The sequence below is a fragment of the Microcaecilia unicolor genome, chromosome 11, assembly GCF_901765095.1.
Source record: "Microcaecilia unicolor chromosome 11, aMicUni1.1, whole genome shotgun sequence".
Classification (NCBI taxonomy): Eukaryota; Metazoa; Chordata; class Amphibia; order Gymnophiona; family Siphonopidae; genus Microcaecilia; species Microcaecilia unicolor.
In genome coordinates this window covers 129029974-129102062 of record NC_044041.1, presented here as the reverse complement: position 1 = coordinate 129102062, position 72089 = coordinate 129029974, and the positions used below count along the sequence as shown (strand labels likewise).

The 72089-nt window shown below is 43.9% G+C and overlaps 2 protein-coding genes across 3 annotated transcripts in view; both read right to left on the bottom strand.

Moving 5' to 3' along the window:
- The window catches only part of DPP3 (dipeptidyl peptidase 3), a 128729-nt gene extending 102313 nt beyond the window's left edge, over nt 1-26416 (bottom strand). The window contains exon 1 of the mRNA XM_030218168.1: nt 26320-26416. The gene's annotated coding sequence lies outside the window, so the exon portion shown is untranslated. The remainder of the gene's footprint in view (nt 1-26319) is intronic.
- A 9596-nt stretch (nt 26417-36012) lies between these two features.
- PELI3 (pellino E3 ubiquitin protein ligase family member 3) lies at nt 36013-70672 on the bottom strand. Of its 2 annotated transcripts, XM_030219778.1 has the most exons (7): nt 70561-70672; nt 57588-57743; nt 55710-55839; nt 55153-55254; nt 50402-50593; nt 40815-41003; nt 36013-37961 (listed from the first exon to the last, which is right to left on the bottom strand). In XM_030219778.1, the coding sequence occupies exons 2-7, from the start codon at nt 57740-57742 to the stop codon at nt 37395-37397; spliced, it is 1335 nt and encodes a 444-aa protein (XP_030075638.1). In that variant the 5' UTR covers nt 57743; nt 70561-70672; the 3' UTR covers nt 36013-37394. The 2 variants fall into 2 exon arrangements, with proteins under 2 accessions (XP_030075638.1, XP_030075639.1); XM_030219779.1 differs by lacking the exon at nt 50402-50593.
- Nucleotides 70673-72089: the final 1417 nt, after the last annotated feature.

Sequence of the window (72089 nt, the reverse complement as noted above, 5' to 3'; positions counted from 1 at the left end):
ACAGCTTCCAATATGAAAAATCGGTGCTTGTTTTTTTTCTATATCCTGCCAGCAAGAAACCACTCCCTGACATGTTTAGACGGAAACAACTTAGAATGCGTCTCATATCAAATAAGTATTAACTTGATGCTTTACTATATAAATCCCCTGACCCTGGGAGCTTGCTTGGGGGGGGGCGGGGGGAGAGTAGGCGTGCCCTGAGCTCTTTCCAGCTACTAAACAGGCCTCTCTCTCTTTCTCTCATGCAGTCACTCAAAGGTGCTTAGTTAGTTATATAATACAAACAACTAGAGCCAGATACACTAAACCTAACGAGCCAGCAACATGGTTTTTAAACTAGTTCTAGCCGGTTTAGCGAGCAAGCAGTAAAACAAGACATGCACAATAGGGTTCTCCAAGCCATTTTCCTGTCACGGTAGCAGCTAACAAAAACGGAATGCAAATGATCTAATAGCTATTATAATGAGCTAATTAGTATTATGAATATGCAAGGCAATGCACAGCCGTTTCCGACCCCATGAACAAAAGCAGTCCCTACCTTTACTGTGGAAAATCTAATGGGAGGTCCGCACCTCTCATTGATGCCTGGCTGGGGCTACTGTGAGATGTTGCTGGTGCAAGGAAGTTGATCTGCTGGTTCTTGCTCCTCCTGATGGCCAGCAGCTTGAGGAGCAGTTTTGATTCAACACCCATAGAACGCTCCTAAGATCTGCTCATACACCCGGCGACTTCCCCCCTTGTACGCAGAGGTACAGAGAAAGCAAGATCCAAGGGAGACCCAACAGGTCTCTCTCAGCCAATCACAGCATGTTTAGCTGACACCAGTGTCAGCTAAACGCGATGAGATTGGCAGGCACTTCTGCTTTTTTTTTTTTAAATGCAAGAGGCATAACAAGCACTTCTGTGGCAATTTATTGGAGGATCAAGGTAAACGAAAAAAAAAAAAAAGGCTGTAGAAAGCTATTATACACGCAGCTTGTCTGCGTGTATGAAGCCATCTGTGGCATGCGCAGAGCAGCCACACTTAACACTTGGCTGCTCTGCGAATGCTCAGCTGACCGAATGGCTTCCCCCCCTAGGAAGGAAATCGCTTGCAAATGAGCTAACAGCGAGCAGCTCATTTGATGTGATTTCCTTCATGCATGCCCTTTTTTTTTTCAGAATCGCTAAGCAGCAACCGGGGATCAGTGAGGGAAGGGCTTTTTCCATGGAGTTCATGCATCTGGGCCCTAGTGATTACTTGCTAAGGAAAATAGGTGAGCATTTTCCAGTTAATCCCCCACAAAGAATGAGTGTAACAGGCTATTACATTGATTTCTGCTTCCAAAATTCTAATCTGAATTGCATCACCTCAAAGCAAAACCTTAATGGATTTCTCTCAAGACTCATTTAACTCCGAGAACAAATACATGGTTTTTTTCTATAGACCTCAGCCTTTCCTTTCTCAACCCAGGGGCGTAGCCAGACACCCAATTTTGGGTGGACCTGGGCCCAAGATGGGTGGGCAGAAGAACTCCGCCTTGTCCCAAAAGTGATTTGGTCTCGCCCTCTCTCATCTGCATGCCATATGATCTCTCAAACATCCCCCCCCCCCCCCCCCCCCCGCATACCTTTTAAATAGATTTTCCCCAGCAGTGAGCAGTAACTAATACACCTGCTCATGTTGGTCCCACAACCTTCCCTCTGATGCAACTTCCTGTTTCCGCATAAGTGGGAATACATCAGAGGGAAGGCTGTGGGGCCGGTGCAAGCAGTATGTATCAGTCGCTGCAGGCAAAGATCTGCTATTTACAAGGTATGCAGGAGGGGCAGTTGTTGGGAGTTCTTGGCTGGTGGGGCTTGGGGATACCTGCCAGCCACATCATAGGTGTGCTGCTACTGGGTGTGCCTGAGCCCAAAGTGGATGGGCCTGGGCCCACCCTTGGCTACGCCACTGTCTCAACCATTTCTTTTTTTTGATCATTCAAAAGATGTAAGTTAGCAACCTTCCTTCAGCACAGCACTACATTTGTTAGTTTTACTATCTGTGAAAGTTTAACTGACTGTGACTGGAACTTACACAACAGCTTCCAACCTTTGCTTTACAGCTTAATGACACAAACTTAAGGAACTGCAATAAATTCCTTTGCTCAGTGTTTCAATGCCAACCAAATTAATAATAGAAACATAGAAAAATGTAGGCAGATAAAGAACATATGGCCCATCCTCGCCAACTACTCTTCCTATCCAGTCTGCCCATCCTCGCCATCTACTCTTCCTATCATTTCCTTAGAGGTCCTTGTCCCAAGCTCTCTTGAATTCAGAAACTATTTTTGACTCCACCACTTCCACCAACCTCCCCAGGCTCTACTCATTCCACCGCAACTGCCCTCCCCAACCTGGGCCAGTTTGGACCCAAATCAGCCCTTCTCCCTCTCCCACACAGCCCGACCACCGCCTCTCCTTCCATTCACACACATATACACAAATAGCACATGGGTGGCTGTCCTAGCATCCACGGTACCAGCAGATGCTGCAGCACCACCACTCCTGCCTGCCTCGGCTGAGCTTAACTGTCCGTTAAACCAAGGTTCAGCCGCAACTTGCGGCCCCAAGCACTTCTAGGTCTGTGGGTGCCTCTGCTCTCTTTCTACCCAAAAGACTTGGAACCTGCAGCTCAGCAACAAGGCTCCAAAACCCCATCAACCAGCAACAGCAACTGGCCTCTCCTCAGAGCAGTAGCATCCAGAACCCAGCCAGCCATTCCTCAGTCGAGTGAATTTCTAGTTTTTCACCCTATTTACACTTCTCCAAGCAGACATAAAAAACAGGGTAAGTCATTTTTCTCAGCGGAGGAGGTTGAATAGTGGAGTGCCGCAGGGATCTGTACTGGGATCGGTACTATTAAACATATTTATAAATGATCTGGAAATCAAAATGACAAGGCGAGGTGATTATATTTGCAGATGATAAAAAACTATTCAAAGTGTTAAAATATGTACGGACTCTGAAAACTGCAGGAAGATCTTAAAGTTGGAAGACTGAGCAACCAAATGACAGATGAAATTTATTGTTGACAAATGCAAAGTGATGCAGGTTGGGAAGAATATTCTAAATTATAGTTACTCTATGCTAGGGTTAACTTAAGAATCGGCACCCAAGGAAAAAATATAGGTGTCATCATAGACAATAGGCTGAAATCTTCTGCGGCGGTGGCCAAGAAAAGCAAACAGGATGCTAGGAACTATTAGGAAAGGGATGGAAAATACGACGGAAGAATATTATAATGCCTCTGTATCACTCCAGAATGCGACTCACCTTTAGTACTGCATGCAATCCTGGTCACCGTATCTCAAAAAGGACATAGTGGAATTAGGAAAGGTTCAAAGCAGGGTGACCAAAATGACTGGATTGAACTCCTCTCATATGAGGAAAGACAAAAGAGATTAGGGCTCTTCAGCTTGGAAAAAAGACGGCTGAAGTTTACAAAATCCTGAGTGGTGTAGAATGGGTAAAAGTGAATTGATTTTTTTTACTCTTTCAAAAAGTATAAGGGGACACTCGAAGTTACATGGAAATACTTTTAAAATGAATGGGAGGAAACATTTTTTCAACAAATAGTTAAGCTCTGGAACTTGTTGCCAGAGGATGTGGTTACCTCCGTTAGCATATCTGTGTTCAAAAAAGGTTTGAACAAGTTCCTGGAGGGAAAGTCCACAGTCTGCAATTTAGATAGATATGGGGGAAGCAATTGTTTTGTTTTTTTTTATTTATATTTATTAATTTAAACAATATATACAAGAAACTTCTTGTGTTGGATAAGTGTCGATATCAAACAATCTTATACATTAAACAAAGGAAAAAGGAGAAAATAAAATTACATTCTCAAAAGGATAAATGACACTCAAGTCCATAAATTGAAATCCAAGATTTTAGGAAATCTAAGGGAGAAATATATATAGGAAAACAATACAGGATTCCAAACTCTGTTAAGTGGAGTAGTTCCTTTCTTTAATGCTTCTCCCTTTTTACTGAGGTTATAAGTGTCGATACATGTACAGGTTCTGTAAATACATATTTCTTCTCCCTAAGCCTTATTATGCACTTGCAGGGGTACCTTAAAAAAAAGGTGCCCCCCAAGTGCAGAATTTCTGGCCTAAGGAGCAAAAATTGTTTCCTCCGTCGTCTTGTCTCCTTAGAGACATCAGGAAATAACAGTATTTTAAAACTTAAAAAAGTTTTATCCTTGTTGCGGAAAAACAAACGGAAAATCCAATCTTTGTCAGGCAATAACGCAACAGTCGCCACCAAAGTGGCGGCTGTTGCTAATTCAGTGTCAGAAGTTTCAAGCAAGAGAGATATGTCTATAGGATTTTCAGCTACTTGATTCAGGCTCTTCCCTGGGATATAATATGCTTGGGAAAACGGTGGTAGGTTCTGTTCCGGTATATTCAAAACTTCCCGAAGGTAACGTTTTAACATCTCAAGAGGAGCAACATTTTGTATTTTAGGAAAATTAACAAATCTCAGGTTGTGATTTTTAGTGTAATTATCAAAAGTCTCCATTTTTTGCCTGAGATTTGTCAAGTCTTTTATCATTGTAGGTTGTAGTAATTCAAAACTTTTTATCTTATGATCCATTTTTTCAACTTTATCTTTTAAAACCTTTATATCTTCCTCTTTTTTTTGTAAGTCAATTTCAAAAGTCTTTATTTTTGGTGAAACATCATTAATCTGCTTCAAGAAAGTCTGTCCCAGGTTAGATACTAAATCCCATAAAGCATCTAAGGTCACTTCCCTTGGTTTGACTACCAACTCTTTAGGAAGTACACACCTTTCAGAAGTCTGATCATGGCTCGCACTTTGTCCCTCAGCTCCTCTCCCCTCATTCCGTGGCGGTTCCATGGGCAAACTGCCCTCCAGTCCCTCCTCAGATGTAATTGAAGCTTCCTCACGACGTTCTTCTGGGCCCTTAGCACCTTCCAGGGGGGACCCCGTCGATTCAGAGAGGAAGGAACTCGCACCAATCGGCTGGGGAGGCGGGGTACGTGCAGCGGGGCTCAGAGTGGTTTCAAAGCCGGGGGAAGCCGATATCTCCCGATCGCCGGCGTTCCCTACTGGCGGCGTTCCGCCTTGATGAACAGCTCCTTGTGGTCGAAGATATCGATCCATTGGACCAGGTAAAGAGGGGGGTAGCGGGGAAGCTCTGACCGCTAATCTCCCTCGTCGTTTCGGCATTGCTCTAACAACAGGAGAGACGACCCACAGCGTCTTAGCAGAGCGCGGCCATCTTGGATCTGGTCTTCAATCGGGGGAAGCAATTGTTTGCCCTGAAATCAGTAGTATGGAATCTTGTTGCTATTTGGAATTCTGCCAGGTACTTGTGACCTGGATTGGCTATTGTTGGAAGCAGGATACTGGACTAGCTAGACCATTGGTCTGACCCAGTATGGCTATTCTTATGTTCTTATGATGGAAATGTTGTCCTGACGTTTCTTCACAACATCTCCCTATATTCACACATTTCTCCAATCGCATTCTATTTACGCTTTCATACTTATACAATCTCTTATCAACACATACCTTCAACACAATCTTCAATCTCAGTTGTCTGTTACCTCACCATAGGCCCTATGCTTTACATGAGCCCCATGAACCCATACACAAACTAGTAAATTAACCAATTCATACATATATTTTTCACAAAATTCTTAGAACATTTTCTTTGTCATTAAAAAATTAGAATGAACAGAAAAGGTGCAATCAGAAAACAGTAACAGGTAATTGAAATATGGATCAATTATAACATTATATAAACATTTGTTCACTACCTGAATAGTGCCTGGAGAGTACAGGTAACATAGCTGCTCAGAGGTTATCAAATATAACTGTTAATGGGGCCTCAGCAAAAAGAGATCCTTCTCTCTTTTCTCCCTGGCTAAGACTGGAGAAAAAGCCTATACATCCTAGCTGAATTTTGAGTTCTTGGGTCAATCAGAGCCCAGAACAACAACTTTTAAAAATAGCTGGCCACATCATTGCAGGTTACATCTTATCCTGTTAGCTAACAGTCAGTTCTCTGTAACAGCTTTAAACATAAACATGCACCACCTGCTGGACAAACTAGAGAAATACACTTCAAGAAATAATAGTTTTACAGGCTTAAAAGCCCAGTGTTTTGTCCTAAAAGTCCATAAACTATTAAAATGGACTTGAGAAAATCCACTGCTTATATCTAGGATAAGCAACACAAAATCTGTTTTACTCTTTGGGATCTTGCCAGGTGCTTGTAACCTGGATTGGCCACTGTTGTAAACAGGATGCTGAGCTTGATAGATCTTTGGTCTGCCCCAGCATGGTAACGCTTATATTCTTATGATACAATAACTAAAATTAAATAGGTGGAACTCTATCTGCCATTCAAAGCTCGATAGCCATAAGTTGCCGACTGTACCCCTGCCATGTTCAGCAGGGACTTAATGAGCCGGCATGGACCTCTACAACAAAGACCAGTTGAAACAAACAGAAAAGGGGGCCTAATGATCACCACCTGGTGAAAGTTAAAAGCCGGATCCTCAGCTGCCCTCCTCATCCCCATCTTGTTAGCGCTTCTACCCTGGATCCTCTGCTGCAGTTCCCAGTTCTGCCCCAATCGAGCTTACCTTCATCGGGAGTGTTGGATTTTTTTTTTCCATTTAAAGGTAATCAGTAGCAATAAAATAAAACATAGAAAAGAAAATAAGTTGATTCTTTTTTTATTGGACTAACTTAATACATTTTATGATTAGCTTTTGAAGGTAGCCCTTCATCATATTCATAGTATTCATAGTAGATGACGGCAGAAAAAGACCTGTACGGTCCATCCAATCTGCTCAACAAGGTAAACTCATATGTGTACCTGATCTTGATTTGTATCTACCATTTTCAGGGCACAGACTGTACAAGTCTGCCCAGCACTAGCCCCACCTCCTAACCACCGGTGCTGCCACCCAATCTACTAAGCTTCTGAGGATCCATTTCTTCTGAACAGGATTCCCTTATGTTTATCCCATGCATTTCTGAATTCCGCTACTGTTTTCATCTCCACCACCTCTCTCGGGAGGGCATTACTTCCTGACATTTTTCTTGAGTCTGCCCCCCTTCAACCTCATTTCATGTCCTCTAGTTCTACCGCCTTCCCATCTCCGGAAAAGGTTCGTTTGTGGATTAATACCTTTCAAATATTTGAACGTCTGTATCATGTCACCCCTGTTTCTCCTTTCCTCCAGGGTATACATGTTCAGGTCAGCAAATCCCATACCATTTTTGTAGCTTTTCTTTGCACCGCTTCAATTCTTTTTACATCCTTAGCAAACTACGGCCTCCAAAACTGAACACAATACTCCAGGTGGGGCCTCACCAATGACTTGTACAGGGGCATCAACACCTCCTTTCTTCTGCTATTCAATTTATTTCCCACCACTGTTCCTTGTGACTCTGGGCAAGTCACTTAACCCTTCATTGTCCCAGGTACAAAACATAATATGTTAACCGCTTTGATTGTAACCACAGAAAGGTGGTATATCAAATCCCATCCCCCTTCCTTAAAAGACTGATACTCTGTTTTCTTCCCATCCCCAGATCCAACATCTCTCCCTTTCTCAACCTTCACTCCCTCTCCTCTTCTTCCAGGTCCATTATCTCTTTCTTTCCTGGGGTCCATTATCTCTCTCTCTCCTTCATCCCTCCCAATGACCAGCACTTCTCCCTCCTTCTCCTCCATCCCCATAAGCAGCAACAAGAAATGACGGCGAGCAGCACTTAGCTGTGGCTTCTGGAGCTCACTGCCTCAGTCACACCTTCCATTGGTGATCCCTCCAGTTCTGCTTGTGGGTCTGCAGCTCACTCTTCTCCCCCCACCCAGGTTTCAAAATTTGCCTCCCCACCACAATACCCCGTCTGATCTAACTTAAAGGTGGTTTTGTGCTGGTCCTGGGAGTGGCAGCGTTGCCCTCCTAAAACCGGGTTCAGTGAACAAATCATTACACTGTACCTCCCCTTTGACAGAGAAGGAGGGCCCAAGTGTTTCAGAAAAGTTCAAGCCATTAAAAACTCCTCAAAATGAGGCATTTTCTGGAACTGAAGTTCTGATGCTCCTGTTCTGGTACAGCCCAGATATGTGGGGAGAGGAAGCAATTTAGAGGCATGGCAACCACGTTTCTTAAGGAGCTGAAAGGGGAGCCTGCGACACCACATGGTCACTTACTCAGAAATAAGCAAATGTTGATAAACAACAGTATATATAAGTGAAACTTCAAAGCATTCCAATGACAATCTCACAGGAAGGAGGTGGGGTGGGTTAGGTGAGAGACAGGGAGAGCTGGGTGGATTAGGGGCAGGGAGATATGCATGGTGATAAGAGGGGGACAAAGCAGTAGAATTTTATGGTATATAATGGGCTACAAAATCCAGATCTTTGTTAAGTCCTGTCTGATGGGTGTCAAAATATTTAATCATTCTGACTTCAAAGGTCTTATGTTCCTGTATTGTCTTAAAGTTTCCTTTTCATATTCGAACCATAAAATCATTGATACAGTGTTTTGGTTTTGTGAAGTGCTATCCCACCGAGGTAACATCCTGATCGGCACTGACATTTTTCATATGATGTCTATGTAAATTAAATCTCTTCTTTAGCATCTGGCTTGTTTCTCCAATATAGCACCCTTCGTCACACTTTTTACATTGAATGATATACGCCACATTGGAAGATAAGAATGTGAAAAGAAAAGAAATGAAAACCACAGACAGAATTCCCCCTTGTGGTGACATACAACCCACCTCTCACACCTAACCCAACCCACCTCCTTCCTGTGAGACTGTCATTGGAATGCTTTGAAGTTTCACTTATATATACAGTGTACTCCATTTAAGTGCACGTCGGATAAGCGCATGCTCTAACTGCATGCCGTACTTCGGTCCCGTTTTTGGCGCCATCAATTTCTATGGTGACAAACTTCGGTTAAGCGCACCACTGATAAGTGCAAGATTTGCTTAAATAAATAGTTTAAGACCACACCTCTGCAGGAAAGACTCCGCATTAGCACACACACGGAATATGGAAGCCGACTGGCATGTGACAAAGGGGCGATAAATTTGAAATCTCATTGGTTAACTACCACAGGCAGAATAAGCGAAAGAAAGATGTTAGAGTGTACATTGGAGTCGTCGTCGTCGTCATCATCGTCATCGCACAACTGTAAGACTAACACTGGCTGAACGAATAGAAGTTCTTAAAAAATTAGAAAACAAACAAAGTCAAGCATCTATTGCTAAAGAATATGGTGTCAATCCCAGTCAAATTCCACGTATCTTGAAGTAGAAAGATTAGCTTCTGGAAGACTGGCAAAACAATACAAATCCACACCGGAAACGTAAAAGGGCAGGAAAAGCTAAGGATGTAGAAGATGCTGTCACATATACACAGCAGGTAACTAGGTTTGTGAGCTCTTGGACCACTGCCGAGGAGCGGCAGCAGCAGGAGAATCACCCAAACACAAGACAAGGCGGACCGGAACTGGAACACAGTAGATCGGGGCGAGGCTTCACCTACACTTAGCTACCCTTCACCCAGAGTTAAGCTCCGGGCTGCAGGCAGCCGGCAGGACTTACCGGACAGGACAGGAAGGCCGGACTGCAAGACGCAGCAACAGGCAGACAGACAGCAGGAAACACTAGAAACACGCTGGGTTCCAGGGACACAGCAGGCAAACGAATAGTCCAGAAACAAGCTGGGTCAGGCGGGTGGCAAGCAAAAGAATAGTCCAGTAACAATCCGGGTCTAGGCAGGCGGCAAGCAGAAAAATAGTCCAGTAACAATCCGGGTCTAGGCAGGCGGCAAGCAGAAGAAAAGTCCAGTAGCCAAGCAGAGACAAAGTCACCAAAGAGCAAAAACACAAAGGCACTGCAACAACTCACACCAAAGGAACTCCTCTGAAGAACACTGTTGCAAGGCAACTAGGAACCTTACCAGGTGGTTAATAAAGGCAGGTCACAAGGGAGTTCACCAGGTATGGGTGCTGCTTGGTTCCAAAAAACTCCCAAAACAATCTGGAGAGCTAGAAGATCCGGACCGGACCACCATATCTTCTGGAACACGGGAACCGGTAAACATCAATTCGCAGCATTCCCCAGGTCTAAACCCTGGGGACCGAGGTGACTGCGTGACAGATGCTCTTCTTTGGTGGTTTTCTCAAGTCAGGAGCAGACAGTTTTCTGTCAGTGGTCCACTGCTTATAGAGAAAGCTAATCAGCTAGCTGAAAGTCTTGGACTAACTAAATTCAAAGCCACTGTTGGATGGTTGGAAAGATAGAAGGAGAGGAACAACATAAAATTCAAGAAACAGCATGGTGAAAAACAAGACGCTGATGACTTTGGTGCTGAAAATCAGGTTGTTTCAGTTCTTCCTACAATCTTGAACGAGTTTGCACCTCGTGACATTTTCAGTGCTGACGAAAACGGTCTCTACTGGCGAGCGATTCCTGATGGAACACTTGCATTCAAACAAGCCGAAAATACAGGAAGTAAAACGTCAAAGGACCGACTGACAATCCTCCTTTGCTGCAATATGGATGGGAGTGAGAAGTTGGAACCACTTGTCATTGGAAAGAGCAAACGGCCCCGTTGCTTCAAGAATGTTAAGTGACTTCCTGTGTCATACGAGGCTAACGCAAATTCATGGATGACTGGGGAAATTTGGAAGCAGTGGCTAAAGAAGTTAGGCACTAGAATGCGGGCACAAAAGCAGCAGATTTTGTTGCTTTGTGATAATTGTGCTGCACACAGTGATGATGTCAGGCTGTCTAACGGCAAGGTGGTCTTCCTGCCACCAAACACTACCTCTCTGATCCAACCTATGGATCAGGGCATTTAGCCAATTTCAAATAACATTATCAGGCTCTTGTGCTATGTCGTCTGATGAGCGTTATGGATGACCAGACTGGCAAGGATAAACGTGCTGTTGAACTGGCTCGTAATCTATCACTGTTGGATTCCCTACATATGCAGAAAGAAGCCTGGAATCATGTTACACAGGCAACCATTGTGAACTGCTACAAGCGGGCAAGCTTTGTTAAGGATGTGGAGAGGGACGAAACAGATGCAGCTGTTGCAAATGCGTCATGAACAGACTATATTGACATCCCAGCCGGTGTTACTGAAGAGGAGTTTCATCACTACGTAGCTGTTGATTACGATCTACAAACAGCTGACGACAGCACTGATGTTGAGGCAACGGCTGATGATGAAACAGATGATGAAATGAGCAACTAGGCACATGCTGACGAAATTCAACAACCTCCTGTCACTTTTGCAAGAGCGCTGGAGAGTCTCAACACCGTGCGGGCCTATCTGGAGGCCACTGGATGTCAGTGCTATGACAGTTTTTACCGTCTGGCAGACGTAGTCTATGGAACTCACAGACACAACAGTGTACAGAGGACTATGACTGATTACTTCAAGTAAGCCTAGCATCAGTTAACAGAGACTGTATACTGTACGTATAACAGAACTGTACATATGTTTATCAGATGTCAAGCTTCTTTGGGTCACAACGGTTAACTGCATGTATTTCTTTGGTCCCAGACCCTTGCACTTAAGCGGATTGCACTGTACTGTTATTTATCACCATTTGCTTATTTCTGATCTGATGAAGGGCTACCTTCAAAAGCTAATCATAAAATGTATTATGTAATGTTAGACCAATAAAAAAAGTATCATCTTATTTTCTTTCTATGTTTTATTTTATTTTTATTGATTACCTTTAAAAGTGGACTAACATGGCTACCACATCTCTCTTTTCCATTTAAGTAAGCTTCTGCTCTGGATTGTCTGCACGTTGCCCTGCTCTGCCCCGGTCGGGCTTACCCTGTGTGGCCTTTTTAATCCCTTTAACATTAATGTAGGATCCAACTTTATGTTGAGACAAAAAAATTCTGACACTCCCAGGCAAGCTACGGCTGCCCTGCAACCCCTGGATCCTGTGGCTACCTTGCTCTACTCCTGTTGGGAACCACCTTGTATGCACATTTTATTTATTTATGGGTTAACACTGATATTGGATCCCGAGTCAAATACTATTTTTTTCTATATATTTAGAAATGAAAAATGTTTTAAATAACTACAAAGGAAAATATAAAAAAGAAGCAGCCACATGTAAGCAGAAACTGAAACTATATGCAATTGTGAAACTGAAACTATATGCAATTGTATTTCACATAAAAAGCAAGGGTGACAAAATACCATTAAAAAAACAGAAAAAAAAACTAAACATTTTGAGCCAGGCAGTTTAGTATTTTATTACAAAAGTACAACAGGGATATTTATAAAGATTCTAATCAAACTAGAGAATTCTGCATAATGCAGCACTTAAAAAGATACATTTTTCTGCATAGACTTTTGTGTATTGTGGAAAATGCTGCTTTAACTGCTAATGTTAACAAAATCCAATGCTCAAAAGGTATACCAGAATACAAAGAAATCCTACAGAAACTCTGATATTATTATCTCTCTATATAAAAGGCAACCCCAACGTTCTGAAGCCTCCACGGAAGTTGAGGCGCCCGAGATATCCGGTGTGCCCTGGAGTGTCTGCACCGCCCTCGCGTCAAAACGTCATGACATCGAGGGCGGAGCTATAACACTCGAGGGCCGAAACGCGAGGCGAACGCGAACCCTGAACAAGTAACGCAAGTAGCTCCGAGGGACGGAGGAAGGGGGCCCTTTGCTAGCGCCCGTTTCATTGCACTCAGAAACGGGCATTTTTTCCTAGTTTTATATAAAACATCGCTTAAAAAGCGTTGACAAACCAAGAACAAAAATTCTAAGCACCTGTTATATACAGACATTTTTGTAACATTCTAAAGATTGATGATGCATAGCAGGAAACATACAATCATTTTCCTTTGCTTCGGCTCTAATAACGGAAACATTTTCTTTATTTTCGCCTCAGTCTGCAAGTTCATAAATTAATAGTTTTCTCAGACTGTCTCATGATTTATCATTTAGATCAGTGTTTCTCAAATCCGGCCCTGGAGTACCCCCTTGCCAGTCAGGTTTTCAGGATATCCACAATGAATATGCATGAAAGAGATTTGCATATAATGGAGACAGTGCATGCAAATAAAGTTCATGCATATTTGTTGTGGATATCCTGAAAACCTGACAAGCAAGGGGTACTCTAGGACTGGACATGGGAAACGCTGATCTAGATTAACACAAAATCTGTTAAAATTTATTAACACAGAGAATTCCAAGTACTAAGACTATGAAGAAAATGAGCATGAGGCATCCATACTAGAAAATATGTCTGTAATAATGTAGCTAATATATAAATCCAGATGTTACTGAATCATAAAGCTATCCCATAAGTACACAAGTAATGCCACACTGGGAAAGACCAAGGGTCCATCGAGCCCAGCATCCTGTCCACAACAGTGGCCAATCCAGGCAAAGGGCACCTGGCAAGCTTCCCAAACGTACAAACATTCTATACATGTTATTCCTGGAATTGTGGATTTTTCCCAAGTCCATTTAGTAGTGGTTTATGGACTTATCCTTTAGGAAACCGTCCAACTCCTTTTTAAACTCTGCCAAGCTAACCGCCTTCATCACGTTCTCCGGCAACAAATTCCAGAGTTTAATTATGCGTTGGGTGAAGAAATATTTTCTCAGATTTGTTTTAAATTTACTACACTGCAGTTTCATCGCATGCCCCCTAGTCCTAGTATTTTTGGAAAGCGTGAACAGACGCTTCACATCCACCTGTTCCATTCCACTCATTATTTTATATACCTCTATCATGTCTCCCCTCAACCGTCTCTTCTCCAAGGTGAAAAGCCCTAGCCTCCTTAGTCTTTCTTCATAGGGAAGTCGTCCCATCCCCGCTATTTTAGTCGCCCTTCGCAGCACCTTTTCCAATTCTACTATATCTTTCTTGAGATGCGGCGACCAGAATTGAACACAATACTCAAGGTGCGGTCGTACCATGGAGCGATACGGCATTATAACATCCTCACACCTGTTTTCCATACCTTTCCATTTGTTTTCCTTACCAAAGGATCAGAGTTTTATTTTTATTTATTTTTGTTACATTTGTACCCCGCGCTTTCCCACTCATGCCAGGCTCAATGCAGCTTACATGGGCCAATGGAGGGATAAGTGACTTGATCATAATTTTTAAAAATGTAGTAATGGGATATGTGTTCACAACAACCTTCTTAACAGCCTAATTTATTGCTAAGTAGTTTCAATCTCTTCTTGTCCAAAGGCATCAGTTGTAACACTGACATGCAAAGAACCATTAAGAAAGTGTGCGATTTTGTAAATTAAAAGTCTTCTGTATGTTACCCATAAATTTGGCACAGTGTGTCTGTACTACCTTGGGCTACAGACCATACTGTGTATATGCTACTGGTCCCTTAAGAAAAACAGAAACATTTTACTTTTTTAATGATGGTAATCAAGTCCCACCCCCACAATCCGAGTCTGTGACACTTATTCTGACCATGGTCCAAGAGCCAACTTACTTAGCAATGGTAACTTAAAGCAAAATGATGAACTACAAGTCCCTTTACTACTTCAATAAAAATTAATACTTGAAAATGATTATGCTTGACAGGTAAAGTCCAACCCAGTTTCACATTATCGACTCTGTCATTAAGTACTATTAGATTGTAAGCTCTTTGAGCAGGGACTGTCTTTCTTCTATGTTTGTGCAGCGCTGCGTATGCCTTGTAGCGCTATAGAAATGCTAAATAGTAGTAGTAGTAGTAAGTACGAGAGAAAAAATGGTCAAACAAGACTGAGACGCAATATGCTCCAAACAGTAGGATCTCCAAGTAGAGACTTCTGCCAGACGAGAAGTCGGATGATTTTAGAGCAAAGGACCAAACATCCGGAGTCAGAAACGCCCGATACTCAAAATCTATTGCCAGCGTTACAGCCAAATAGCACTGGACTAGCGCTGGCGCTAATCTGCACAAAATGCTCAGAGGGCTCTAGAGCAGGAAACTGTATGCGTGCCAGAGACGGACACAAATTGTATTTAAATGCAGTCAAATGGATTGTAAATGAGGTCATTTGCTGTCCCTTAATCATGCCTCTCCTACCTCCCTCTCTCTTGCTCATCTCAACTACCTACCTATTCTCCGTTATTATTCTGCTATACTATAACTTGTATTTTCTCCACAATACTTTGTAACCCTATTACTATGTAACCCCGCATTGAACCTGCTATGAGTGGGAAAGCGCGGGGTACAAATGTAATAAATAAATTCCAGTCCAATGCTTTGATAACAGCACACAAACCCCACTCTTACTGCTGGAAAAAGAACAGCAGCTCCAAGCTGACATGGTGGTGGTGGGGGGGGGGTTAAAGAGAGAATTTCTTGCAATTTTTCTCTTTAAAATCTGCCATTTTTCATTTATTTTGGAAGTGGAAGAAAGCCCGTGCAAGCCTCTAAGCACAGATACTGAAAAACAAATGTGTGTGAGTTCAAACAAACCCGAAAGTGAAAGCGCACTCTGGCATGTTTTCTGTGCTTATATAAGTTTCCAGTTAAAAAAAATTGAGCAGCTTATACTTAAAGGTGCAGAAGAGCAACGCCAATGTGTGATTCCATTTCAGGTTTGCCTGGCACATGCGCACAAGAGCTGTGCTTGTCTGCAGATGTGCTAAGCATGTTCCTCCCCTTGCTTTCTCTTTTACAGCATGCATATAATTTGAATGCAATTAGCTTTGAGCACTGGAGGACTATGTTTCTGTGCAGTTTGCTTCAGCGTCAGAGCTTTGAGCATCAGGGCCGCTCTGTATGGTCAGCACAGCTCCACAGGCTTTAGGAATTTTAATCTGCAAATTACTGAAGGGCTCAGCAGGGTTTCACTTTTCTCTTTATGTAAAGGTGGGAGGATGCCATTATCTCTGCAGATCTTGCTCAATTCCATCAGCCCTTTGTGGGATAATGATACTAGCTTTAGTCTCAATGGGATGTAATGCACGACCATTGCTGATTAAAAAAAAACCTGTTGCTGTGGCTATCACACAGTGATCATCAATGAAAGCATGAGGAGTAATAAGAATGGCTTTCATTATTGCTGTAACATTACATATCTGCCAACTTGCACGTCTGTCCAACTCATATACCTGAATGTAACTCACCTTGAGCTACTACTGAAAAAGGTGTGAGCAAAATCTAAATAAAATATGCCGAACTGCTGGTTTTTAAACTAGGTGGAAGAGAATTCTAAAGCTTTGTAGGCAGCTGTGTCTTAACTTGAGATTCATTTTGCAAGAGATTGTGGTTAAATTTGTGCCAAAGAGCAGAACTAGTGTACAGTTTGGATGAAAACTGGTTTTAAGAATAGGGGAGGGGGTCAGATGCTCAAAAGACACCATTAAACACAGTGCAATCCGCTTAAGTGCTAGGGTCTGGGACCAAATAAATACATGCAGTTAACCGGAGCGTGCACTTAACCGTTGTGATCAAAGAAGCTTGCCATCTGATAAACATATGTACAGTACTGTTTATTATACGTACAGTATACAGTCTCTGTTAACTGACATTAGGCTTACTTGAAGTAATCAGTCATAGTCCTCTGTACACTGTTGTGTCTGTCAGTTCCATAGACTACGTCTGCCAGACGGTAAAAACTGTCATAGCACTGACAACCAGTGGCCTCCAGATAGGCCCGCACGGTGTTGAGACTCTCCAGCGCTCTTGCAAAAGTGACAGGAGGTTGTTGAATTTCGCCAGCATGTGCCTCGTTGCTCATTTCATCATCTGTTTCATCATCAGCCGTAGCCTCAACATCAGTGCTGTCGTCAGCTGTTTATAGATCGTAATCAACAGCTACGTAGTGATGAAACTCCTCTTCAGTAACACCGGCTGGGATGTCAATAGTCTGTTCATCTGACGCATTTGCAACAGCTGCATCTGTTTCGTCCCTCTCCACATCCTTAACAAAGCTTGCCCGCTTGTAGCGGTTCACAATGGCTGCCTGTGTAACATGATTCCAGGCTTCTTTCTGCATATGTAGGGAATCCAACAGTGATAGATTACAAGCCAGTTCAACAGCACATTTATCCTTGCCAGTCTGGTCATCCATAACGCTCATCAGACGACATAGCACAAGAGCCTGATAATGTTATTTGAAATTGGCTATTATGCCCTGATCCATAGGTTGGATCAGAGAGGTAGTGTTTGGTGGCAGGAAGACAACCTGACATCATCACTATGTGCAGCACAATTATCACAAAGCAACAAAATCTGCCGCTTTTGTGCCCGCATTTTATCTAGTGCCTAACTTCTTTAGCCACTGCTTCCAAATTTCCCCAGTCATCCATGAATTTGCGTTAGCCTCGTATGACACAGGAAGTCACTTAACATTCTTGAAGCAACGGGGCTGTTTGCTCTTTCCAATGACAAGTGGTTCCAACTTCTCACTCCCATCCATATTGCAGCAAAGGAGGATTGTCAGTCGGTCCTTCGACGTTTTACTTCCTGTAGTTTCGGCTTGTTTGAATGCAAGTGTTCCATCAGGAATCGCTCGCCAGTATTGACCGTTTTCGTCAGCACTGAAAATGTCACGAGGTGCAAACTCGTTCAAGATGGTAGGAAGAACTGAAACAACCTGATTTTCAGCACCAAAGTCATCAGCGTCTTGTTTTTCACCATGCTGTTTCTTGAATTTTATGTTGTTCCTCTCCTTCCATTTTTCCAACCATCCAACAGTGGCTTTGAATTCAGTTAGTCCAAGACTTTCAGCTAGCTGATTAGCTTTCTCTGTAAGCAGTGGACCACTGACAGGAAACTGTCTGCTCCTGACTTGAGAAAACCACCGAAGAAGAGCATCTTCTACATCCTCAGCTTTTCCCGTCCTTTTAGTTTCCAGTGTGGATTTGTATTGTTTTGCCAGTTTTCCAGAAGCTGATCTTTCTACTTCAAGATACGTGAAATTTGACTGGGATTGACACCATATTCTTTAGCAATAGATGCTTGACTTTGTTTGTTTTCTAATTTTTTAAGAACTTCTATTCGTTCAGCCAATGTTAGTCTTACAGTTGTGTGAAGACGATGACGACTCTGACTCCAGTGTACACTCTAACAACTTTATTTCGCTTATTCTGCCTGTGGTAGTTAACCAATGAGATTTCAAATTTATCGCCCCTTTGTCACGTGCCAATCAGCTTCCATATTCCGTGCGTGCGCTTATGCAGAGTCTTTCCTGCAGAGCAGCGGTCTTAAACTATGCATATAAGCGAATCTTGCACTTATCAGTGGTGCGCTAAATCGGTTTGTCACCATAGAAATTAATGGCGCCAAAAACGGGCCCGAAGTACAGCATGCAGTTAAACAGAGCATGCGCTTATCCGACGGGCACTAAAATGGAGTGCACTGTACCGTGTGCATTTATAGCCGTGATTCAGCTTACTGATTTAGAAACGCTGACAGATGCTCAAAGGAAATCACATGTAAGATGCACAGAAATTCTGCAAGTGGCTCGATAGGAAATGTGCCTAGCACACGTGCAGAACAGTCTCTCGGAAAGCACTGATGTTCTGCACATGCCCAAACACGGGTCTGCCCATCAGCTGCTGCTCCAGCCCTGGAAGCGCACCCCTGAGCACAGAAAAAAAAAAGGTACACCAGCTTTCATACACGCAGCTTCTTTGCATGTATGAAAGCTATATACAAGTGCTGCTCTGGCATGCACAGAGCAGCCATGCTTAGCTATTGGCTGTTCTGCACATGCTCAGCTGACCTACTAGATTCCCCCCTATCGCATGCAAATGAGCTGACGCAAAAGCAACTCACAGCTCATTTGCTTGCGATTCACTTTGGGAATTGTTCTGCACTTCCAAATTGGTACTTTTTTCTGAGGTGGAAATACAGAGTGATTCTTTACGGGGACCTCTGTGCATCTGGCTCTCAATTTTAAAGGAAAGCCCGAGTGGGGCAGAATACAGCAGCCACGGGATCTGGGGAAGATCAGGGCAGTTGGATCCTGCAGCAACTTCTATGTTCAAAAATGTTTCTCCAGCAATTGTCCACATAATAGAAATGAAAAGATGCAGAAAACAGTTACCCAGATCCCTATGCTCAAAGCTTACAGTGTTTGCAACATTTGATTTAGATCCGGATGCACAAAGGTCCCCATAAAGAATTGCTCTGTATCTCCACCTTTGCAAAAATTATCAATTTGGAAATACAGAGCAATTTCCAAAGCAAACACATGCAAATAAGCTGCTTGCAAAGAAGCTGAACGCAAAAGAAACACAGTGTCTCATCTTGTCTTCACAATATAATACAAACAAACCCAATACCATAAACACACCGGACTACACCCTCCCGGTCTAAGACAGCTTAAAAATTCTGGGAGTCGCAATCGACCGAAATCTCACACTTGAAGATCATGCGAAAAATACAGCAAAAAAAATGTTCTACTCAATGTGGAAACTTAAAAGAATCAAACCTTTCTTCCCAAGGGAAGTATTCCGCAGCCTAGTACAATCAATGGTTCTAAGCCATCTAGACTACTGCAATGCCATTTATGCTGGATGTAAAGAACAAATCATTAAGAAGCTTCAAACTGCTCAAAATACAGCAGCCAGACTCATATTTGGGAAGGCGAAATACGAAAGCGCCAAACCCCTAAGAGAGAAACTCCATTGGCTCCCACTAAAAGAACGAATTGTGTTCAAAGTTTGCACCCTGGTCCACAAAATCGTCCACGGGGAAGCCCCGACCTATATGTCAGACCTTATAGACTTGCCTACCAGGAATGCAAAGAGATCAGCATGCACATTCCTCAATCTCCATTACCCTAACTGCAAAGGACTAAAATATAAATCTACATACGCGACCAGTTTCTCATACATCTGCACGCAGCTATAGAACGCACTACCGAAGGCCATAAAAATAATGCAAAACCTATCTTCTGAAAGCTACTGAAAACAGATCTGTTCAAGAAGGCATACCATAAACACCCATCTTAAACACCAAAAAAATAAGACTTTACACGACATAGACATAATTGAAATCTTATCACTTGACTGATCAACCTCCTTACCACTAATGAATAAGCATAACCACTTCAATCTCTATGTCGAATATGGTCTCTCCATAGTCGATAACCTTAAGCCCTGATGGCGAACCTATGACACGCGTGTCAGTACTGACACGCGTAGCCATTTTCAGTGACACGCAGCCGCATGTGGCCGCATACAGAGAAGCAGCAGCGTTCCTTGCTGACACCCGGGGCGGATCGCCGATGCGCCCCCCCCCCCCCAGGTGCAGCGCAACCTCCCCCCCCCCCCCGGCGAAATCACCCCCCCGGTGCATGTTTACCCGCTGGGCGGGTGCCGTGTGCGCTCCTATTGGCTCCCTCCGAGTCCTCCGCTCGTTCCCTCCCTGCTGCTCCCTCTGCCCCGGCTCCTGCACGGCCGTTAGGGGATCTCTGACCTCACTTCCGGCCGGCGGAGCAGAGAGCAGCGGAATGCCGTGGGGGACGCATCTCTAGGGGCCCTGTGATCGCCATTACCAGCAACCACATAACCACAGCAACCATCATCCAATCTACTGTTCTGGGGTGTCGTGGATTTCTAATTGACCATCATTACTGAGATAGGTGAGGGGGAGGCTGGGAGAGGCGAGGGCATGAGCTATGGGTGCCGATTCCCGCCATTAGAAATAGCGGCAGCCATCTTAATTTACATAAGGTGGTCAGTTAGGCTAGTTAACCCCTAATTGCCTGCAGGGCTGGCTATCTATAATTGTCTTCTGTCACTGCCGCCCTGATGGAAAATCCAAAAAATAAAAAAACAAGGTTAAGTAAAGGAAGTGGTAGTAAAAGTAGCCGACCCTTTCAAGAGACATGGACCAAGATGTATGGCATTATAGAAAAAAAATGGCAGATCATTTTGCGTTCTATGTACTGAAACGGTAGTAAGCAGAACGTGGAATATAAATAAACATTTTGAAACTAATCATTCCCAGCTCTTGAAAAAAAGAGAGGATGAAAGGAAGGAATACATTTCCAGGCAGCTACACTTTTATAAGAGCCAATCTAATTCCATCCTTAAATTTGTACAAGGTTCTACAAATTTAACATCTGCAAGTTTGAGCATTGCTCACTCCATAGCTCAGCATGGAAAAGAACTCAGTGAGGGAGAATTTATTAAAGAAACTCTCCTAAGATGTGCACCAGTTCTATTTCACGATATGCAGAATAAAGATGCAATTATTAAGAGAATATCTGAGTTACCACTCAGTAGAAATATCATAAAAGACCGAATAATGAGACTGAACACAAACGTACAACATCAATTAAAGAGAGACATAAGTAATTGTAAATATTTTTCGATCTCTCTTGATGAAACTACTGATGTCACATCACATGCTCAGTTGGTCATTATTGGGCGATATTCTGATGGTCTCACAATGAGAGAAGAGTTGATAAAGTTAGTATCAGTGCCAACAAGTACATCAGGAAGCGAAATATGTAAGGTTGTTATACAAACATTCCGTGACCTAAGCATTGATATCTCTAAAGTTGTGTCAGTGACGACAGACGGGGCACCAAACATGGTGGGGAAAAAAGTTGGATTTGTCAAATTGTTTACGGAAGCTATTGGACATCCGATTGTGCCTTTTCATTGTATTATCCATCAGGAGGCTTTATGTGCCAAGGCAGGATTCACCGACTTAAACAACTTAATGTCAGTTGTTACAAAAATAGTTAATTTAATAGCTGCTCGCCCCCTTCACAAGCGAGAATTTTCTGCACTTTTACTGGAGGTTGATTCCACCTACAGTGGACTGCTGATGTACAATAATGTAAGATGGCTGAGCCGAGGCAAAGTTCTTGAGCGCTTTGTGGAGTGCTTTGAAGAAATTAAGGTATTTCTTGAGGATAAGGATCTGGGAAACTTTCCTCAGCTCAATGATGATAAGTGGGTCAACACCCTGATGTTTTTTACAGATCTCTCTGTTCATATTAATGAACTGAACTTAAAGTTACAAGGTTTTGGCAAAAGTATTGACGTTATGTTTGGATACATAAAAGCTTTTGAAAGTAAACTTAAAATTTTCAAGCGAGATGTAGAAACTAAAACTTATAAGTATTTTCCTCGAGTAACAAAGTATTTTGAGAGGGCCAGTGCAGCTATACAAAATGAAATGGAACCCTTGCATATAAAGTACCAGCATGTTTTAGACTTGTTACTTGACCAGTTCAGTGATAGATTTAATCAATTTAGAAGCCTAGAACAGACCATGAAAATAATTAAGTATCCTGATATAGTAGTCTACAGTAGTTTGGAATTAAATGGTTTCCAATGGATGCAAATTGATGATTTGGAGATGCAACTTGTAGAATTTCAAGACAGCATCTGGGCTCAGGTGTTTGTCGACTTGAGGTCAAAGCTTGAGAATCTGGAAAGGTGCCGCTTGGATAATCAAGAGGAGTGCCACTACGAACAGGAAATTTGGAGTGCTTGGAACCGATTACCAGACACTTTTAGCACCCTGAAAAATATAGCAATGGCTTTACTCACAATTTTTCCCTCTACGTACTTTTGTGAAACCTTATTCTCAGCGTTAAATAATATCAAAACCAACAAAAGAAACAGATTGACAGATGAAGTTAGTAGCGCTTGCTTGGGCTTGAAGTGTACAAAATACCAACCTTCAATTGAAGATTTAGCCAATGAAATTCAGCAACAAAAAAGTCACTAATAGGCAGATTAGTTAAAGAATTCCCCCTCCCCCTCACTTATCTTAGTTCACGGCACCCCACACAAGTTAAATAATACCAAGACCAACAAAAGAAACCGACTGACAGATGAACAAATAAGTCACTAAGCAGGTAAGTTAAATAATTAGTTTTTGGTTTATTAAATACAGTTATATATTACAATTATACATTTTTGTGGAGGAGTGGCCTAGTGGTTAGGGTGGTGGACTTTGGTCCTGGGGAACTGAGGAACTGAGTTCGATTCCCACTTCAGGCACAGGCAGCTCCTTGTGACTCTGGGCAAGTCACTTAACCCTCCATTGCCCCATGTAAGCCGCATTGAGCCTGCCATGAGTGGGAAAGCGCGGGGTACAAATGTAACAAAAAAAAAATATATATATATATATATATATCGCAAAATTATGGTTTTTTTCTCGAAGTGACACACCACCCGAGTTATGCTCGGTTTTTTGGCGAATTTTGACACACCAAGCTCAAAAGGTTGCCCATCACTGACCTAAAGAATGATACAACCCAATTTCGTACTCAGGAACTTTCATGTATTACTATAATTTATTCTTCCAATTTCTTACTCAGGAACTTTCATGTATTACCATAATTTATTCTTCCTTAACATATATATGCACATGATATATATCTATACCATGATCTGTTCACGTATGTTATGTTACATGTATGTTACCATGTATGTATGCAACTTAACACATTACCATTTGTAATTCTGTTACCCGGAATGGCAACCGCCATTATGGCAAATGTAAGCCACATTGAGCCTGCAAATTGTTGGGAAAATGTGGGATACAAATGCTACATAAATAAATATAGCTTTTTATTTTCATTTTTTCTCAAAACTGCTATGGGGTGTGCTTCTAGGGTTGGAGCAGTGGCTGATGGGCTGACTGTCGTATTGGGGCTCCGGCGTCTTTCCTGCCTCTCTCAAAATGAACTCCTAAATAGAGAATGACATGGGGACAGGTACCCGCAGTAACCGTGGGGATGGGAACAGGGATAGAGCTTGCGGGGATGGGGCAGGGCCAAATCCCACGGGGACAGGGACAAACTTTGTCCCCGTGTCATTTCCTACTTCAAAGCCTGTTAATTAACTGGACTGTTATTTATGTTTGCATGAAGCAGACAACAATATTTTGATTTTTTGGAAAAACAAGCAAACATGCTGGCAACAACTAGCAAAAGTTGCATACGGATCCTGTACATCCTGCTACCAGCACATCTTCTAAGAAGACATCTTCTATTGCAGGAAGGACTGTGGAAGACAGGAGAGCTTGACTGAATCCTGAGATTGTTGATGACTTCTTATTCATCCACAGATTAAACAATCATAACAGTGCATCACAGGACATATTTCTTCCCTCTAGAGCACACAGAATGGGTTAGGATTCCTTGTAGTAGAAATCAGCTATTGTTTGGGTGGAAGTGTAGAGGGTGGTGTTGAGGAGGGTTATTACAGCTGCTTGCTATTATTGTTTTATATTGAGACAGCATGGGCATAATTATACATATATAAGAAGCCATATTAATTGGGGTTTAAAAGTTTGGTTCAGTTCTGCAAGTACAGTGAAGGAATGCCAGATGGTTTAGATTATTTAGAAATCCAGCGTTGCCAGACTAAAGGTTAGAAAGGTCAGAGACAGGAATTTCTTTCACCCCTTGTGATTGATGGATTGCTAATGCAAACACATATGTATCCTATTATGAACAAGGTATATTGCAGGCAATTTAAAAGGATTAGGCTGAAATGCTGTTTAGTTAGATTCTAAATAATTCTAGATATAAATGAGTTAGATTTTAGAAGTTCTTAATATGTAGAATATGTCTTATAAGGATGCTTACTTTAGAATATGCTGTATTCTGTGTAAATTAATAAGTTTTGTTTCTGTGTAGAATGTCTGTTAAATTCTGTATTACTCTTTGTCTGACGTTTCAAGCAAGGACTGCAGTGAAGAGGTCAAACATGTGTTTTGACTTATCTGCAGTTCTGGCTGGTTTAATGTATGGAGCTGGTGGGTGAAAGAGGTCAGGACTAGTCAGCTCTCTTCTCCTTGATTAATTATAGGTAAATGTAGGAATGGATCTTGAAAGAAATAACAAACTATAGCTGTATGCTATTAAGTAAGATTGGCCCTTGACCCCTTTAATGAATGCCAGAGTTTAGTTAGCAGTTAGTACTAGGAATATGAGAAATTAATCATAATAACATGCAGGAGTTCTGGAGCCCAAATGTCTGGTGTGAGGGGCCCAGGTCACAGGTCAGTTTAGGATGTCTGGAACCTATGTAACTGATATTTTTATAGAGCTGATTGGCTGAGGCAAGGTAACCAATCTATTCTTTACCATCTGGAGAGTAAGGGGGGCTAGGCTAGGAGGGGGCTTAGAACTGTATATAAGAGGGAGCAGAAGCAGCTTATGTCAGAAAGAGAGAAGAAGGAACAGACAGAGGGAGAGACGCAGCTGAGACAGAAGCCACAAAGACACAGAGAGCTGAGAGAGAGACAAAGAGAGCTGAGAAGAGAAGAAGAGACTTAATGCTGATGTTCTACTTTGTTTGCTGGCAAATAAAGAAGATTTCTCTCTCATTTTGATGTGTGCTGTTTGACTCCTGAAGTACCACAGATTCTGCTAACAATAGGGGTAATTCATGCATCCATTCCTGCAACAATATTTGTAATTTATACACAATAGTTGCACAGCATATTGTTCCTTTTTATACATTAATAAAAATATTTAAATATAAAATCATAATTGTTCGAGGCTTCTGCAGATTAGGACTGAGTGGGGACAGAGGCATAAACAGTGCTTGCAGGGATGGGGACAAACTTTGTCCCCATGTCATTCTCTACCCTAAATGCACTGCTTTTGCCAGGATGCATCAGGAGATGGAAGGACAATGAAGTATAAACTTTAAAAATGGGTAAAGCTCACTTGCCACAATGAAGAACTGTCAGGGCAGACAGCTCCAGACCTCCAGTTAAACTTTCCATGATAAAGGTAGAGGCTGCTTCTTTCTATGCGTTGCTCGGAAAACGGCTGTGCATCGCTTTGTATGCACATTTCTATAGTAATTAGCTCATAATAATAGCTTTGCATACTATTTTCGTTTACTGCTAGTGACGGGAAAAGAGCTGGAGAATCCTTTTGTGCATATCTCCGTACTCGCTAAACAGGTTAGAACCAGTGTAAAAAACCACGTCGCTAGCTCGTTAGGTTTTGTGCATCTGGAGCAAAATCCAACTTTTAATAGTCCAGGATCCGGGGCAGAGCCACATCCAACTTTAAACTACATAAGATCCGGACCAGAATATCTGGAGAAGAATGGCAAGCAGGATCGAGGAAAAGACACCGCAGAAAACCACGGACACACATTAACTACCTTTACACGCCCAGCACCCCTTTCTTCACACACACACAGTCCCAGGTCCCCTCCTCCTGCCCCGCGGTCTAGTATCTCTCCTTCTCTCTTTTAACTCTCCCCGCCCGATCCATTGTATCATCTCCTCTCCTGTTCTCCAAAATCTCTCCCGCCCGCTTCCTACCTTCAAACTTCTCAGCGAGACAACCAGCAGAGATAGCAATTGATACAGGTTACCACCAGCCTCGGACCTTCCCTTCTCTGGAGTGGACTCTGAGGCTCCCTCCCTCTCCCAGACGTAACTTCCTCGTCTCCCTCCCTCCCTCCGCGGCGTTCTGGCCTATAGAAAAGTGTTTCAGAGAGGAGTGGGGAGAGAGAGACGCCGGAGGGAAGGGAAACTTGCTGATAACTGCAAGCAAGCTGTATACATTGCTACCACTGCCAGTGCCGGCGAGTTCAGAGAGTCAGGGACAAGTTTGAAAGTAGGACGCGCGGCAGGAAAGGGAAGAACGAGCGATGCCAAACTGCAGTTAGGGGGTTGGGAGGGGAGGAGGGTTAGTTGTTAAGCTTCTGCTCAAAATTACTTCACACGTTGATACATCAGGCCGGCTTCTACCGAGGAGGTTTAATGAACATAGGGGCGGCATGACGTCAAACAGTTGAAGCTGGTTCCCCCCCTTCCCCGCGCAGCCGCCATATTGGTGACACCGACCAGAACGCATGCTTGTTAGCATTCTTTCTCAATTCACCTCAATTACGGTCGGAAACGTGTTGGCTTCTGCAGCATGTGGATGTACAGAGAGGAACCATTAGAAGGAATAACCTTTCATCGGTTAGATTAGTAATAAGTTCTAAATCCTAATCAGTGTGTTAATTTGAGGGGCTGGTCAGGCGTTGTATTCGTGCAGAGAGATGTGTTCACCTAGTAAAGGGCCACCAAAACAGAAATCATGTTATGAGAATCAGGTGCTCTACATTCAGAGTTTTTATTTTAAATTACAAAAGGTTTTTTTTAAACCTGAAACCATTTCAAAGAGCAAATCATAAAGAAACTCCAAACCGCTCAAAACACCGCAGCCAGACTTATTTTTGGAAAAACGAGATACGAAAGCGCCAAACCTCGACGCGAAAAACTACATTGGCTCCCGATCAAAGAACATATTGCCTTTAAAATCTGTACTCTAGTGCATGAAATCATCTACTGCGAGACCCCGGGATACATGACAGACCTCATTGACCTTCCAGCCAGAAACACTACAAGATCAACACGCACATACCTAAACCTCCATCACCCAAGCTGCATAGGACTTAAATATAAATCAACCTATGCATCCAGCTTCTCCTTTATAAGCACGCAACTATGGAACGCATTACCAAACGCCTTAAAAACAACGCACGACCTATCAAACTTTCGGAAATCACTAAAAACTAACTTATTCAAAAAGGCATACCCTAATGACCCAACTTAAATGCCTCTATCCTGCAACACAACAAAACTAATACTCGAACTGGTCACAACTCAACCCTTCCTCCTTATTCCCTGATGTGTCTGTCATACATGAACCTTCTACATTGTCACTCTGTATGTGTTATATCGGAATTGGCAATCGCCATCATGGTTATTATGTAAGCCACATTGAGCCTGCCAATAGGTGGGAAAATGTGGGATACAAATGCAAGAAAGAAAGATCCTAAGCCTGCTCTAATCCTGCCATTGAAACACCCCCCATATGCCCCCTTGTGATTTGGATGCATTGAAGATGAAATGCATAGATCAATGTCTGCAAAATAGGTTTAGAAAATACTCATTAGGACATTTTGAGAAGAAATCCGTCCAAATGGTGCTTTATAACACTTTTTGGACGTTTTTCTCTTTCAAAAATGAGCCCCTTGTTCTACTGCAGCTAAGAAGGCAATTATGGAGGATATTTTTTTAACGTATTGCTATTATTGCTAATAAATCATTTACTAGTTAAGCCATCGTTGAACAATAAATTGAATCGGTTTTTGCCATAGCGTTAGACCGCTTTCTTCTCTCCCATCCTCCTATCCAAGGTGATAAAGAAGTTGGCTTTGATTCAATTGCAAAAATTCATTGACGAAATAGATATTTAGATCAATTTCAGTTTGGTTTTCGACACAAGACATTGCTTAGATTTGTTCTGGATTTAATTCATTGTGGTTTTTTGACAGGTACTGATTTCTTGATGGTGACCTTAGATATTGTGGCTGCTTTTGATACTATTAACCATCATTTATTACTGAAGTGTTTAGAAGTGCTGTGTATTTCAGGATCTGTTTTTAATTGATTTACTTAATTTTGAAGTAACTGTCAATTTCAAGTATGTGTTGGCTCTAAGAATCCAGTTGGACGCATATTGGTTCAAGTGTACCTAAAAAATTCAGTACTCTTCACTTTATTTAATGTTTATACGGTTCTAATTTGTTGATTATTGGGTTGTTTAGGGGTGAGATATTGATTATAGGTTGATTATATAGTTTTTGTTGGGTTTTTTCCTATTAAAGGTTCTAGTTCCAGCGTAATTGCGTTTATTTTGTGTTTACATTTAGTAAGGAGATCATTATCTCCTAATAAATTTAGCTTAAATGTTGTTAAGACACAAGTGCTTTTTTACATCTGATTCAAGTGTTGATGAATTTTCTACATTTTTTTTTTTTTTTTAGGGAAATGGGTTATTTAGGAATTACACTTGATTCATTATTATCCATAAGTGCACATCTTGGGGTGATTCAGAGAGTATTTTTTAAGATCAAAACTTCTTCATCACATTCAGGAATTTTTCAGACCTGTGAATTTTCCATTCACACATTTTTCAGTTCAGACATTTTTCCATTGCTTGATTATTGTATTAGGAGTTTCTCAGAATGTACTTAAAGCCTTACAGGTGGAACAGAATGCTACTATTCACTTGATTTGTACCTAATCTCCATATGAACATATTTCACCTGGCTTGAAATAATTACATTGGCTCTCTATTGTTTGGAGAATTTGCTTTAAAAATGTTGACATTGATTTTGAAAGCTTTGCATGACAGTATGCTAGTTTGCATTGCAACTGCCTTATAGATTTACAGACCGGCAGGTGTTTTGCATTCCCTAGAAAAGGATCTTCTTGATGTTGGTTCTTTTCAGGTAATTAGATTAGATCAGCATTTCCCAAACTGTGCGCCGCGGCACCCTGGTGCACCGCAGCAAATCCCAACCTCTCTACCATCTGAACCGCTACAGAAGACAGCAGCGGCAGAAAAACAAATACAAAAAAAAGCAAGCACAGGGCTGCAGCAGCATTCAAGCATGTGCTGTCAGTTCTGCCGATCCTCTGCCTGCCCACCCCCCCCCCCCCCCCCCCCCCCCCCCCCCGGAACGAAGTTGTCATCGGCAGAGCCAACAGCACATGCCTGAAGGCTGCTGCAGCCCCACACCTTTTTTTTTCTTTTTGCTGCCACTGGGGACAGGGACCAGGAGATGTTTAGAGCACCAGACTGACAACCGAAGCCTGGTTCATAATCCTCTACTACTGCCTGTAATCTTTGACAAGTCATTAACCCTTCATTGCCTCATGTACAAAATCACATTGAGAGCCCTCCAGGGACAAGGAAATACCTGCTACACTTGGACATTACTCTCCTTGAGCTACTACAGAATGAGATGTAAGGTAACTCCAATTAATAAAATATTTTTAACCTGCTCCCATCATGTACCACATAGTGCAAGGACATTTTTCTTATTTGAAAAAAAAATGGATGATATGCACGCATATCTTAACATACCTTAGTGAGAGTTTCAGTAGGCTCATCTCTACTTATTGATTAACCAGACAGCATTTTATGTACAATGATGATGATATCATTTACCCATGCCAGTCTCCTCAGTTATTTACAAAAAAAAAGAACCAGAACAGCCAAACAAATGAACCATAAAACCACAACAACCCTTCATTACCTACCCTACCTTAAACTCCAACCTTGTTCATAGGTAGAGTAGTAATTTGTTATAAATCTCAATCAGTGTGTCATTTGGAGGGCTGGTTATAGGGACACCATAGTACTGTTATATTTGTGTAGATAAAAAGATGGAGACCTGTGTGGTTGGGTGGGGGGGGGATCGGTGTGGCTGGGAGGGGGTCCTGCAAAAACTTGCTCGGGCGCGAAGGGTGCCGTGAATTGAAAAGGTTTGGGAACCACTGGATTAGATGAATATCAATCTTCCCTTTTTATGGTAACTGGCGGAATGCTTTGCCACACCACTTACGAGTTAGTACACATTTGCTTTTGTTAAGCAGCCCATGAAAGTTGAGTCTGTTGGACCCGACAGACTAGATAGACCCTTCCCTTCCTTATCGCCTCTTCTTCTATCCTATCAGAAATTGTAGTTCTTCCCCACCCTTCCTCCTCCATGTTTTATTGTCCTCTTCCTCCTAAATATTTTTAGATTGTAAGCCACCTAGACATGCTTCTTGATAGGTGGGATAGTAAATCCTGAATAAAACTTGAAACTTGATTTCTTTCAGAAAGCCTATGCATAATTTGGATAACACTGTCTGCATATATATTTAACAGTAATTTATTTTATTATTTTAAGATTGTATTATTTTTGTATGTTTTAAGTGATTATACATGTATGTTATGATTGTTCAACACCTACATTTGTAGATGAGCAAGAATTTTTAAAAGTAACGTGTTTTAAAAATCCAGTCCTCAGAGCACACCCACTCGAGTTTTCAAGATATCCACACTGAAAAATATATATCTAGAGAGAGAGATGCATGCAGGTAGGTATCTTGAAAACGTGATTGGCTAAGTGTGCCTCAAGGACTGGGTTGAAAAGCATTGGTTTGAGAAAAGAAAACACATAGGGCTCGATATTCATAAAAAGCTCAGCTTCTAAATTTACATTCTTAAGTTAGGCTCCTACATTTGTGCCCTATTTTCAGCTGAAGATTTATCTTAATTTAGGGGCCCTTTTACAAAGTGGTGGTAAGCCCAATACAGGCTTACTGTATGCCAATCTGGATCTACCACCAGCCTAATGCAGGCACCAGTGGTAGTTCTACCCCAGCGTGCGGCATTTCTGCTGCTAGCAGAAATCTTAAAAAAAAAAAAAAAACATTTTTGTAGGCGCTGTGATAATTGGGCAGCGCCGCATGCTACCCGGTTACTGCTGGGTTAGTGCAGGAGCCCTTACCTAAGTGCGCTCCCCTGCATGACCACATGGCAAGTGAAATCTTACCACATGGCCATTTCTTTTTACCTGCTGCATTAAAAAAGGCCCCTGCCACAAGCACAGGACCTCTTTTACCACATCTTGGTAAAAGGATCCCTTAAGACCTTAACATTATGCTTCCATATCATCATGCTGATCAATCCATAGACTGGTGGGTTGTGTCCATCTACCAGCAGGTGGAGATAGAGAGCAATCCTTTTGCCTCCCTATATGTGGTCATGTGCTGCCGGAAACTCCCCAGTATGTTCTCTATCTCAGCAGGTGGTGGTCACACACAGCAGCAGCTCTGGCTAGGTCTCTAAGCCTAATCCTTAGGTTTTGTTGAGTACCTGGGGTTGAGGGCTCTTCTTGAGCAAGTGAAAACCTGGTGGTGCCAGGTCCCTCCTTTTCTCCCCCCTCCCGCTGGCTCCGTAAAAAAAAAAATAATTTTTGAATGTCCTTTAAGGGCGTTTATTTCAACGTTTATATCAGCGTTTATTGCAGCTGCTCACTGGGACACCAGTTCGTTACAGCTCGGAGCGAGAAGCAGGTAATTTTTATCTTTTGTAGCGGGCAGGGGGTTCCCCGATCGGTCTCCACGTGGCCTATTGCGTCGGAGGGCGAGGGCGCGAAGAATCGCTCCCCGGACCGCGTGTGCGCATCTAGCGGAGATGCGGGGGTTTCAAAACCTGAATCGCCTTCTTTGGGCGTCAGTTTGGAGGCCGGTCAGTGTCCCGGTTCTTCCTCCGGTGCGGCGGTTTTTCCCGCCATAAACGCCCATCCCCCGCTGCTCGCCCCCCCCCATTTTAGCCGGCCACTCTGCTTGGACGGCTTCTTCTTGGGCCGCCCTCAAGGTGGGAGACGTTAATGCTATGGTCGCCATTGATTCGGGCGACGGCAAGAAAGCGGCCAAAGTTAAGCGCCGTTTTTCCCGCGCGGCTACTTCTCAGAGTTTCGCGCCGGACGCCATTTTGGATGCACAGCATGTTTCTCCCCCGGTTGAGGGTGCATCTAGGGCCGTGGCCCAGACTGCAGAAGTGCACAGTCTGGGGGGTTTCTCCCCTGAGTTCATTTTGCTGCTGCATCAGGCTTTCCTTATGCAAAACGCTGCCCCTGCTCCCCTGTCCGATAAAGGGGTTGAGGCCTCCGGAAGCAAACGCCCTCGGGTGGATTTCCAGGCCCTAGAGGACTCTGTCTCATCTGATGTAGATGAGGGCAGCGTATCTGAGTTCTCCCAACGGTCCTTTGGGGATTCCTTGGAGGAGACGGATTCCCGCTCGGATGAAGCGGATGACCCCTCTGCAGCGCGGATCTTTCGCTCAGAGGATTTGCCCAACCTGTTAGTGCAGGCCATGAGCATTTTGAAGATTTCCTCTCCGGAGGACGTCTCTCCCTCAGCCTCTGCTGGCTCTGCCATTATGCTGGGGACGAAGCGCCCGCCTAGAACCTTCCACTTGCATGAGGCCATGCACACCTTGATTTCAGTGAAGGAGTAGGCGCTCCCGACGTCTCTACTAGTCTTCCCTTTGCTCAGTGTTCCGCCTTCTTCTGACGTCAAGGAAATGACGTCAGAAGAAGGCGGGACATTGAGCGAAGGGAAGACAAGAGACGTCGGGCGCGCCGTCTCCTTCACTGACGCTGCGCCTTCGTTCGCTGCCGGAGGTAAATTTAAAAGGGATCTTGGGGGGGGGAGAAGAGGGCGGGCAGTTGGGACATGGCCCAAGGAGCGGGAGAGCAGCGATCACCTTCACGGGGCGGGGGGCGCACAACTGTTCGTCTGCGGGGGGGGGGGGGGGCGCCAACTGATTATCTGCAGGGGAGCGCCACAGACCCTTGGCACGGCCCTGCAAGGGATACCCTCAGGGAGATGCCCCAGGGATGATGCCCAGTTCCCTTAAGGAAGCTGTGAGAGGCCCCTTCGAGAGCAGAGTGTGCAATGGGAGCTGAGCTGACAGGGGCAGACTGCTGAGAAAAGTGTTTGGAATATTGGAAGCGGAATTGGGTAATCCTTGTGGGAACAGCACAAGGTTCAAAGCCTCTGAATATTAATTTCTGTTTGTTAGAATTGTGGCTTTGTTGTTTCTTTTGTTTGCTGGATGTTGGAATATTGGTTGGTTGGAATAAAAAAATAAAACCTGGACTGGATCACTTTGGCCTTGACCTGAACTGGTGGGGGAAAAATGTTGGGAGCGGTGCACAGAAGCACGGGACCCATTGGGATCATCAGTCTTGTAGCCTTTCAGAGCATTAGGCTATAATATTCTTCACTGATCCTTTTTCTTTTGAATAATGAATGTTTTGATATTTAATTCATTCACTTTCAAAAGGAAGCTAGAGCAAAAAACAGCAACCCAAGATTAATGTTTCACTCAACTGGCTGTTTTAAGGGAATTACCCCTTCAACTTCAATTTGCAATGCTATAATTGTAGCAGCCGTATCTCTTCTATGAAGGGGCCATTCATTTGCCTAGATTTCTGAGTTTAAGCTCCTAATTTCTTTTCCCCACCCTAAATCCACCCGTTACTACACACGTTTTATGCTCCTAAATTTGAGTTGAGTGAAATTTTGAGTAAATGTCATGTACTCGGCCTAGTAAATATTTATGTGATCTATGAGCATTTCTTTCAAAGTTAGAAGCATAACTCCTTTGCATATCAGGCCCACAAATACTGTAGTATCTATGTGGAAGGAGAAGAGGGCTGGAACCAGAACTGGACTAGTTCTGTGGCAGTCCTCAACTAATGAAGCTGCCCTTGGCTTCTAGGGTTATCTCACCCTTGTCAGCCCACCAATATACCCAGTTCCAGCGCAGAAACTTATTGGCCAGTCCTGGTTTTGAACTTGCATCCGACAGTGTGGGATTATTTGTCTGTCCTGATTGTACCCCTTTGAAAGCACTAGAAGTCCCATAATGTACCTGGGATGGGAATATCACAAATTCAGGACTAGAACAAAATCTCCCTCCTGGAACTATGCACCTTTGAAACACTGCAACAGGCTGAGTCAGTTTTGAGCTTACCTTACTGCAGTGTTTCCCAAGTCTGGTCCTGGAGTACTCCCTTGACAATCAGGTCTTCAGGATATCCACAATGAATATACACAAAAGAGATTTGCATATTATACAGGCAGTGTATGCAAATCAAGTTCATGCATATTCATTGTGGATATCCTGAAAACCTGACTGGCAAAGAGGGGCATAATTGAAAGCGGCGCCCAAGTTTTGCTGAGGACGTCCTCGCGAAGGGGCGGGGAAACCCATATTATCGAAATAAGGTGGGCGTCCATCTTTCGTTTTGATAATACGGTTGGGGACGCCCAAATCTTGACATTTAGGTCGTTCCATGAGATGGTCGTCCTTAGACTTGGTCATTTCTGATTTTCGGCAATAATGGAAACTAAGGACGCCCATCTGAAAAAACGACCAAATGCAAGCCCTTTGGTCGTGGGAGGAGCCAGCATTCATAGTGCACTGGTCCCCCTGACATGCCGGGACACCAAACGGGCACCCTAGGGGGCACTACAGTGGACTTCAGAAAAAGCTCCCAGGTACATAGCTCCCTTCCCTTGTGTGCTAAGCCCCCCAAAATCCACTACCAACAACTGTACACCACTACCATAGCCCTTACAGGTGAAGGGGGGCACCTAGATGTGGGTACAGTGGGTTTTGGAGGGCTCACATGGGCCTGGGTCCACCTGCCTGAAGTGCACTGCACCCACTAAAACTGCTCCAGGGACCTGCATACTGCTGTCATGAAGCTGGGTATGATATTTGAGGCTGGCAAAAAAATATTTAAAAAATTTTTTTCAGGGTGGGAGAGGGTTAGTGGCTACTGGGGGAGTAAGGGGGGGGCGTCATCCCCGATTCCCTACGGTGGTCATCTGGTCAGTTCAGGCACCTTTTCGTGCCTTGGTCATAAGAAAAAAAGGACCAAGTAAAGTCATCCAAGTGCTCATCAGGGACGCCCTTTTTTTTTTTATTATGGGTCGAGAATGCCCATGTGTTAGCGTTCTTCTCTTTTGAAAATAAGCCTGATAGGGTACTCCAGGACCAGACTTGGGGAAACACAGATGCAGGGAAGAGGTTTTTCAACTTGAGCCTCAAGACAGCCCAGCCAGTCAGGTTTTCAGGATCTCCAAATAAATATGCATAAGAGAGATTTGCATGCCCGTCTAGCTCATGCATATTTATTGTGAAAATCCTGAAAATCTGACTGGTCATGAGGGCTGTTCTCCAGTACATTTGTTTCTACTGGTATGAAGCCAACTAACTTCAGATTCCGCTATACTGATTATCACCAGGAAAAATCTTCCCCCTCTCCCCAAACAGATGGAACTACAGCAATGTATGTAAAATACAGCACAGAGAGCTGCAGAACAGGTCTTCGTCAGCATTCCATGCATTTATCACACTGATATGTACTGAGGGTAATTTTATGATAGACCACCTAATTTGTACAGCAGATATGTGCAAAAGTTATGCCTATTTTAAAAAGGAGGGGTTTGTCAAAGTTTTCAATCACATTGTTTCAAATGATCTAACATCATACCTTGTTTTATAAAGGGAACATACGTGCACAAGTGGCATAAAATTTACCCCCCCCCCCCCCCCGAAAACTCCTGCACAAAGTTACACTTTCACTGAAGCATACACAACTCTACCATTTTATTTTACATGGTCATATGTTTTATATTATAAAATACAGGTAACGGCAAATGCCACCCAAACAATGCTGCCAAGTTACCTAGTTCCAGAAGGCAGACTTATTAGTTGGTCCTTGTTTTGAACTTACAAAAGCATTGTGGGATTTGTAGTCCCTCATTCCTACCCCTTGAATTCAGTGTTGCAGGTCCCATAGGGGGCCTTTTACAAAGCCAGATTAGCGTTTTTAGCTTGTGGTAAAAGCTGACACACCCACAGTGGGCATCTCGGTATTTACCACCAGCTGATTTTTACCATGAGCTAAAAATGCTAGCACGGCTTTGTAAAAGACCCCCGTAATGCACTATAATAGGGTTGTCAGAAAACCAGAACTGGCCTAAAATCTCCCTCCTGGAACTGTGTAACTTAGAAGTTCTGCAGGAACACTTATGGTTATTCCTGGTAAAAGTACGTGTAGATGGGTGTCTACGCAATACATTTACACTCGTGTATCTTAGGCAGCTCTATAAACATCTATTTTTGAGTGTAAAATTAAGAGACTTACCAGTTGGTATTCAGCCTGCAGAGGTTTTTAGGCCATTGACAGCCAAAGGCAGATTTAATACCAGATATTCAGTGCCAGGCATTAAACAGGCAATGACCCAGAAGTTAGGCATGTGTCAGTCACTATTCAGTGCTAGCACTTGCAGAGCTTGGAGGGCAAAAACAGGACTGCCTTTCGTGCAATCTTATGTGCCCACTTAGCTACATGGATACTAGTGCTAAATATGGCCAGTAACTGCTCCTCCACAACTCTCAGACCACTGAATATCAGCATCTGATCCACTCAGCATGGTTTACGTGGGCAGAAGCCTCTTCCGTCTACTTAAACCACACAGAATATCAACCCCTTCAAAAATTACCCCCACAATGCAGAAATACAGTATGGCAAGTTGAATATCAGGGCAAAAAAAAGAAAAAAGAAACTCAAGGAATGATCTGAAAAGAGGATGCAACAAAGCCAAGAAACTGCTGAAGGTAAGATTTTGTGGAATTGAGCTGATGGTATGTGATGAATATTAAAAAAAGAAAACATTGTATGATGGATAAATGGGCCATAGCCAGTGGAAGGAGGGGAAGCTGCTAGGGCCAATGCCTGACCAGTATTTTGCCCAACGTGGCATCAGCAACTAGAGAGCTTGGGAGGTGGAGCTGGAAATGGTTTGTTTGGCCTCTCCAACTAAAATTTGGCTGCTGCTGACATGGGGTAAGGAACTCCTTTATCATCTTTACTCACACATGGTCTCTAAATTCAACAACCACAGATTTGTTTTCCTTGTTTTTTCTCACATTATTTTTATTCTTTGCATTCATTTCCTTTTTTATTTAATGTCTCTCAGTCGACGGGACCCTGAAAGATGAGTTTGATCTGTTCATGACCCCCTGTCAGCCATGTCCCACAAAAGGGACAGGCAGCATGGAAAGCATGGGTCCCATGAGGCAGTAGAATCTGTGACCAATACCTCACAGTCCTCTCTGAGCAAACATGGCCGCAGGGGCAGAAGGCATGGGTGGGCCGCCCTGCATCCAGATATAGGCCTGCCTCGCACCCCAGCCAGAGCGGTACATAAGGCCCCACCCGCCGGCACATGGGGCATTCACGTTCCAGGCCTCCCTTCTCCTTACGGAATCCCCAGTCATGGTAGCCGTGCACATGGCCACAATTGGAGTAAACCCATGGCTGCTTCTTCTCCACCACCTCCCTCTGGGCCAGACTGGGGAAGACCAGAGTGTTGAAGCCCACAGGGCACTGAGGACGGGCAGCATTGATCTCCTGTCGTAGTGCTTCCAGCTGTTTCAGTGTTGGAGTACGCCGTAGGCCTTCTGTGGTCCGCCACAAGAGGGTGGCACCACACAAGTCGATGAGGGAGCCATCCTGCAGGATATTAGTCTCGTTCTCGACCTGCAAAAAGCCAAAAGGGTGCATGAGACTCTCTGAAGTTTCTTTCCTCTGCAGTCATGATGCCCCCACCTAGTGGTGAATAGAAGAACTGTGGCTGAGGAAAGATTTCACATCTACCGGTGCCACCAGTAAATCTATTTACTTATGTGAAGGGCAATTCTATAACCAGGCATGCACGTATACATGCTGGGATAGTGAGCACTTACAAGCATAAGTGCTGTTAGTGCTATTCCACAGAGGCATGTGTAAATGCAAGGGGGCATACACATGGGCAGAGTATGGAAGGGGCTCCAGATGTAAGTAACATTTGCCCTTGCTGTATTTAAGCACCTGAAGTTATGCCAGGTCTGTGGCTGGTATAACTGCAGATACATAGATGTAAAGAAACACTGGGTTATGCTAACATTCTATAATGAGATCTAGATGCCCAGATGCCACTCTTGAACAGGTGCTGCATTGGAGTGATCAACCGGAGGCACCCCCTTATATAATTGCCACCTTATTTATTTCTTTACTTTTTTACAACTCTTGATCTAGTAAATTTTACATAAAAAGTCAAAGCAGAACTGGATTTGACCACATTACGCATTTCAAGGTCCTAAATTAAGGAACCTCCTTGCCAAATAACTTCACTATCTTTCTTTGAAACAAGACTTCCTTAATTTAGTCCCAGATTAGGCTAGTCTACCTGGTCAACAGTTTTTTCCCCTCCCCCTCTCTATCCTATTTACATTGTAGTTCTATCCTCCTGATTCCTTTAGTTTCATGTTAGTCATGTAAATTGGTTTTCTTTTCTTCTCCTCACTTTCATTTTAGATTGTACACTGCCTGGATGGCTTGCTCTGTTGGGTGGAATAGAAAGTTTTTTTAAAAACTTGAAACTGTAAATAAATTTGATTTAAGATTTTGGCACCCGCATGCCAGTAAAGAGAACTGGGGTGGGGAGGGGGAGCAGAGTTCCATTAGCAAACAGCCCTAAATAAAATGAGAGCAAAATCCCCTTCCCCCAATGTTTCAGGCACCTTCAAAATGTGCTGGTTTAAGCAGTTGCCTATTTAATTTCATTTAATCCTGGCATTGTTATAACCTGCTGAACCAATATTGTTCAAGATGGGTAATATAATTACTGATATATTATACAAAAACTATACATGAATAATGAAACATCACAGCAAGCAGTTCCATCTTGAAAACCTTAAAATAGCTAAAAACTCTCCCAACAACCATATTTTGAGTTTCTACAAAACCCCAAATAAAACATCACCCTTAAATACCTTGGAGGTTTAGTCCACCAAAATGGCACACACCCATGCAAATATATTTTCCTTGGTAGTCAACCTGTTCTCATCGTTAGATGGCAACAGCAACTTAGCTTCCTCTATGGAATGCAGCACACGTATTAAGTAAGCAGCCCATAATTATCCATTTGGATATACAGGTGCCAGTCCATGGGTGACTTTAAAGCTCAGCAGTAGTAATTTAAACAACACCTTCACCTGCATTGCCTACCCTTGCAGGCATCCTGAACATAGCATAGCCCTCTCCCAGCTTGCTCCCCCCAAAATCACTTTGGCTGCTGTATTTATTATGTGTAAATTATCATTGAGCCATCAATGTCAATGTTCAAATCTAGGCCTAAAAGAGGAGTGTATTCCGCACCTTATACCACTCACTGCTTATGCTTAAATCTGGGCCTAAAGTAGTATACCCTACACATTATACCACCCACTGCCTCTATTCAAATCTGAGCCTAAAGGCATGTACCCCTACATCTTAAACCACCCACTAAATCTGGGCCTAAAAGACTGTAAGGTAAAGGGTAAAGGATTAATGGATTTGATATACCGCCTTTCTGTGGGTACAATCAAAGCAAAGCAGTTTATATATAATAACTGCAGGCATAGGCGCTGACTCCGTGGGTGCTGTGGGTGCTCGAGCAGCCCAATATTTCACCCACCGGATGTTCCTTTCGCCAGACCAGAATTTTAAAAGTCCCTCCCTCCGAATTTTTCACGGCAGCAGCAGTGAAAAGTGTGCAGGCTCGGCGCTTCAGCCTTCCCTTCTCTCAGCTCTGGTCCCACCCTCATTTCCTATTTCCGCAAGGGCGGGACCAGAGTTGAGAGAAGGGAAGGCTGAAGCGCTGAGCCTGCACGCTTTTCACTGCTGCTGCCGCCGTAACCCCAACGAGGTAAGATGACTTTTAAAATTCGGAGGGAGGGAGGGGGGGGCCCTGGAACTTGGAGGGAGGGCCTGGAACTCGGAGGGACGGGCCTGGAACTCGAAGGGAGGGATGGGGGAGGGAGGGAGGGCCTGGAACTCGGACAGAGGGAGGGAGGGAGGTGGGCTGGAACTCAGATGGAGGGAGGGAGGGGGACCTGGAACTCGGACGGAGGGAGGGGGGAGGAGGAGGAGGGGGAGGGGGAATGCACCAACTGTAAAAAAAAAAATTTCAGCACCCCCAATCATTTTGAAAAGTTGGCTCCTGTGATTGCAGGTATTTTTTTCTGTCCCTAGTGGGCTCACAATCTAAGTGTACCCTATACACCCACTGCCTATGTTCAAAATACACTTTACACAACCCACAACCACCCCATGCCCACAGCTTAAATGATTTCCTCTGGATTCCATGAAGGGACCAGGAGTCCCAGGCCAGCAGATGAAATTTCTATTCTGGCGTATCCTAGGTTGTCTCTCCAGAGGCAGGGCAGTGCCTTAGTGCTATAGACATCAGAGAAACAGGATGAGCTGCACTGGGTTTTGATACCCCACTGCACTAAAGTAGATGAATACTAGACAGACAGGAAAGGCCCCCTGTATAAATCTGCCAGACTGGAGAATGACATTTCTTCCTACCAGTTTTCCCCGCTGCTGTGCTGAGCGGGACTCCCGTAGCGCATACACATTGCCACAGACTGAGATCTCCCGCCAGACCCCTGGGGATGAGTCTTCAGAGAAACCTCCTGTGGGATGCATGACTAACACCCCATTTGTAGTTAGCCCATCCATCAATCCATCTGGAGTCCGCCATTTTGCAGCCCGTTCCTGGAACATAAATGTACAGAGGCATCACTGCACATTGAAGACACCAGGTCATCGGACACAGGTACAGAAATTTTAATTTAATTCCTAACTTATAGCCCACTTTTATCAAAACGCAATTCAAAGCAGATTATATATATGTTTCAAAATACTAAAAATTGCCATTTAAAACTATCCCATCTTTAGGTCTCTTGTCCATCACCTCAGAAAAGTCAATCACATATCTGTGAAAATAGCCACATTTTAAAATTTCTTCCAAACAATGATAAGACTCCTGTCATGGCATAACCCATTTAGAGACATTTACATAATCTTCTCGATATTCAAAACCATTTAACCGGCCAGGAACGGCATCTGGCTGGTTAAATGGCACGTAACCGGCTATCCAGCAATATTCAGCGGGGGATAGCTGGTTATCCCCCACTGAATATTTCTGGTTAGCACCACATTGGGCCACTTAAATAGCTGGTATGTCTGTAGCCGGTTTAAAGTTAACCAGCTATCCATGAATATCGACTTAGCCAGTTAACTTTAAACCAGCTAAAAATAAACTGCTCATTCAATGCAGGTCACCAGAAACAATCCGGCACTGAATATCCAGGCTGACCGCAGGAGATAGCCGGACTCCCTTCCACGGTCTGAATATTGACCCTAATGTCCTTGGCAATGCATTTTATTCATAGGGGCTCAACACCCTTTAAAATCTGCTATGTAGTGACCAATAATTTGCAATTCTTAACTGATGGTAAAGAACATTTGCTCCTCGGATTTCAAAGGTTTTACTATCCTATAAATACAAACCATACTGCAAATATACTCTAGTCCTCATCCTTAATTACATTTATACACTGTGACAGGCAATTTTAAATTTAATTCTTAACTCCACTGAGAGCTAATGGAACTCTATCCCATTTTCATGCCCTTTTATGATTTTAGCAGCTGTATTCTGGACCAACCACAATCTGATACCATTCCTCTTTGAGAGGTCCAGATATGCCAGATTGCAATAGTCCAGCTAAGAGATTAAGACAGCCTGAAACACCTGCCTCAAAGGAAGGCATCCTTGAAAAGAGAATCCCTGAAGAGAGCCAGATAGGAAAGAGTAATGAGAGGACATGGGGCCTTAAGGAGAAACATCTGTAATGAGAACTGATCAGGCTGGAGTACATAAGTAATGCCATACTGGGAAAAGACCAAGGGTCCATCGAGCCCAGCATCTTGTCCACGACAGCGGCCAATCCAGGCCAAGGGCACCTGGCAAGCTTCCCAAACGTACAAACATTCTATACATGTTATTCCTGGGATTTTGGATTTTTCCAAGTCCGTTTAGTAGCGGTTTATGGACTTGTCCTTTAGGAAACCGTCCAACCCCTTTTTAAACTCTGCTAAGCTAACCGCCTTCACCACATTTTCCGGCAATGAATTCCAGAGTTTAATTACACATTGGGTGAATAAAAATGTTCTCCGATTTGTTTTAAATTTACTACACTGTAGTTTAATCGCATGCCCCCTAGTCCTAGTATTTTTGGAAAGCGTGAACAGACGCTTCACATCCACCTGTTCCACTCCACTCATTATTTTATATACCTCTATCATGTCTCCCCTCAGCCATCTCTTCTCCAAGCTGAATAGCCCTAGCCTCCTTAGTCTTTCTTCACAGGGAAGTCGTCCCATCCCCGCTATCATTTTAGTCGCCCTTCGCTGCACCTTTTCCAATTCTACTATATCTTTCTTGAGATGCGGCGACCAGAATTGAACACAATACTCAAGGTGCGGTCGCACCATGGAACGATACAACGGCATTATAAGATCCTCACACCTGTTTTCCATACCTTTCCTAATAATACCTAACATTCTATTCACTTTCCTAGCTGCAGCAGCACACTGAGCAGAAGGTTTCAGTGTGTTATCGACAACGACACCCAGATCCCTTTCTTGGTCCGTAACTCCTAACGTGGAACCTTGCATGACGTAGCTATAATTCGGGTTCTTTTTTCCCCACATGCATCACCTTGCACTTGCTCACATTAAACGTCATCTGCCATTTAGCCGCCCAGTCTCCCAGTCTCGTAAGGTCCTCTTGTAATTTTTCACAATCCTGTCGCGAGTTAACGACTTTGAATAACTTTGTGTCATCAGCAAATTTAATCACCTCGCTAGTTACTCCCATCTCTAAATCATTTATAAATATATTAAAAAGCAGCGGTCCTAGCACAGACCCCTGAGGAACCCCACTAACTACCCTTCTCCATTGTGAATACTGCCCATTTAACCCCACTCTCTGTTTCCTATCCTTCAACCAGTTTTTAATCCACAATAGGACATTTCTTCCTATCCCATGACCCTCCAATTTCCTCTGTAGCCTTTCATGAGGTACCTTGTCAGACGCCTTTTGAAAATCCAGATACACAATATCAACCGGCTCCCCTTTGTCCACATGTTTGTTTACTCCTTCAAAGAATTGAAGTAAATTGATCAGGCAAGATTTCCCCACACAAAAGCCGTGCTGACTCGGTCTCAGTAATCCATGTCCTCGGATGTGCTCTGTAATTTTGTTTTTAATAATAGCCTCTACCATTTTCCCCGGCACCGACGTCAGACTCACCAGTCTATAATTTCCCGGATCTCCCCTGGAGCCTTTTAAAAAAATGGGCATTACATTGGCCACCCTCCAATCTTCCGGTACCACGCTCGATTTTAAGGATAAGTTGCATATCACTAACAGTAGCTCCGCAAGCTCATTTTTCAGTTCTATCAGTACTCTAGGATGAATACCATCCAGTCCAGGAGATTTGCTACTCTTCAGTTTGCCGAACTGCCCCATTACGTCCTCCAGGTTTACCGTGAAGTCAGTAAGTTTCTCCGACTCGTCCGCTTGAAATACCATTTCCGACACCGGTATCCCACCCAAATCTTCCTCAGTGAAGACTGAAGCAAAGAATTCATTCAGTCTCTCCGCTACGTCTTTGTCTTCCTTGATCGCCCCTTTTACCCCTCGGTCATCCAGCGGCCCAACCGATTCTTTTGCCAGCTTCCTGCTTTTAATATACCGAAAAAACTTTTTTTTTTTTTTTTTAATTTCTTTATTATTTTTTAACATGTTAAATACATCTCCACATATTTGCAACGCTCAGCATATGTGTAACATATTTATCTCTTCTTCTATAGCAATATTTGCAAATAAACTCTTAACAAACCTTCCCCCATTTCTCCCCCCCTCTCCTTTCTTAGTGTGGTGTTTTACATGTTTCTTTCATCTGCTCATAAGGTTGCCAAATTTGTTGAAACCTATGTAATTGACCTTTTCTCAGTGCGGTCAGTTTCGCCATCTGATGCAGATAATCGAGTTTATGCTTTACTACTTGAATATGTGGTACCTCTATCTGTTTCCATGCCCTTGCCACTGTCATTTTGGCTGCTGCAAAAATCTGGCTAGCCATTTTATGTTGGTGTACCTTACATCTTCCCGGTCGGAAGTGCAAAAGACAATACTCCGCCCGATTTGGATATTCTATCTTTGTGATTTGGTATACCATTGCCCGAATTTGGGACCAAAATGCCTGTATCTTGGGACATTCCCACCATATATGCATAAATGTACCTCTATTTCCACATTCCCTCCAGCAGTTCGGTGATATCTTATGGTATATTTTTTGTAGTCTATCTGGTGTATAGTACCACCAGTACCATATTTTATAACCATTCTCAGCCACTGCCTGAGTGATAGAGGCCTTCAATAAATATCTGAGTCCCCTCATCCAACCTTCTCTTGAAAAGGTTTGTTGTAAGGCCCCCTCCCATCGTCTCATATAATGATCTTGAGGGTTGGACATTTTTAATAGTGCCTTATATAATCGTGACACTCCCCCTTTGCCCCCTCCTCCCTTAATTGCCTTTTCTAGCGCTGTTTCTGTAAGTTCCAGTTCTTCCCCTGCCCGTCTTTTTATATAATTCCGCAGGCTATGATAATATGTCATATCCCTTTCTTCCAACTCATATTCTTCTTTTAATTCTTCAAAAGTTTTAATTTCTCCATTATTCCATATCTGGCCTAACATATATAATCCCTTACGGGCCCAATTTTTGTATACACTATCTGATTCTCCTAACGGAAACCCTGGAGCCCCACATATAGCCATTTGTAAAAAATATCTCCTCTCCGGAAACATTTTTCGTCGTATCCGTAACCATGTCTCCAGTAAGAGGCCAATCCCCATTGGCACTCCCCTAGTTAGAGACATAATTTCAGTCCCCTTCCTCCAAAGTATATCTCCTATATAACGGGTACTCAACCATGAACGTTCCCAGTGTAGCCATTTTTTATTATTTCTAGGAGTCCATTCCACTAATATTCTTAGTTGAGCTGCCTGATAATATAGGTGGAAATTTGGTACTCCCATTCCCCCTTCCACGGGCAGCTGAAACATCATATCCCTATTTACCCTGGGGGGTCGCTTCCTCCAGATGTAAGCAAACATTTTCCTATTTAATTGTTGGAAGAACTTTTGTGGAATAGGTATCGGTATGGCCATGAACAAGTATAATATCTTTGGTAAGATTATCATTTTTATAGCATGGATTCTTCCCAGCCATGATATAGTAAGCCCTTCCCATCTGTCCACTTCCTCAAACAGTTCTTTGATTTTTTTGGGGTAATTTGCTTGATATAATCCCCCTATTTCCGGCGTAATCTGTATCCCTAGATAGCGAATTGACTTCTTTGCCCATGCGAACGGAAACTTATCTGTTATCTCTTGTATTTCTCTAGGTGGTGTTGAGAGATTTAGTATTTCTGATTTATTTATGTTAATTTTAAATCCTGAGACCCTTCCATAGTTTGTCATCACCTTCATTGTCTCTTGTATTGATTGTAATGGATGAGTTAATGTCAGGAGAACGTCATCGGCAAAAAGCATTATTTTATGTTCCCTTTGCCCCCGTACTACTCCCCTTATATCTTTGTGTGTCCGTATTATCCTAGCTAGTGGCTCGATTGATATTGCGAATAATAATGGGGATATTGCACATCCCTGCCTTGTGCCTCTGTGCAGCTCTAGTATATTAGTATGTGTCCCATTTATCTTTAATACCGCCATCGGTTTCGCGTATAATAGGCGCAGCCATGTCATAAATCGTCCCTCTATACCTATCTGACGTATTACTGTAAATAGAAACTCCCAATCTACACGATCAAATGCCTTTTCGGCATCTACTGAGAATATTATTGTTGGTGTTTTTTCATCCTGTATTTGTTGTATGATGTGTAACAGTGTCCGAGTATTATCATGTGTTTGACGACCCCTAATGAAGCCAGTTTGGTCTTCATGTATTAGTCGTGGCATTACCTCCTGTAGGCGGCGTGCCATTATTTTAGTAAAAATTTTATAGTCCGTGTTCAGGAGAGATATTGGCCGGTAGGAGCCACACTGCGACGGGTCTTTACCTGGCTTTAGGAGTATGGTCACTTCAGCCATCCTCCATGAGTATGGCAGCTCCTGTGCCTCCTCGAAGGTGGCAATAGCTTTCAGTAGTACAGGGGCTAGTATTTTTGCAAATTTTTTATAAAATCTAGAAGGGAAGCCATCTGGCCCGGGGGATTTGTTGTTTGGCAAATCTGCTATTGCTTCTTCTATCTCTTCTAGTGTTATGACCTTTGATAGCGCTTCATGCTCCCTTCCCGTGACTCTAATCATCCCCAGGTCCCGCACGTATTGTTCCATGTCCTCCCTTGATGTATCTTGTTCTGCTTGATATAGCTGATTATAGAAATCCCAAAATACCTCTGCAATTTCCTCTGTTTGTGTTATTAGCTCCCCTGAGAGGTTGCGTATGCCATGTATATAATTGCGCTGTGCCTGCTTTTTAAGCTTATTAGCCAGTAATCTGCTTGTTTTATTTCCAAATTCATAGTACTCCTGCTGTACTTGTTCTAATTGTCGGGCTATATCCCCCAGTTGTATTTCATTAAGTTGAGCTTTAAGTTGGCGTATTTCTTCTGTTTTTTTACTATCTGTTGGGTCTTTCTTATGTATGTTCTCTAGATTCGTTATTTGTTTCCGTAAATTAGTTTCTGTCTCTGCTTTTTTCTTATTGATATATGCTTGCTTCGCTATACATTGGCCCCTAATAACTACTTTCAGACCCTCCCATAAACTGGTCGGTTTAACCTCTTCATTATCATTGAACTGTATGTATTCTCTTATATTGTTTTCTATTTCTAGGACACTCTGTGGGTCCATCAAGAGTGTTTCATTTAGGCGCCATCTTCTCTTCTTTGTTTTCCCTCCCTCTCCCATCACCTCCAATAGCACCATCGAGTGGTCAGACCAGCTACATTGTTCTATCTCCACTAATTTGATAGCATTTCTCAGCCCTCTGCCTCCCAGCCAATAATCAATCCTTGAATAGGTATTATGCTTGGGTGAGAAAAAGGAATAATCTCTCTCCGTCCCATGTCTCTCTCTCCATATGTCTACTAGGTCCCATCGGGCCATCCACCTTATGAGGGCTTTCCTATCTGTTTTTGCATATTCTACCCTCCCTCCTGAATTGTCCAATTTAGGATCTATCGTAAGATTAAGATCACCTCCCACCAACAATTCTCCTTGTATATTTTCCTTTATCACCTTTTCCACTATATCTAAAAATTCACTCTGCCCCACGTTAGGGGCATACATGCACACTAGAGTATATTGCTTATTATACAGCGACACTGTCATCAATATATATCGTCCCATTTTATCTTTCACTGTAGTATGTACTTGCCATGGGAGGGATCCCGACAAAGCTATCAGGACTCCCTGCGTTTTTTTATTCGCCCTATTGGAAGCACATTGAACAGTGGGGTATCTCTTATGTTTCATCAGGTGTTCATGATTTTTTCTCAGGTGGGTCTCCTGGAGAAACACCACATCCGACTTTTGTCGGGTCAATTCTCTAAACACCTGTCTACGTTTCTGCGGTGTATTGAGGCCTCTTACATTTAGTGTTATACATTTAAACATTTTACAACTTGTAATAATAAACCTTCAACATATTTAACACCATATTGTAACATCATAACATCTTGTCCCCCTTTTTTCCCTCCCCCCCCATCCTGAGATTTACCCCTAAAGTGTATCTTCCCCCCGCTCCCCCCTCTGAACTTCCCACCCCCTCCCATCTCCCCTTCCCGAATCCAGAGCACCCGTTTCATCTCAAAATAAAAACGGTGCTTTGTAGAGAGGAAGTGATCCCCTTTGCCCATCTCTGGTTAGATATTACCATTTTTGATTCCCCCCCTCCAATCTTTATATATTTCTAACATTTCCCTTTGCTCTTTCCCCTTACCTACTTGCCTCCCTCTCCCCGTTTGATCTTCCAGAGTCCCAATTTCCCTTATATGCTATACTCCCCCAAACAGAGCTGTATCTCTAACCATATCAACCACTGAATATATCAGTCCTTGACATTACCCTTGTTATTTATGTTCAAGTGAGGCGTCCAGCTGACTGCTGGCGTTGCAGGCGTTTGCGGCCTACTCGCTGCCACTTCGGATAAGTTCTCAGGTTCGTCTGAGAGCGCCTCGTTTCCACATCCGTGGATGCTGTTGCTGAAATATCTTCGGGTAGCAGTTCCCGTGCTTCTGCTAGCGTTTTTACCTGATGTTGTCTCCCATCTTTATAGAATACCAGGGCAAATGGGTGCCTCCATCTGTACTGAAGCCCCATCTCCCTTAATCTCCTGGTGACTGGTTTCAGGTCTGCTCTCCTCCTCAGCGTTGCTGCCGCCAGGTCCTGATAGATCTCGATTTTGTACGTGTCCCATTTAAAATCTTGCTTTTGACGTGCTGCTTGGAGAACTCGCTCCTTGAGCTTATAATCCCGGAAGCAGGCAATCAGATCTTTGGGAAGGCTGTTTCTTGTAGCCCCAAGGGCTCTGTGAGCTCTGTCCAATAGAACTTGCTCGGGTTCCAGGGGCTGTTCGGGAGTTACCACCAATGCACATACTATCTGTTGTACCACCTTTTCTGTGTCTTGGTAAGTGGGTGATTCCGGCAACCCCCGAAATCGGAGGTTGCTCCGTCGGCTGCGATTCTCCAAGTCTTCAATCTTGTCAGCTAGTGCTTCATGCCCCAGGTCTATATCTTGCACTCTCCGGTCCAGAACCCCCATGTTCTCCCCCTGTTCCTCCAGTCTATTCTCTGTTTCCTCCACTCTGTGCCCAAGTTCTTTGATTTCACTTCTGAGATCTGCCCCCATCTTAGCTAAGTCAGCTCGCATAGCTTTTAAATCAGAGCGAATTTCATTCAGCAAAGTTCTTAGTTCTGGGAGGGGCTCCTCCTCTTGACTCACTTGGTCTGGGGTCGGAAACATATCTTCAGTCGAGGGGTTGCGTTTTCGGTCCCCGCTTGCTGCAATTTCTTCTCCACTGGCCGCCATATTGTTCTGCCTCGTGGCTCCCGCATATGCGAATTGGGAGAGGCTCGGCGTCGTAGCGCTGGGCTCCATCGCTTCTGTTTTCTCCCTTGTTGCTATTCAATTTTTTGTTTTTCCCTCGTGCTGATGGGTCTGCTCTCCCGTGCTCTTTTCGCCTGCTTAGCTCGGAGCCAATGGATATTTCTCCCTCCGCCACTCCTCCGCCTCTCCGTATCGCCCGGGGCAAAACTTCACAGTTCGCTACTGGCAACGGATCGGTCCCGATTTCCTGTTACCTGTACTGTCAGAAGCTCTGCACCCTCCGGTAGATGTTTTTTTTTTTTTTTTTTTTTTTTATTACGGTAGGGAATCGCTCTATTTTGCTATGGGCAGACAGGAGCTCAGCATTTATGCTGCCATTGCTCCCGTGACGTCACTTCCTCCCCCCGAAAAAACTTTTTACTATGTTTTTTTGCCTCTAATGCTATCTTTTTTTCGTAATCCTTCTTGGCCTTCTTTATCTGCGCCTTGCATTTGCTTTGACACTCCAGAGGCTTTGTGAGCAGCAGCAGATTTAACTCTCACTGCCCACAGACAGCTGGCCACCCCACCCTCTGGTGTCATGGCCTTGCTCAAAGGGACTCTTTCTGGTGCTGTAGTTGGCAATACCACTTTGGCTGGTCTTTATAATGTGGCCCCTGAAGTATATTTGTGATGGTAAAGCTGCCTGACCCCTGATCCCCTACCCCCATTTCTGCCAAAGCAGCCACTTCCAGGTATGTGTATATTGAGAAACAGGGCCTGGCTCAGGAAGACAAATCTCTGGTGAGAGATGGACAGGAGACAGAAAAGAGGGCAGAAGGTCCCCGATGAGAGCCGGTGAGAGTACAGAGAGACTTGTTTACTTAATCAGCGACAGATGTGTGTCTGCCTCCTCAAATGACAACACAATCCCAGATGTGACATCACAGCAGGTTACGGTGCTGGTCCCACACCCCGACTCACCCCAAGAAAGATGTTACGCGAAGAGTCGAAACCAGCTGCGTAGATCCTAGCTGTATAGGGGGGACTGCGCTGGCAGATGACTCGACAGGCGTAACGGGAGATGGTGCTCTGTGCGGACCCGCCGCTGCCTCCGCTGCCTGATGCTGTATCTGTCACCACAAAGTCAATCATATTTTCTGTTGATCGCCCAATCTGGTCAGAAATGAGAAGAGGGACATGTCATGGACCAGAGTACTAACCTGGCTTGTCTTCTTACACCTTCCTCTAATGCCCTTTTTGGCTCTTATTTGGATGTAATTAATTTCATAACTGAAATGCAAAGTGCTGCATATAAATATCAATACAATGGAATCATAACTTTTGATTATTTGTTGTGATAATTTAATCCTTCCTGTATATTTCATTTATCATGGCCTCATTTACTAAAACTTATTAAACTGGACCCTATAGATTTTTGCAGGGAGCAACTGGCGTACTCCAACACATGGTGAAAGCAAGAGAAGACAGTTAATATGGAGGCCTTGCTCTATTACAATGTGGTAAGTTTTGTGATCAACATGCGATAACGCAGAATTTTAAATGCATGGAAGCCCAAAACTAATGCTGAATCAAGAAGAAGCATCCCCTCTATTTTTTATTGCACTTCACGCATTAACATTCAGATTAATGTGCGGTACCTGCTCTCAGTTTAACATAGAAGTACTTAGGCCTATGTTCACGAAATGGCGCCTAAAGTTAGGTCCCAAAATGATCCGCACTAAGCTAATATTCTGTAAATGGCGGCCTGTGCGGAGCATGCGCATTTTACGCCTAACTTTGGGAGTGAGCATTTATGCTCCCCCCCCCCCCAAACTAATGGCAGTTAGGCACACAAATCCAGGTATTCTATAACATCGCACCTAATTTCTGGTAACACCCCTGACCTGCCCATGATTTAGGCACAGTTTTCAGAATACACATAGAGGGGCATAATCGAACACGAACGCCTATCTCCATGGGCGTCTATGTCCGAAAACGGGTACGTGAAGAAGCGAGACAGACCGTATTTTCGAAAAAATGGACTTTTTCAGCTGGGCGTTTTTTTAGCGATAATGGAAACTAAAAATGCCCAGCTCAAAAGCGTCCTAATCCAAGCCATTTGGTCGTGGGAGGGGCCAGGATTCGTAGTACACTCGCCCCCCTGACATGCCAGGACACCAACTGGGCACCCTAGAGGTCAGTGCGGTGGACTTCAGACAACGTTCCCACATGCATAGCTCCCTTACCACAGGTGCTGAGCACCCAACCCCCCTCCCCCAAAACCCACTACCCACAAATGTACAACACTACCATAGCTCTTAGGGGTGAAGGGGGCACCTACATGTGGGTACAGTGGGTTTTGGAGACCTCCCATTTACTAGCACAAGTGTTACAGGTAGGGGGGATGGGCCTGGGTCCACCTGGCGGTAAAAACGCCTTTTTTTTTCGATTATCAGCTAAAGACGCCCATCTCTCCTTGGCCGATAACCACACCCCAGTTCCGCCTTCACCACGCCTCCGACACGCCTCCGTCAACTTTACCCGTTTCCGCGATGGATTGCAGTTGGAAACGCCCAAAATCGGCTTTCGATTATACCGATTTGGGCGCCCATGGGAGAAAGAAGCCCATCTCCCGATTTGGGTCGCAATATAGGCGTTTTTCTCTTTCGATTATAAGCAGGATAGTGGGTTTATAGAATACGCCTAGCAGCCATGCCTGCACCTAACTCTAGACACCTCCATTTACGCCAAGTAAACCTTGTGTAAATACCGGTGCCTAAGTTAGGCGCAGAGCAGGTGTATTTTATAACCCTGCGTGCAGTGTCGTACCAAGGGGGGGGGGGCGGTGGGGGCGGTCCGCCCCAGGTGCACGCCCCTGGGGGGGGGGGGTGCCACGCACCGGTCAGCGTAGTTCGTTTCCATGCTCCCTCTGCCCCGGAACAGGAAGTAACCTGTTCTGGGGCAGAGGGAGCATGGAAACGACGCTGACCGGCGTGCGGCACCCCCTCCCCCCAGCGGCGTGCACCAGGAGGAGCAGGGCGCATTGGCGATCCGCCCCAGGTGTCAGCCCCTCTAGGAACACCACTGCCTGGGTGTAGTTTTTTGGAACACCCATTCCACACCCATGGCCATGCCCCCTTTTTGGCAGCGCACCTTAGAATTTACATGCACTACTTTACAGAATACACCTAGCAAGTTGTGTGCGTAAATTCTAATTAATGCCAATTAGTGGCAATAATTGCTTAGGTGGAAATTATCAGTGCTGACTGGCTTGGTAAGTAATTAAATTGCATTTGCAAATCATAGTAACTTAGTAACATTGTAGATGACGGCAGAAAAAGACCTGCACGGTCCATCTAGTCTGCCCAACAAGATAAACTCATATGTGCTACTTCTTGTGTATACCTTACCTTGATTTGTATCTGCCATTTTCAGGGCACAGACCGTAGAAGTCTTGCCCAGCACTAGCCCTGCCTCCCAAACACCAGCCCCGCCATCCAGAATATGACCGGATTTGCACACACAATTTTGGTCGCACTATTATAGAATCTAGGGGGGAAGTGCTTAATAGCTTTTAAGAAAAGGGCCCCATAATAAGGCAATGTTAATTTAAAATGTAACTAATAGAAAAGGATTAAATGACAGTAGTTAATTTGATCTACCAGTAATTAAGTAATACTTTAACACACCTTTATAAAGTAACGTATTATTACCATATTGTTGTATTAATTTTGGGGCCTATTTACAAAGGTGCTCATAAATCATAATCTTGTATACTGCATCAACACCAAGTGGCTCAGAATGGTTCACAACAATATATCATGAAATTCTTTCTATTGGAAAACAAAACATTTCAAATTATATAATACAATAATTCAAGGGTAGTATTTAGAAAAACAAAACAAATTTTAAGTAATTTCTGAAATCTGATATAATTGGTCTCAGTTCATATAACGACTAGTTGCCCTTTAGAAAAATGCTGAAAGCTCATCTCTTTAAGCAAACATATCCTAATGTCCCAACCTAATCTCACCAACCTCCACTCCCAATTCTGTTCTGATTTAAGATGACGACCTCATCATTGGTTTTATTTACCCCACCTGCCCATTCCCCCTCTACTCATCCCATCCTTCTCTTCTCCATCTCCCCTTTACTTTATGTGGGAAAGTACAGGGTACAAATGTAATAATAATAATAATAATAATATAATAGGAGACAGGGAGTTCCTAATGGGACAACAGCCAGCATAAATAATCTTTTAATCGTAGTAGCCAGTTGTACTTTTAGGTACAGGGGAAACTGCAATTTATTCACATGCATAATCCTGGTAATAGAGCTGCGCGACTGAACAGAAATCAAAGTTTATAAATATTCAGGACAGAGTCCATTTAAGATCTTAAAATCAAAGCATAAAGCTTTGCAATGGATTCTGGCCACAGGCAACCAGTAAAGAGTCTGCAACAATGGTGCAAAATGCTCATAATTACTTTTAGAAATAATTAATCGAGCTGCATGTTTTGAAGCAGTTGAAGTCGAGCTAAAGATTTGGAAGTCAGGCCCAGATAGAGTTACAATAATCAACCTAAAAATAAGAGCCTAAACCAATTTATGCAAATCACCAACAGAAAGGAACACACATTAACAACCAAAGTGAAGGTGTGATAGATGCAAATCCTCTCTGTTACCTGCTAGAGGTGTCCCAGCATTCTGGGAAAGGCAGCCAGATCACTTGTTGCTAATATGTTAATGGCAGGACCAATGGATGAGATGCAATTTACTATACCTCTGCAGCATTTTTAGTGCACATAAATGGCCAAATGAAACATCATGTTAAACACAGCCTAGTAAACAGGCCCCTGAAGAGGCCTATGGAACACTAATTCTTAACTATATCAATGACCAAACTAAATCTGACAACTGTTAATTCATTTTGCAGGAAGTGATCTAGCCATTCTCCAATTCAGTAAATGCTAATAGGTTTTAACATTTCTGGCTGAAGAAAGCTACTGTTAATCTGCCTTGGGCACTCCTCAAATGGTCATCCCTAGGTGGATTCTAGTAATATGATTGCCATGTTAGTCCACTTTTAAGGTAATAAAAAGAAATAAAATAAAACAAAAGAAAGGAAACCCACCTTTTCTTGTTTCTCACTCCTCCCCACCCCTATTTTTCCTTCAAGATTGTCACTGGAATGCATTTGATATTGTTATCGAAGGTTCTACCTTCAAAAGCTTGTCAAAGAATGTATAATCTTAGTCTAATAATAAAGATGCCACTTTATTTTCCTTTCTTTTGCTTCATTTCTATTTATTTCCTTTATGTAGATTCTAGGAACCCTTGTCAGGCCTGGGGTTGGGGTGCAGACCTCGGTGCCACTTCGGTGGCTTTCAGAAGCCTACATTGTACGGCTTTCACTTCTCCTCCCTCTCCCAGGTCACCAGACTCTTTTTCATGCATCAATTTACACCTCTGATTTTTCCCCAACAACTTCCTTAGAAAAATCAGAATGTCAAACCAGAACTGGCTCAGTCTGTTCTATTTGCCCTGGAGTAAGGATACAACCTTAGGGGTGCTGAACCTGTATCTCTGATGGGAGCACAGTGTTGCAAAGTAAGTCATAGAACCAGAGCGCTTTCTAAATATTTTTAATTTTTTCCATCTGAGTGACATATTTTTGTTGGGGGTAGGGAGAAAAGGCAGCATGCAGAGTTGTGAAGCAAACACATCAGTACCTGGAACATGTCTGTGCTGGCATCGTGCGTGTACTCCACAATGACTGAGTGACTACGGGACAGGGTGTATGAGATACTGTGGTGCCCTTTATTACTCAGCGCCTGCTGAGGGGGAAGGGAGGAGGAAACAGAAAAAAAAAGAGACAGGGTTAAAGATACCAAGCAAAACTGAAACCCTACACAATGAAAGTGCTTTCTGGTTTCAAGAGGAAGGCTGTATTTAGTTATTCAGAATCACTTAAAGGAAAGATCATGGATGGCAGCCAGATAGGATGGAGTCGGGAAAGAGGTGGCAGAGCGTGGGGGGAAATGAGGACAATCTCCAATGACAGCTGGATAGGAAAAAGTAAGGCTTCATGGATGAAGACACCTGCTGAGAGCTGAGTAGGAAGGAAGAAGGATGGAGGACTCGTGTGGGAGGATCCCTGATGTAAGTCAGGCAGGAAGTAAGGGGAGAGGACTTACTGGGAGGAGAATCTCTGATGAGGGCTGGAATAGAAAGAGTCAAGGAAGAGGCCCTTGCACATGACATAGAAGGTTCTGGGAGAAACGCTTGCCTTAGACACCAGTGGAGTTGATATGTGATGGATCACATCTGGCTTCACACCGTTTGCTTTCAGGCGTTTGGTCAGTGCCAGGCGACTGCGACGTCTCCCCTTGTCCCCGTTGGCCAGTGAGCCATTGTATCTGAAAATGAGAAGAGACAAAAAAAAAGAGGGAAGCAGGTATGCACTTCCTTAGAGTGCTGTTCCCTGGGCACCACCCCGACTGCCGGAGTGCTCCCTGTTCTCCTGACTCAGGTTTTCTGTTGTGTTTCAGACTCCAGGGGCTTCTCTCACTATCCTGCCACCTGATCATCTGTAACTGCGAAGCTACATATCCACTTTCATTTGCTTTGTTGCATCTGTTCAATACTCAGAATGGAAATCATTTGTCACCCACAGAATCTAAAGTACAATAAAAGGGAATACTGGAAAACCAGAAGTAACAGACTATCATAGTAACATAGTGGATGACAACAGATAAATACCAACAAGATCTATCGCCCATCAGTCTTAAAAACATAACATGTGCCATGCTGAGTCAGACCAGAGGCGCATCAAATCAAGCCCAGTATCTTGTTTCTGGCAGTGACCAGTCCAGATCACTAGGAAGTACCCATCGGATCCCAAACAAGAGATCCATTTCTTGCAGCTGCAAGCACTGAGGGAAGGTGCAATTTGATATCCTGGTTTCAGTTAGGCTTACTTTAGTTTTACTAGATTCTCTAGTAAAATGTGAATGTCTCTCTTTCCTGTCTTAAATGTAGCTCTATTCATTTTCTATTACAGCTGTATTATCATGTGACCTGCTTGACAGAAAAATTCCTAATAAATGATAAACGATAAGCTGCTTCCTAGGGATGAGACATTCCTTTCTGAGGTCCACTTGGCTAATAATAATAATTTATGAACTTCTCTAAACCCCTTTTAAACCCAGCTCTGTTACATGCCTTGACCACATCCTCTGGCAACAAATTGCACAGCTTGATTGTTCACTCAGTGAAAACTATTTTCTCCAATTTCTAATTCTTGAGGTGTGCAACCTCAGTATGTTACAGTTTGAAAGCACAGGTAACCATTCCCTATCTACATGTTCCATCCCACTCATGATTTTGTGAACCTCTATTGTATCCTATCTCAGCTGTCTTTTCCAAACTGAAGAGTCATAACCTATTCATCCTTTCTTCAAAGGGGATCACTCCATCTTTTTTATCATTATGTTGCTCTTTTCTGCCCTTTTTCTATTTCCACTAGAAGTCCTAGAGGTTACAAGTTCTATATCCCTGTACCCATCCCCTGAGCCATTCATTCCTAGAGGCGACAGGCTCAATATCCCTGTAACCACCCTTGAACCCTCCTCTCCTAGAGGTGACAGGCTCAGTATACCCGTCCCCTGAGCCTCCATTCCTAGGGGTAACAGGCTCAGTATCCTTGTACCCATTCCTTAAGCCCTCCACTCCTATAGGTGACAGTCTCAGTATCCCTGCATCCATTTAATGAGCCCTTCAGTCCTAGAGATAACAGGCCTGTATCTCTACGACCATCCCATGAGCCCTTCAGTCCAAGAGGTGACAGGCTCTGTATCCCTGCACCTATTCCATAAGCCAATGCTTCTCAACCCAGTCCTTGAGGCAGACCTAGTCCCAGCAGGTTTTAAGACTATCCACAATAAATATGCATGAGATTTACATACCAAGGAGGCAGTTCATGCAAATCCATCTCATGCATACTCATTGTGATGAAATTCTGATGGACTAGGTCTGCCTCAAACACTGAGTAGAGAAGCACTGCCCTAAGTCCTCCAGTCCTAGGGGTGATAGGCTTTGTGTCCTTGTGACAGTCTCTAGCCCTTGAAGTTCTGTAGCTTCAGACAGAAGTGCTGCAGCTCCTTACCCCAGCACAATGAGTTCTCCGTACTTCACAGCATCTTTGTTTAGTATGACACTTTCTCCAGGAGAAGAGAAGATTTGTGAGGCCTTGGTACAGGTTCGATGTAGATCCAATGTTTGGGACCCCACCGTGTTGGCCGTGTTCCCTTCTAGTAGCATCCTGAAATGAGCACAAAGGGCAGTGCTGTGTCAAACAATGCTGAAACACAACAGCAGCCATTTATATGAGCAGACCTTGCCCTCTGGAACTCTCCCAGCAGTGTTATAACTACCCCAGGATCAGTGGCAGTGTAACACCTTTTTGGACTAGAGGTGTCTCACCAAGGTCCCTAGCAGGGCATAATGCTGGTCAAGCCAGGGCTCCGATGGCCTGCCTGTGTCCAGGATTCTCTTGACTTTGAGAAGCTGTGAAAACTGGGTTTTTCTGTCAGGCTTTTGATTGTGCATGCAACCAGCTCACTCCTCTACATCTGACCTGGTACCAGAATGAGACCCAAGCTGTCACCTATGGCTTCCCTGCAGTAATTATCAGAGCTGGCCTCATATACTTAGGTATACATATATCTCACTAGTCTTAATTATAAATAATAAAATACTACACCATATCATTTACCCCTACCTATCTTTGACCCCTAACGTGCCTGTAACTTACCTTATTCAACCCTAACATCTAATTGTATTTGTTCCTCTACCGGGCCTGGCGATTGCCTTTTCAGTACTATGAAAGCCACATTGAGCCTGCAAATAGGTGGGAAAATGTGGGATACAAATGTAACAAATAAATAAATATTATATACATAACTAATTTTTAAGACATTTTTTAAGGGTGCTCAGTTCACACATCAGTCAAATAAGCATACGACTGGCTGAGTCAAGAACCATCATTGCACCACTTGTGTTCTTGAAACGTGCAGACCTAACAATCCTGTCTGCACTTTTTGAAAAATAGCCATCATACAACCAGCGACCTATATAGCAATCACCACTAAGGCACAGGAAATCCTAAAGTGTATTCAATACCATATATATTGCAGATATACACAACTATCTTATAAATAACTAGACTCTATATATGAATAGCACACTATAACAAACCAAGTTACTGTTGAAACTCAGCACTGAGTAGAGGGAATGTGCATTGTTACTTTGGAGAGATTTATATTCAGGGTGAAGGATCTGGACTGAGTACTATGTTTTACACCAACTTGATTATCACCAGTGACGTTACTAATAATATTGAACAAGTTCTACCATTTTAAGATAAGTGCTGCTCAGGTACTTGCTTTGTTATAGTTTGCCATTCATATTTAGGCTCCAGTTATTTATAAGATAGTTGTGTATATATCTGCAATATATGTGGTACTGAATACACTTTAGCATTTCCTGTGCCTTAGTGGTGATTGCTATATAGGTTGCTGTGGTTATTTTAAAAAAATGCAGACAGGATTGTTAGGTCTGCATGTTTCAAGAACACAAGTGGTGCAATGATAGTTCTTGACTCAGCCAATTTGACTGATTTGTGAACTGAGCACCCTTAAAAAAATGTATAAAATAATTCTTTAAACTTAGTTATGTTTATGATTCATGATATCGTGTAGTATTTTATTATTTATAATTAAGACTATTGGGATATGTATACCTAAGTGTGGAGGTCTTTTACTAAAGATTAGCTGGAGTTATCTGTAGCAGGGCCTATAGGGGCCCTGCTACAGATAACTCGAGTTAATCTTTAGTAAAAGTCCCCCATTATTTGTTATATGTGTGAGGTATAAGGTAACATTTATTTCTCCTAAATTCATAGTATGGTATACTCATATTCTGAAGACAGTCCCAGTACTCTCCTGGGATACATGGAGGGGCATAATCGAAAGGGGCGCCCAAGGTTTCCTGAGGACGTCCTCGCAGGATGTCCCAGCGAAGGGGCGGGGAAACCCGTATTATCAAAACAAGATGGACGTCCATCTTTCATTTCGATAATACAGTCGGAGATGCCCAAGTTGCAAAATTTAGGTTGACCTTAGAGATGGTCATTCCCTATTTTCGTTGATAATGGAAACCGAGGATGCCCATCTCAGAAACGACCAAATCCAAGCCATTTGGTTGTGGGAGGAGCCAGCATTCGTAGTGCACTGGTCCCCCTGACATGCCAAGACACCAACCGGGCACCCTAGGGGGCATTGCAGTGGACTTCAGAAATTGCTCCCAGGTGCATAGCTCCCTTACCTTGTGTGCTGAGCCCCCCAACCCCACTCCCCCCAATTGTACACCACTACCATAGCCCTTATGGGTGAAGGGGGGCACCTACATGTGGGTACAGTGGGTTTCTGGTGGGTTTTGAAGGGCTCACATTTACCACCACAAGTGTAACAGATAGGGGGGGTGGGTCTGGGTCCGCCTGCCTGAAGTGCACTGCACCCACTAAAACTGCTCCAGGGACCTGCATACTGCTATCATGGAGCTGGGTATGATATTTGAGGCTGGCATAGAGGCTGGAAAAAATATCTAAAAAATTTTTTTTGAGGGTGGGAGGGGGTTACTGACCATTGGGGGAGTAAGGGGAGGTCATTTGGTCATTTAGGGCACATTTTTGTGGCTTGGTCGTAAGGACCAGGTAAAGTCGTCTAAGTGTTCGTCAGGGACGCCCTTCTTTTTTCCATTATTGGTCGAGGACACCCATGTGTTAGGCACGCCCCAGTCCCACCTTCGCTACGCTTCTGACACGCCCCTGTGAACTTTAGTCATCCCCGCAACGGAAAGCAGTTGAGGACGTCCTAAATCAGCTTTTGATTATGCTGATTTGGGCGACCCTGTGAGAAGTACGCCCATCTTCAGATTTGTGTCGAAAGATGGGCGTCCTTCTCTTTTGAAAATAAGCCTGATGAGAAACCTGGACAGGTACCTAGTGATACTGCACATTTGCTCTGTAACTGAATATTTAGAATTTCATAAAAACGTAAGACCTAGTTTTTATGGGCATGTTTTGTAAACTGTGATTTTACATGTTTTTCCCTCTTTCTGTATACTGATTAACAATTTTCTTAAGTTTAAATGAGTTATCATGATACATCTGAGAACCTTGGGGGTAATAGGTGCAATATTACATTGTATAAATAAACAGGATGATATCTTGGATCCTGTATCTCATACATATCTTGCTTTTTTCTCACACTTGGGGAGTAGGGTTATTATGAGCTGTTGGTCCAGGATCCAACTAGAGAAGTAAGTACTATAGATACATTCCTTACTGGTATGCAGGACCTGGTGCAGGGGGTAATGGTGGTGGGGCTGCTAGGCAATAGTGATCACAATGTGATAAAAAAAATTAATCACTAAAATTAAGATACTAAAAAAAAAATTCAGCTGCAGCATTCATTTAAAAAAGGGAGACTATGATAAAATGAGGGAATTTATTAGAGAAAAAACAAAAGGAATTATTGCCAGGGTCAAAAATTAGCATGAAGTATGGACATTTTTTAAGTGGCCATTTTGGAAACCCAGATAAAATATATTCCAACTGTTAAAAAGGGTCTAAAGAAGGTCAAATGGCAGGCAGTGTGATTTAATGGTGAGATGAAATAAATAGTGAAAACCAAAAGAGCCCAGACATTGGCAAGATACATATAAAAATTAATAAGACAGGCCAAGAGAAACTATAAAAAGCTTGTTGGAGATGCAAGAACTAAACACTTTTTCAAGTACATTCAAACAGAAAACACATAAGGGAGTCAGCTGGAACACTGGACAAACAAAAATGGAATGCTCAGGGAGGATAACACAGCTGAAAGACTAGGGAACTAATTTTCAAAGCAATTAGACTTATAAAGTTCCATAGATTACTATGAGGCATATTTTGAAAGAAAGTGCTTTGAAAATACGCCTCTATGTAACTTTTTAAGTCTAACTGCTTTGAAAATATGCCTCCATATCTTTACTGAGAAAGATGTTGGACAGTCATGCCTACAATCAGAAACCTTCTTTGATGGTGATGATTCATAGCAAGGAAAGCACGTCACTGTAAGTCTAGATGTATTAAAACAAATTGATAATCTGGTAAGCGCAAGGACTGATGGAATTCATGACAGAACCCTGAATGCACTCAAGAAATTGTTAACTTGTTATTAGTCATCTGTAAACTATACCATTCAAAACAGTAACAAAGCCAGAAGATGGCCAATGTAAAGACAATTTTTAAAAAGGGCTTCCAGGGTGATCCAGGCAGCAAGAGACCTCTCAGCCTGATGCTGGTGCCACACAAAATGATTAAAGCAATACTAAAAAAAACTAAGGGCCCCTTTTACCAAGCTATGGTAAAAGGGGCCCTGCAGTAGCATCATCACCTGGATGCACCATGCACAGAGGCCCCCTTTTACCACAGCAAGTAAAAGGCTTTTTTTTCTTAAAGGGAAATGGTCCTGCGGTAAGTGAACCACTTGCCATGCAGCAATTTCCTGGGGGAGCCCTTACCACCACCCATTTAGGAGGCAGTAAGGTCTCCTGTGCTACCCAGCGCACGGTGCTGACCTATTACTGCCAGGTAAGCCCCCAGTGCTGGAAAATAAAAATGCATTTTCTAGCACCAGAGTTGGCGAGCAGCACTAGGCCTGATTTGCTGCACGCCAACACGACAGTAGCCCTACCACCCTTTAGTAAACAGGCCCCCAAATTACAGACCATATAGATAGATATGGCTTAAAGGGAATGAGTCAGCATGAGTCCAGCACAGGCAAATCGTGCCTTACCAAATTAGGTTTTTTTTAAGGTACAAACAAACAAGTTGAAAATAGTGAGCTGGTTGATATACAGGGACAGGATGTACAAATGGTATCTCAGACGTCCAGGTTAAGACATCTCAAGTTCCACTAGTACCTTAGAATATGATCCGCTGACTAGAACCTGTTCTAAAATACACAAAGAAATGGATGTTTATGCACTATGCACTAACTACATGCAGGGGGGACGTCCATTTTGGAAAAATAAATTTATGTTATGAAATGGCAACATAAACATTTATTTCTCCTAAAGCAGTCACAGAGTCAAGTATCCCTTGCCAGTTTCGCATTTGGAGGGGGGAGGCACCTACCACTGGGGAAATTAAAGAGGTGCCCCCCCTCCACCAAATTCCTGCATGCAGTGCTGATCAATAGGAGCTGCAAGGTCTAAATCCCAACGTCCATCTTTTTGGACACAAACATTCATTTCCTTTCTGAGATAGGGAATATTTCTCTATTTTTTAGGTCTGCCCTAGTTCTGTCCAGATCATGCCCCCTTGCCCTATGGCCATTCTTCAATTTTAGATGCTTACCTCCCAGCTTTGTAAAATCAGAATTTAAACTTTCATGCATTATGAACATCTAAGTGCCAGTTTATGGATGTCTAAAACATGAATAGTGTCTGTGGATTTTCTGAAGGTGTTAGAATAGGTCCCTCATGAGAGACTCCTTATGAAATTTGAGAGTCATGCAGTAAGAAGCCATGCCCTTTTGTATTGACAAGTCATTAAAAAATAAAAAGATGATAAAAAAAAAAAAAGAAGCCATGCCCTTTTGTAGATTGCTAACTGGCTAAATTGAAACTGTTAAACAGGAAACAACTATTAGCCTTTAAAACAACATAAAAACAAGAGGATGCTCCGAGAAACTAAAGGGGTCTTTTACGAAGCCGCACTAGCGTTTTTACTTAGTGGTAAAAATCAGCTGGCGGTAAACGCTGAGATGCCCATTATATTCCTATGGGTGTCTCAGCATTTACTGCCAGCTGATTTTTACCGTGAGCTAAAAACGCTATTGCGGCTTTGTGAAAGGGTCCCCTAAAGCCCACTAGACTGAAAACAATCACATAAATATTGTTATAAAACTTTTTAAGATCTGCAGTGCTGAGTACTTGCATCCCAAACTGGGCAATGTCAAAGACAGGAAGCTGAGCTCAATGGACCTTAGTCTGATTCTGCATGGCTTGTTATGTTGTTATGTTGTGGTATTTTTTTTTACTTGAGTTTCTCTTTTTTTAATGTACGTTCTGCGGCATGGACACAGAGTCTTTTTATACTGGTCTTAGCGTCTAGGTTATCACATATTGGAGGTCATTTTGTAAAGCCTTCTCTGTGTGTAAAGTATATTTTACATATGGAAATTAGCAGTGATAGACTGACCATACGAGTAACTGGGCAGTGCCTGAGGGCCCAGTGCCTCTCCCCTCCGCACACTACAGCCCCCGGGCCTACTTTGAAGGGCCCCGGTGGTATAGTGGCCTCTTTGGGGGCAGGAAAGAACCCCACTCTTTCCTGCTTGCTGCACTTCTCCATCCGGCACACCTGCATCTTCAAAACGTATGGCAAGACTGCTGAGATCCACAAGATTACTACAGGAAGTCTCGGCAGCCATTAAGCAGAAGCGGCGGCAGTGCAAGAGTGTGGTTGTTTCTTGCCCCCCCCCCCCCCAAAAGACCACCAAGGCTCTTCAAGGTAGGTCCGGGGGGAGGGGGCTGTAATGTGCAGGGGGTGCTGGAAACAACGGTGGGGATGGCAGGGGCCCAATGACCCTTTCTGCCCTGGGGCTCAGATCACTGTCAGTCCGCCTCTGGAAATTGGTATCTGCATGTGTACATTTATGTAATCTGCACACAGGCATTCCTGGGCACCTAGTATAGGTGATGCAAGCGGAGTACAGATGATTATGTACAATGGGCAATAGCATACCAAGGGCAGGGCAATGGGGGTGCACACCACCCTGAGTAATATTCTTTCAAAAAGCCAGGTGAAAATTGTAATAAATATTTATTGTCAAGCTATATCACAGCACAACCATAAAAAGGAGACGGAGAAGTGGGAAACCACAGGCCAGTAAGCCCCACTGCAGTGGCTAGAAAAGTAATGGTTTATAATGGGCTAGAAAACCCAGATCTTGGTTAAGTCCTGTCTGGTGGGTGTCAAAATATTTAATCATTGTGACTTCAAAGGTCTTGCATTCCTGTATTGTTTTAAAGTTTCCTTTAAGTATTCTCACTATAAAATCATTAGTAAGTGCAGAGCCGTAGCGAGGGGAGCTGACACCCGGGGCGGGTCACCACTGCGCACCCCCCCCCGGGTGCAGCACGGCGCACCCTCCTCCCGCTGGAGCGCACCCCCCCCCCCCCCGGAGCGCATACCTGCGGCGAGGGACGGGCGGGAGGATCGATCCACCCCGACTGCACGTTGCTGGGGTGTGTCGGCTCCGCGCTGGTTCACTGCTCTCTCTGTCCCGGAACAGGAAGTAACCTGTTCCGGGGCAGAGAGGGCAGTGCACCAGCGCGGAGCCGACACCCCCCAGCAGCGTGCACCCGGGGCGGACCGCCCCCCTTCCTACGCCACTGGTACAGTGTTCTGGTTTTGTGAAGTGCTGTCCCACAGAGGTAACATCCTGACTGGGTTGCTTTGTCACCCTCTGATCACCATGCATATCTCCCTGTCCCCCATCCTCTCAGCCCTCTCTGTTTCTCACCTAGCCCACTCCTCCCTCATCCTTTCAGACAGTCACTAAAATACTTTGTTGTTTCACTTATATATGCTGTTACTTATCAAAATTTGCTTATTTCTGATCTGATGAAGAAGGGCTACTTTTGAAAGCTAATCAAAAAATGTATTAAGTTAGTCCAATAAAAAAGGTATCATCTTATTTTTTTAACTTATTCCTCAAATCAGTGTGAGATTTATAGTCCCTGATTCTATCCATTGAAATCCATGCTGCAAGTCCCATAGTGCATCAGTACGGGGTTGTCAGAAGCCAGAAATTGTCTAAAATCTCCCTGTTGGAACTGGGTAACTTGGCAGCTCTGAGGAGCTCAGTATATACTCTGAACCTCCAGTTTTTTACTACTACTACTCAACATTTCTAGAGCGCTACTAGGGTTATGCAGCGCTGTACAGTTTAACAGAAAGGACAGTCCCTGCTCAAAGGAGCTTACAATCTAAAGGACGAAATGTCAAGTTGGGGCAGTCTAGATTTCTTGAATAGAGGTATAGTGGTTAGGTGGCAAAGGCGACATTGAAGAGGTGGGCTTTGAGCAAAGATTTGAAGATGGGCAGGGAAGGGGCCTGGCGAATGGGCTCAGGGAGTTTATTCCAAGCATGGGGTGAGGCGAGGCAAAAAAGGGCGGAGCCTGGAGTTGGCGGTGGTGGAGAAGGGTACTGAAAGGAGGGATTTGTCTTGAGAGCGGAGGTTACGGGTAGGAACGTAAGGGGAGATGAGGGTAGAGAGGTAGGGAGGGGCTGCAGAACGAGTGCATTTGTAGGTTAGTAGGAGAAGCTTGAACTGTATGCGGTACCTGATCGGAAGCCAGTGAAGTGATTTGAGGAGAGGGGTCGTGTGAGTATATCGGTCCAGGCGGAAGATAAGACGTGCAGCAGAGTTCTGAAAGGACTGAAGGGGGGATAGATGGCAAAGTGGGAGGCCAGTGAGGAGTAGGTTGCAGTAGTCGAGACGAGAGGTAATGAGAGAGTGGATGAGAGTTCGGGTGGTGTGCTCAGAGAGGAAAGGGCAAATTTTGCTAATGTTGTAGAGGAAGAAGCGACAGGTCTTGGCTATCTGCTGGATATGCGCAGAGAAGGAGAGGGAGGAGTCGAAGATGACTCCGAGGTTGCAGGCAGATGAGACTGGGACGATGAGGGTGTTATCTACTGAGATAGAGAGTGGAGGGAGAGGAGAAGTGGGTTTGGGTGGGAAGACAATAAGCTCAGTCTTGGCCATGTTCAGTTTCAGGTGGCGGTTGGACATCCAGGCAGCAATGTCGGATAAGCAGGCCGATACTTTGGCCTGGGTTTCCGCAGTGAAGTCTGGTGTGGAGAGATAAAGCTGGGTGTCATCAGCATAAAGATGATATTGGAAACCAAGAGATTAGATCAGGGAGCCCAGGGAAGAGGTGTAGATTGAAAAAAGAAGGGGTCCAAGGACAGATCCTTTCAGTCCCCAACAATAGATCTAGGACCTTTCCCCATACAACTCACCATACAAAAATATTATTCAAATCGCAAAATATGACAAAAGCAGATATAAATTCCTACTGTAAATTAATAATTTCCATTTGCTAAATTCAAAAATAAATGCTTTACTCTTCCTTTATCTGGCCATTTTATTCATATTTGTCACAGTTTGCTTTTCTCTGTCTTTTCTTAACTCTCTTTCAAAGGTTTCCAGTCCATCTGCAACATCTTCCTTTCTGTCTTCCTTGCTTCCTTTCCTACATCCATTTCTGATTTCAGTCTTTTCCTTTCATTTTTGTCCATTTATTTTTCTCCCTCTGATTTCATTCAATAATACTATCTAGTCTTCAGTCTTCCTCTCTTTACTACATCTACCTGCAGCTTACCACTTCCCTCACCCTAGCCCTCCTACTCCTCATCCTATGATTCCTCAGTTTTCATGCTAACACACCCCTCTATTCAGCACTTCCTCTCTCCCTCCCTGCACCACCTCTCTCTTTTCCCTCCTCTGCCCAGCATCTCCTCTCTCCCACTTCCATCCAGAATCTCAGCTCTTTCCACCTCCATCCAGCATTTCTCCATCAGCCTAATTTGCAGCCCCCATGTCTAGCTTCTCTCTGTGTCACCATCTCCCCTTTCTCCTTATCCCCCCAGTCCAGCATTCCCCTCTGTTCCTATTCCTCTCCAATTGTCCAGCATGTCCCTTTTGCTTTCTGACAACCCCCCCCCATGTCCAGCATGTCCCTTTCTGTGCCCCATACCCCCATGTACCTTTTTACTTTCTACCCAATCCAGCATCTCCTCCTTCTCTAAACCAGCATCTTCCCCATCCTGTTCTAGTACCCCCTTCCTTACCCATCCACCATCTACCCTTCTCTCCCTGAGCAAGCATATTTCCTTTCATTCCATCCTTCCTTGATCCTGTCTTCCCTATCTTCCTTCTCTCTACCCCTCTATCCAGCATCTTCCCCTTGTCTCCCTAATCCCTCTTCCCATGTTCAGCATCTTACCTCTGTCTTTCTCTCCCCCTCTCCATTATTTTTCCTGTCTTTATACTTTCCACCACATCCTCTCTGTCTTTCTACTGTATACAGGGTCCAGCATCCCCCTCTGTGCCCCTATTCCCTCTCCCCCCCCCCCCACCATGTCCACAATTCCCACTTTCAGCCTAGCCAATATCTTCCTTTCTCTTTTTCCCCCTATAAGCCATGATTTTCCTTCCCCATCCTATTTCATCATCTATTACCTACTACCCGGCTCATATCTGACACCTCCCCTCCTCTCCTTGAGAAAGCATATCCACCCTCCCTCCTCAATCTAGCATCTGCACTTTCCTCCCCCAGCCCTGATCCAGAATTGCTCCTCCCTTCTACCCACTGCTTCCTCTGCATCTGCTGTTTTCTGCTATGTGCAGTAGTGGCAATAAAGCAGAGAGAAGCAGTGGGGCCTTCCATAATGCTGGCACTGCTATACACTCTGCTGGTGCCGGTCCACCCCCCCTCTGAAATCACTTCATGTTTTTGAGGGCGGGACCAGGACCAAAACCATCACCGGGAGTGTGTAGAAGCGCTGGCATTATGAAAGGCCCTGCACGCGGTTTCCCTCTGCTTTATAGCCGCTGCGGAAGCAGTGGGTAGAACGGAGATGTAATTCTGAAACCCACCATCTACCCTTCTCTCCCTGAGCAAGCATATTTCCTTTCTTTCCATCCTTCCTTGATCCAGCATCTCCTGTCTTCCTTCTCACTGCGTGGCAAACCAGCACTGGGCCCCCCTTAGAGGCTGGACCCAGGGGAATCTCCCCCTGCCCCCCCCCCCTTCTCAGAGGCCCGGGCATGGAGCTGCAGACTGCCTTGTTGGGCAGACTGGATGGACCATATGGGTCTTTATCTGCTGTCATTTAACTATGTTACTATAAAATTGACATTGTAGCTGTGCTCTAACCTTCAGGCCCCTCTGTAAAAACAGTTTTTCTTTCAGCATATTGATATTATAGTCAAGCAGAGAGCAAGTCCTAAATTCACCTCAGAAAAACACTGAAACATACTAACTCCACAAAAAGTAGCATAGCATTGCTAGTACATTTTCAAACCAAAAAAATTAATGTTTTGGACAAAGGTAAAATGTTTCAATGTTTCTGGACAGTTTTTTTTCCCCCTAGGTAGCTAACACACATCCTCTCCCATTATTAACAACATACAGGAGAAAACTGTCCAACGGCATCTTGTTCCGTTTAAATTCCTAAGCAAAGTCAAGATTAAGAATCAAAAGAAACGTAAGGTTAACATCCCTGTAATAATACAAATATTAACAATTTTGTAAGAAATCAGGAAACAGCGGGAAATGTGCAGAGGGCTGAGTGTACCTGAAACATATCCTTTCATGAGATAGCGGGGAATGTACAGAAGGGCTGACACCTTGCCATGAGACAGCAGGAACTGTGTAAAGGAGCTGAGTGTCTATAACATATCCTATCATGAGTCAGAAGGGCTGAGTGTTTATGCAATACATCCTGATATAAGACGGCAGGGGACTATGTGGGAAGATTCAGTGTTAACAGACTGGTCCAAGTGTCACAGGGTGTATCGCATAAGGCAGATTGATGGCTCATTCCCATCATTTCAGGAGTGAGTACAGCTTGAAAAGAAGAGTTTATTTAGCTCTTCTCTCCCCCCCTACCCCCCCCCAAAAAAAAAAATTTCAGCAGGGTTTAACAAGTATTATTATTCAGTAATTAATGGGTTCTAAAACAGTAAGCACAACAGGCTGTCCTTAATTAATGAATATGGGGGGGGGGGGGGGGGGGAGACCAGTAATAAAGAGGAAGGAGAGGCAATGTGGGTCAGGTGCTAGAACAGAGTTTTCTCAGCACTGTGAAGAGACAGCAGTTACTACACCAGCCCCCTCACTAGGTAAGGCCCCTGTCCTAACCTACGCCCCTTCTGGGCCTAAAGGTACTGAGGAGGAGAGCACCCAGCCGAAGTGTGGGTGACCAGAACAGAGAGATTAGGGTTAATGTTCAGTGATAGATATTTATGGGAGAATACAGACCATCGCTTTGCTATAATTCATATATAAAACGCCCTTAATGAATGCATCTGAAACCAACCCAGCTTCTCCCAGTACCCACAGCACCAGTATAGTCGCTTGCTTCCCAACTGCAGCTGATCCAGCATTAGGATAAAAGGACAACACAGAGGCCCCCTTCATTCAAATACATAAATGCAACATCCTGCTCTCCCCCCTACACACACCTGTACACACGTCCACAACTCTCCTCCCCACGCACTTATATATACACACAATCTCTTCCATGACACGCATATAGCCCTCCCACTTTCTCAACACACACCTCACCATACACATACAAATACACAAGCAGCCCCCTTCAACGTACAATCCCCTATCCATACAACCAAATGCCTCCTCCCCCACAAATACACAATATCACATACACATAGCCTCCTAACTACATAGCTTTTCACACACAAATTTAAATGCTCAAAAACAGCAGTTTCCATGGGGACACATGCAACCCTTTTCCAGTACTCCCAAACCTACAGCCTCTTCCCCATACAAATAAACACAGCCCCCAATACAAATACAGATTGCATGCAATCATGTCAGATGCAAACCCTGTCACCCCCCCCCCCCCCCCACCCATCATACACATAACTGGATGCAATCACGTCAGATGCAATCTGTCACTGTTCCCCCCATCTTACATACTGCACGCTATCACACATCAGATGCAATCTGTCACTGTTTCCCCCCATCATACACACACTGCATGTAATCACACGTCAGAAACAATCTGTCATTGTTCTCCCCATCATATACATACACTGCATGTAGTCACACGTCAGATGCAATCTGTCATTTCCCCCCTCCCCCAATCTTATACATACACTGCATGCAATCACACGTCAGATGCAATCTGTCACTACTCCCTCCCCCCCCCCCTCCCGGGCTCCTCCGCCAATCCTGTAAAATCTGGGGAGTGGGTGGGCGGCGGCTCCCCTTACCCTGCAGGGCGCGTGCCCCCCTCTCCCGGGCTCGGCGGCGGGTGAGCTGCAGTCCCCTGTCCGCGTGCGTCTCATCCGCTACGCTAGATGGAGGGGGCTGGGGGGAGAGAGCTCTCGGGTGTCTGACAGGCAGAGGGCGGGTCTCACGACCTCACTCTCCGCTAACTGGTCCTCCACGGCGCTTAACCGGGGAGGGATTGGCTGTGTGAGCTCTCGCTTCTGCAAGGGGTGGGTAGGGCCTTTCTTTCCTCCTCCTCCTCCCCCCCCCCCCCCCCATCCCATCTACTGAAAGGCAGCGGGAGAGCTCGGAAATGTTTTTATTGCTATGCAGGTGCGGTATCACATGGAAAAAGCTAGAAGAGAGCCCGCCCTGCCTGTTGGATGCAGGGAGGAGGGATCGGAGAGATGGATGGAGTAGGAGCGAAGCAAGCGCACTATTCAAAATGGGTTCTCTCCATCCCACCCTTTGTGCTCCCCACTCACCCCCCCCCCTCCACCTGGGCTTGTCCTCTGCCTTTGACAGCTACTTCCCCCCGCCCCCACAACGTCAGTGTCACAACAAATGTGTCAAACATAAAAGAAAGGGAAATATAGAATTAGAAGAAAAATTGAACCTGCTGCTCTTGTATTCTCTTCTGGAGCTTGTTAGAAGACGCCTTTCTTGTTCATTCTCTTGTAGGAAAATCTAGGGCTTTTTTTTTTCTTGTGAATCTGCTGCATCTTTGATACCTTTATATTATGGACAATGCAGGAAAAAAACGCTTGTCTTGTATTGCACGCAGTTTCACCTTTTGGGGTTTCCAGTTCAGTTTCTGTCTGCTTGGTCCTATTTCTAATCTATGGACGCTTATTTTGTATTGGGAAAGGGTCCGTCTGCATTTTCCTTGTTTGACCGAGATGAAGGATTCTACTAGCTAGGGTATGGTTTTAATGGTAGGATATCTAGCTGTCTGACTTGGTGTACTGGTATTCTAGAGCCTCTCTCATAGTAACATAGTGGCATAGACAATTTGGGGTGGGCTAGAGCCCAAAGTGGGAGGAGCATGACATTTTCTTTCTGCCCTCCCCCTGCTCTTCACCCCCTGGTGTTCCCCAACTCAAAATATATATACTTTACCTGGCACGGATCCCCAAACCCCAAACAGAACTCACTTTTACTAAGCTTCTTCACAGTTGGCACCTGCATCCCTGAGCCACTGATGCCGGCATACAGCACATGCTCAGTTTTTATGTATGCGTGGAGTACTGGCGCCAGTGGCTCAGAGATGCTGTCAACTACTACCGAGCTTGGTAGAAGGCAGTTCTGGCTGCCTTCAAAGGAGGTTTTCAGCTGGCGGGCTTGGGGATACCCACCAGGTATAGCAAGAGTGAGGCCCATGTGGAAACAGGAAGTTGCATCGGGTGAGGGGTAATGAATCAGAGGGAAGGCTCTGGGATTGGCCAAGCAGCAGCATGAATGAATCACTGCCGCTGTCAGAAATCCCTATAACTAAGATATGTGTTAAGATAGACTGGGGAGGGGGATTGTG

Coding starts and splice junctions, on each gene's coding strand:
- PELI3 (XM_030219778.1), bottom strand. CDS start 57,742: ATGCTACTAGAAGGGAACACGGCCAACACGGTGGGGTCCCAAACATTG. Junction 55,255..55,709: donor CAACTCCACTGGTGTCTAAG/GCAAGCGTTTCT, acceptor CCCCCTCAGCAG/GCGCTGAGTAATAAAGGGCA. Junction 37,962..40,814: donor CACAGCAGCGGGGAAAACTG/GTAGGAAGAAAT, acceptor GGCTTTTTGCAG/GTCGAGAACGAGACTAATAT.